A 68,737-nucleotide genomic window follows, 5' to 3' on the forward strand; every position below is an offset into this window, starting at 1 on the left:
GTTGCTGGTCTCATAGAAGCTAGCGAGAGAGAGAGGTGTTGTCCATTAATTGCCACTGTCAAGCAGTGGCAATTATTGCAATTGCTTGACAGTGTCAATTTGCCCATTTAAAAAAAAAAAACACGAAAAAAATATAACATGGGCTTTATTTATATAAATTGGACATATTTATCATTGCAACCAAGGAATGAAATTTCGAAATTTTCGGCGAAATTTCGTTTTTTTGGGTCACCGAAATTTTATCACATACCCAATTATTTTCGGTAATTGTTTCGGCGAAATTTCGACGAAATCAGCGAAATTGGCGAAATTTCGAGAAATTTCGGCTGGGTTTGGAGGAAAAGGAGCTGGGAGGGGCTGGGTTTGGGGGAAAAAGGGGCTGGGAGGGGCTGGGTTTGGGAGGGTGTCTCAGGGATGAGCTGGGTTGGGGGGAAAGAGGCAGGGGGCTGGTGCTTGGTGGGGAAGAAGAAGAAGGAGAGTCATGGGCAAGGAGGAAAAGAAAAGAAGAGAGAAAGAAGACTGAAGAAGAAGAGAAAGAAGACTGAAGAAGAAAGAAGACTGAAGAAGAAGAGAACGAAGACTGAAGAAGAAGAGAAAGAAAGAGTCACGGGTAAGCCAATAGAATTCAGAAAAATTAATTAGAATCCCAAATCCCAATTAATCGATCTTGCCATTCTTATCCAAAATAGGGGCCGGTGAGGGGTCCAAAGCATGCATGTAAGAAACGCATGGTTGAGAGTAGAGGCACGTGTCAAAGACCCACCCAACTTGTAATTGAAACTCTCTGCACTTGGCAGTGCCACCTTCTTTTCTGACTCATATTTGGCACTGCACAGTAGAGTATTAGGATGTGCTAAGTGGAAGCATGAGAGGAAGCAATCAATGTAGCCGTTTCAACCTCATAACTCACTCTCTCTCTCTCTACATAATGATAATGTTATTTGTCATATGAGAGGTAGAGGAAGGAAAAAAAAAAAAAAAAAAAAAGACATGCCAACATACTGTCATGCCTAGGTAGAGGAGATAGGATTTGATGTGGGTTACAATTTATTGACAAGAAATGACAAAAAGCAACAAGATTCTATCAATAATTTTAACTAAAATGGAATTCCCACCACTCATGGTCAAGCAAATGAATGACCATCATGGCATCAACGTATATTGCTTACAAAGTTACAAGTTAACTTAAAAGTAAAAAGAAGGAAAGAGACAAAAAAGAAAAGAAAATGAAGGAAAGAAAAATAAAAAAGAAAAGGAATGAAAGAAAAAAAGAAAAAAACAAAGAAAAAAAAAAGAGAAAAAAACAAAGAAAAAACTTTAGAGTTGATTGGAGTTTGAGGCCTTTGGGCAATTAGAAGAAAAAAATGGTTTGGGGTTTCGTGTAGTTGTTTTTAAATCCTAAACCCTAAAACACTTTTATATAAAAAATAATTAAAAATACCATAAAGGGCCTAAATCATAATATCTTATACCATATGGTCTATATTTTAAAGAACATACAATATATAGGGTTTAGTGCATAGATTATAGAGTATTAGGGTATATAGAGTATATAGGGTTTAGTATTAGGGTTAGTGTATAGATTATAGAGTATAAAGAATATACTGATTTCATTTATTCATTATACTAATTTTGTTTAACAGTATTTGCCTCCAACGCGTATTATATCACATGAAACCTATTATATAATTTGGTTTCTTCAATGTTTTTTTATTAGTATAGTAGATAATATGTTAAATAAACATATGGTCAAGTTTCATTCAAAATTTCCGTATTTTGATAACAATTTCCGTCGTTTTTGTCTAATTTTGTCGAAATCGAAATTTTAATCGAAATTTCCACGAAAATTTCCGTCGAAATTTCCATCGAAAATTTCCTCGAAACCGAAATTTTACTCCTTGATTGCAACCTTTTAGGTGAGTTTGTTTATCATTAAAGGATGTAAAATGAACTTTAGAGTAATTTGCTCTAAAAGTTAAGTTTGATATTTCTTAACTATAAACAGATAGTATTAAATTATAAATTGAAATTTAAAGCAAACGGGATATTAAACGGAAAGTAACCCGAAAGGCTGAAAAAAAAAAAAAAAAAAACTTGCATGTTCCCGTAATAGGGGATATGGCATCTCTCCCAAGAGATAGACATGGACAAAAATGAGAAAAAGAGAAGATAGAGAGTGGGGGAGGGGAAGAGAGACAAAGACAAAGATAGAGATTGGGAGGGAGGGCCACCTCTCCTATTACGCCCCGTGATAGGCAAGTCTTTCTCGAACAAATATGGATGTGAGAAATTTGAAGGTAAAAAATCACCCTTCGCGATCCCCAAACAGCGAGCCAAGTCATTTTGGGCCCAATAGGAAGATTGGGCTTCCAAGGTGAGCACATAAACTGTAGTCGGGCCACATAGCAGCTCAACTCTTATAACGAAAGACGACTCGAGGCGCGTGCTCTACAAGTACAATCAATACTCAGCAGCTCTGCGCCCACGAATCGCAGTCTCGAAGTGCTCTCTCTCTCTCTCTCTCTCTCTCTCTCTCTCTCTCTCTCTCTCTCTCTCGGTCCGTGAATTTCTGTACTTTCTTTCAGCTCTCGAAGTCACGGTAGCACCGGCCATTCGTATAGCCCTTTGGCTCAGGTTCATTCTTCTCTTTCACTGCACCTTCTCTCTCATTTACGATTTCTAGGGTTATTATGGCTAATCTTGTTCAATGTAATAAACTGGAGTGTAGTTTATTTTTTGGGTTTGATGCGTAATTTTTCTTTTTTCTGAATTTGGTTTCTTTGAGCTGTTGATTTCCTGTGTTTTGAATCTGGGAGTGCTTGATTTGATTTTTAAGGGTTTCATCGTTATAGTAGTACAATACCAAGAGTATACTTCAAAAATGCTCGCTTAAACCTTACATTTCTGAAGTTATAGCCATATTATAGCTTTCTTTTACGATGTATTGTGTGAATTCAAATATACGTATTTGCACTTGCCTGAGAGTGACAATTGAATATGCATACTCTTAGAAAGTGGGAATTATACTTCAAAAATGCTCGCGTAAACCTTACATTTCTGAAGCTATAGCCATATTATAGCTTTCTTTTATGATATATTGTGTGAATTCAAATATACGTGCACTTGCCTGAGAGTGACAATTGAATATGCATTCTCTTAGAAAGTGGGAATTGATGGACAAGCAGTAGATGGTTAGGCCAAGACTTGGGGCTAGGTTATAGAAAATCTTATGACCAATACCCATAAATAAATTATTGCAGAAAGTGTGGTGAACTTGTTTGTGTCATGAATCATTCAGAAGTTATACTAACAAAGTGCCACCTTAAATTGGTTAGAATGATTGGAAGAAGAATAGCTTTGTTTCAAGAATGGTCTGGTGGTTCTTGGTTCATTAATGAGAAAAAAAATGAGAACTCTTTGTTTTTGAAGGCAGAAGAAGAATAGTGTGTCTCTTTAAAGTGGAATTCATCTTTTGATTTGTCCTTTAACATCACGACCTCCCCTTTCTTTTGACCAGTGGATCCTCAATTGCAAGGGCATCCTTTTGCTGCTTCTCCCTACCCCCAACTTCTTCAGTGAAACTGCCCTTTCCAGAAAATCATGTTTACCGCTATTAGACGTTTGATACAATCAAAAGGAATTAGTTCCTTTTCATTTCAAATCATTTACTGATTGTTGGGAATTGAAAGTAAATCTGCACTCTCCTGTAGAAGCCTCTCCTAATTTGCATCATGCAAAGCTTCCAATTGCCTTTGCCACTTTCATTTGTTTTTATTTATTTCCATTGTATTTTATCTTTTTGGTTGATCGTGGGAAGATATGATGCGCTTTTCTCCAACCATTTAATAGTTTTCATCAGACACTTCTACCTCCTTACATCACCATGATTTTATATTGTTGCAAGATCATTCTGGAAGCATCAGAGTGTGTTTGAGGACAAAAGCAGAAGGAATATTTTTGTTTTTTTTTTTAATGAAGGCTTTTATGTTCAGTGGATGAAAGAGGTGGTTACAAATGGGTTAAAAGACGGGATTTTCTTCTTGAGTATGGATAGGCAAAGAAGGAAAGATTGATCATGCAATATCATACATTGATTATATATTTAGGGGCCTATGGATCTTGATTTATGCTGGCATTATTTCTATGTAGTGAATTAACACCCTTTCCCGTGACCTTATTCTTTGATGTATTCTAGGATTAGACAATTAGCAAACACACACAATAACAGCAACAAGAAAGCAATAAAGAACACCAAGATTTGTTCTCAAGGTTCGGCTAACTTTGCCTACGTCCCTGTGTGATCCTTAGAGAATCACAGCTGCACTATGTATAGAATAACATTACAAGAACTTATTGAAACCCTAGACTACCCAACTCTCAGCCGCTCTCTTCTCTCTTGCACAAATAGCTCTCTTGTGTTTTTCCCTCTTGAAAAACCTCTCTCTTGAAGTCACTCACCCTTAAGTCTCTAACCCGAGTCTCCCTTTGAGTTTTCCCTTGAAGTCTCTAGCTATTCTCTTTCTATGAGACTTGTAGTAGCCTATTTATAGAGCATAGGCTTACCACTTACAATATGGATTCCTAAACCTAATAGAATTAGGTAATTCACCTATTAGCTAATTCTATTCCCTTGTACATAAGGAAAACCCTTTAGAACTCTTTCCCACACTAAGAAAGTCTTGTGTAAGTCCTCTTTGTCTTCCAAAACCGTACCCTACTAGGAAACCCAAAATCTTCCCCAAAACTCGACTCTCTGACTTCGGGCGACCGGTCAGCCATTCCTAGAAACTCCGACGAGTCAAAATCACAACATTCTATACATACCTATACTTTAAAAAATGTTGTTGACCTTCCAGGGGCTCAAAAACTCTAAAGTTAATTGTGGTTTTGTTTGGAATCATGGGAAACTTTCATAAGCTCTTTGAAGTCTTCAAGTTTACTGTTGATGTCCATTTTAACGTCTAGATGACGAGATGCTGATTAGAACAGGGTGGACTTTGTAATGGCTGCAGATTTTCACAATGGCGAGATGCTGCCAGCTCACTGGCTGTCCTTGTGGTTCTCTTCAATAAGAGGCCCTTCTAAATTCCCCGGAGTTACAATTTGGTTTACTCCTATAGTTGTGGGAGAGTGTCTTTCCTATTCCAACCTGCAGCTTAAAACATTCCTATTTGTCCAATGAGGAACCAGTCACACTTGTTTCTTCTAACTTTCCTGTTTTACTACTTTAGGCTGCTTTCAAATGATTTCATCTGTTTAGATGGTTTCAAGAAGTTGGAGTTTATGTAGAGTCTGTCTGTTTATGTAGGCTTGAGTTAATGGAATGCCTGATTGTTTGCAATAGATGCTTGACTTTCTTTTGAAGGAAGAGGCTGAGAAACAGGGTATTTAGTAACTGGGCTCTGAGTGTGGTGGTATTTTATTCTTATGGGATGGATTGCTTGTTGAAATTTTTCTGTGCTTGGTGTTTTATGTTATGAAGGAAAATAGTTGGTATCTGGGCTCTGAGTGTGGTGGTATTTTATTCTTATGGGATGGATTTCTTGTTGAAAATTTTCTGTGCTTTGTTGGGATTTGGTGTTTTCTGTTATGAAGGGAAAGTAGTCGGTATGGTTTTGACACATGGATATGATCTTGGGTGTGGTTGTAATGTGGGTGTGGTTGTGATGTGGACAGGGAGGAGGCAGCGGCTGTGTGGTGTTGGTTGTGGTGGTGTTTTTTACTCAAATCAGTGGAGCTAGGTGTTAATAAGAATAAATTTAACATGAGTTCCGACAGCAGGAGCCGAAGCAGGAGCAGGAGCAGGAGCCCTACGGATCGTAAGATCCGTTCTGATCGCTTTTCCTATCGTGATGCACCTTACAGGAGAGATGGTCGTCGGGGTTTCAGGTTTTCTGGCTTTTGTCCATTATTTTATATCTTGTCTTGTCTTTATAAATGTGGGTATAAGGAGAAAGTAATCTCTCAACATGATTTCATTGGAGATGGTTTGGAATCTTATTATCAACTGTATGTGTTGAGTAAGACCTCTACCTGAATATTGCCTTTGAAGACCTTTTAAAGTTGATATTTCATAATGTTGCTTCTGGATAATAACGTTTGTACATTTGTTTGGAGCTTTGTAAGTTTTCAAATATAAAAGTCAATCCTAATTGATTGTTTAACTACATACTTTAGTGTAAATAATCTTGGTTGTAGAGGTAACTTTGTCTATGTTAGTGGTGCATAAAAGTTGTATGGATATTAACTTTTGCATTTTCAATTATTTTTAGCTCAGTACATGTGTTAACTCCTTAAATACTTGTGCAACTCATTGGGAATTTTTTCTAAACTTTCAGTGTGCATGGTATATTTACTTTCATGTTTTGAACTTTTGGCTGTGCATGTTTCTTTTGGGTGAGAAAGGGTGATTGTGCATGTTTCTTTATGTGACTATGGCTCTGGTTCTTCTTGATGAGATAATGTAAGACATTTAACCATTTTTCTTCCCCCAGTTTGTTTTGACTGGGATAATTGTTTTTTTGTTTTTTTATAAATAATTTGACACAGAAAAGGTCTTCTTTTATGGATATCTTATCTGTATTTGAAGTATTTAATAGCATGCCTCCCCCCCCCTTTTTTTGGTGGGAGAGAGGGGGTGCCTTGTTTTGCTTTCTCTTTCTCTGAGTTCCACCAGGTTTTCTAGTGTTTTGTTTATGTTTTGGCTTCCGTTGATGGATTACAATGTTATCCTCCAAATAATTTTCTACTTTTTTTATGACCTTTTCTTTTTAATTTGCATGATTAATAAGTGATAACCATGAGAAGTTTACAATTTAAGTTGTGAAATTGCAATGCCATTATTTTCTTCTTGGAACTTAATGTATTATTATTATTTTTTTTTGCCAGCCGAGACAATTTGTGCAAGAACTGCAAACGACCGGGCCATTATGCTAGAGAATGCCCTAATGTTGCAATTTGTCACAATTGTGGTCTTCCTGGGTATGGAAACTCATTCTGCCATTCATTATAATCTTTTTATTATTTTTTTATTAGCCATTCATTATATTCTGGTGTTTATTTCTTTTCTGGGGGTCCAGACTTCCTAGATAGTTGAAATCCATGAAAATCAAATTTTGACTAGTTAATAGCCCAAACATCCATTTCCTGAATATGTGAATTTGAGCCTATGGCATTTAACACTGCCTCTTCTGTCTCTACCAGGACAGATGCCTCTGCTTCTGCTACCAAGTGTTCTATTTCTATCATAATTTTACCAATAATTCCTAAACTTCTGTTTATACCCCCATTTTTCTGTCTAGAAATTATTGTCACTTCCAAAATCAAGATCCACTCAAGTTCTTTACCAACTCCTCCCTCCTTTTCTATCTTCAACAGTTAAAAAACTATTGCCACCATTCAGTAGTGTCAGTAAATTTTAACACCACAGGCTTGCCCCCATTAATGCCACTATTGTCATAACCTTTTTGACATTACCACAGCTACTACTTTATGCCTCACAACCACCCTAGTTACTGTCTTTCTTGGTTAAACTTATTCTTCTCTGTTTCCACCTCAGTGTCACCTCTGCCTCTACTACTGTTGTATCCATGTTTTCCCTTGTACCACATTAGACAATAACAAGTAGCAGCCAGCAATAACACTTTTAAATCCCTCCTCCTTTAACTGTAATTCAAGAGTATGACCAAAATAAATTCAAAAGAAAAAACCGAAAATTCAAGAAAAATATGCATGGTCCCCACCAATAACAAGGCATCAATACGTGACAATGTGTCAATTTTTTGGTATTTTGTGAGGCCAGTCTCCATACTGTTAGGAGTGAGGATTGCTTTAATATTTAAGCATTATCTCTCTCTCTTGAGATTGGTGATGGAAAGAAGTTAAAATTTAGAGACTTGCACGATTTAGACCTATTTAGACAATTTAGAATGTTATATTTTCCATTTTAAGCAAAGTAGCAGTACCTTGTGGTGAAAATGGTGGGTAAATTATTTGTGTCATTGCTTCAATAAGGTTGCATGGTTTCTTATCTCATGATGACCTGCCTCATCCAGATGTTTCTTTGTTTCATTCTTTCCTTTAAAAAAGAAAAAAGAAAGATGCTTATATGTATCATGACATAGTTGTAATTGTGCCATTCAAATATTTCACTAGGCACATTGCTTCGGAGTGTACCACAAAGTCACTATGTTGGAACTGCCGGGAACCTGGTCACATGGCCAGTAACTGCCCAAACGAAGGCATCTGCCACACTTGTGGTAAGGCTGGACATCGCGCTAGAGACTGTACAGCTCCCCCAATGCCACCTGGGGACTTGAGGTTGTGCAACAACTGCTACAAGCAGGGTCATATTGCAGCTGACTGCACAAATGAGAAGGCATGTAACAACTGTAGGAAGACGGGTCACCTAGCACGTGATTGCCCGAATGAACCCATCTGCAACTTGTGCAATGTATCTGGGCATGTGGCCAGACAGTGCCCCAGAGCCAACATGTTGGGAGAGCGGGGAGGTGGAGGTGGAGGTGGAGGTGGAGTTCGCAGCAGTGGTTACCGTGACATTGTATGTAGGAACTGCCAGCAACTTGGGCATATGAGCAGGGATTGCATGGGCCCCTTGATGATCTGTCACAACTGTGGGGGACGAGGACACCTGGCATACGAGTGCCCTTCTGGCAGATTCATGGACCGCTACCCCAGGAGGTACTGACAGGTGGAAGATCATATGACCGCATTTACCTTTTGCCTTGAACAATCGTTTTGATTTAGGTTTTAGATTGAAGATTGAAACTTAAGATCATGAGGAGTCGGATTGAGACTTTATCTCGTAGGATGTGGTTCTGTTAATGCGGAGTATTGTTTTGCATTAGATCTTGATTGACTTAGTATGATTATTTCTGAATTTTTGGCAACTACAAATAAGAACTGTATGCTAATTGTTTGTGTCGCCTGATGATATGATGCCTGCAAATTTATGTTTTTAGTTTCTTGTTTGTGTAGGAAGGAAGCTGTTTTGTGCACATAGGCACAACTATCATCTTTAGTTTCAGAGTCCAGGTTTAGAGACTGTTTTGTTTTGCTTGAATTATATCATCCTGCCAACTACTCACATCCAACTACACTCCACCTTTACAACTCTTCTCTCACATTTAAACACAGTGTGGGGTCCATTTTGTGTGTGTGCCTATATATATATATATATATATAGGTGATTCAAACTCAGAGCCTTGTATACAGGGGTAAATATTTATAATCATTAGAGCTACACACCCAATTTGTACTAGCCTACTTTAACAAGTGCAAATCTGCACATGAACAAAACTCAAACCTCTTGACTGAGATGACAAAAATTAAGCTCTTGGACATGTAGTGCTAGTGTTACTCAATGGAACTAACATGTATTTAGTTACCCAAACTTGAATTTCTCATTTTGCATTGAGTAAGAAGGAACGTGGTTGTAGAAAAGCAGTTTAATTAGCGTAACAGACTCTTTCAACATTTTTTTTTTCTCTGTTTTTTGGTTGCTACTTGCTAGAATCCTAGAAATAAAGGACTGTCTTTAACTTGTATAGTTGTATCTATGGCAAAGTCACCCACCCATCACAAGCCCTTTAACAAAGTGCCATAAAGATTCATCAACTTTTTCCTACCCCCAACTGATAACAGTTATATACTTCACTCATCCAAGCATCAGCCTAACTGTTACCTAATGCATTTGTAGAAAAGCAAGCACCACCCTCACCCATATATACATACATGCAATTAATTGGACCGGCATGCGGATTCCACTTGCAAAGCAAATTGATTGTAAAGAAAAAATGGAAAAGACCAACACTTTTTGTTTTATTTTAACCACCAACACTTTAATAAAATAACATTAATTTTACTGGCACGTATTTGAGTTATATGGCCAATAACATGTAGAAATAACACTCTATCAATATATCACGTAGTGTTATCATCACACATAATAATTATTCCAATAAGACATATTATGAATATAAAGTGTCGAAAATTTAGCGCATACATATAAGATAATATTTTATTGTTTTATTATGAATCTAGACCAAACATTGAGTAAATAGTTAACCCAATTCACATTTAAATCAGTCTAATAATATAATATTATTATGTTATCACATTGTCTAGAAAAAAAATATATCAATATGTATATTAATTGTTTAACTTATCACAGATGGATAACAATCTATGCAGACCACTTTACACTACACAAGAGTAAGGGTACAACAGAACTGAAAATTGTTTATAAAAAATCATTGCTAGTGATGTACAGATTGCCTCAGAATTGAATTCATCTGTAATGGCGGCAATGTTGCTCCCACCAACAATTAGCGTGCCATACGATCACATTCACCTAATCTATCTGTGCAAACATGGTATAATCATTATTTTTGTTGTTTTGCTTACAAGCACTGATAATAATATATATATATATATATAAAGAAATAATTAATAATAGCAAGGTGTTAAAATATGTTCACTAGTTTTGTAGTATGACCAATTGACCATATATGCTAACCAGATAAAATTGGTTGTATTCATTTGTGAAAACTGAATACAGAAAAATGAAAAGTGAAAATTACCCTTTTTTTCCTTTAATGGGTATAAAAACTAGTCTTAAGGGAGTGAGTCCCAAGAAATATTCGGGCAACCTGATCAATTTTTCCCATTTTTTTTCTTCTAATTTTTCCAATAAATTTTCTCTAGTAATAGTTGAATAAAGTTCACCCAATACATATGCTTGCATTAATGAGCTCTTATGTTCAAGTTTGGTCATATGCAAAGTGAGTCTTCACGTACACTAAAGTCACAAACGATACCTTTCTTAATTTGGTATGTCAAATTGTCAATATGAGCTTGATCCATGGACATATCAGTATATCACCATTATCTTCCTAGGATAAAAGGCTAATGTAAGATAAAAGGCTCTTTACATCCATCCATGTATATATACGCACACTGACAAACACATAAACACATATGCATGCATTTTGTGCTCGAGTGTCAAACTTGAGTCTTTTAATTGATCATATTAAATGACCTCACATCTACCCAACCTCTCCATTGATCATATAGTATTTGGCAACACTCACATATATCACGGACTATCACTTATACATTTCATTTTAAGGTACACATTGAGACATTTGCAAGGTGGATGGTGAGATATCGCAAAGTGGACTTGAGGAGGCATCACATTGTTGATGTAAAAACATCGCATGGTGGATGTTGAGGCATCGCACGATGGACCTTAGGCATCACAGGGTGGGCCTTGAGGCCTTTGAAGGGTCACGTAAGGCATCACAAAGTGCATTGATCTTGAGTCATTCCAAGATTTTGAGATAGGCATCTTGTGACATTCAGAGGTATAATGTGTACTTTGATACAAAAAATTTTACTTAAACTTGATAATAGTAAAATCAGAGTGGGCCTTGAGGCCTTTGAAGGGTCACATAAGGCATCCCGAGGTGCACCTTAAGTCATCCCAAGGTTCCGAGATGCACACCTTGTGACATTCTGAGGTGTACATGATTTTCAGAGGTGTAATGTGCACCTTGATACAGAAAAATCTACTTAAACTTGATAATAGTAAAATCACAAGGTGGGTCTTGACTTGAGACTTTGAAGGGTCACGTAAGGCATCACAAGGTGCACCTTGAGTCATCCCAAGGTTTCGAGATGAGCACCTTGTGACATTCTAAGGTGCACATGACATCCAGTGATGTAATGTACATATTGATATAGAAAAATTTACTTTAACTTGATAATAATAAAATCATACAAAAAATTATGTATTTATTCAATACTTCTTACAAGACATATTAAGAAATAAAAAAAGTCATTTTCGACATAATAATAGTAGTTAAACAGCTACGTCTTGTCAAAATTGAGTTATTCGTATTTGATACTAACTCAACTTATTTAATATTTATATTAGGGTGTGATATATGAGTTAATTAAGCAAAATAATAAATGATCAATTTAAATTCGTTAAACTTTGTGTCGGGTTCAACTTATGTTATCATGTCTTGTTAAAAATTTTCGATCTCCAGACAAACAGTACTCAGATCAAAGTCTCTCTCATGTTGCTTATGTTTAACAGTTTGAGGATGAACTAAATGAGACAGAACCTAATTCCCAAAGCACTTTCTTTTCTTTTCAACTGCCATTAATTCTTAGTTGCATTTGAAGCAAATCATATTCCACAAACTAACAAAGTACTAGTTTCACTAAAAGCGCATGATATTGAGTGTAAGCACCGCCCCTCTTGGCTGCCTTGGACAAGGAGATAAGAATCTTTTCTGCATCTCTTTGTACTCGTTGGCTTTATGTGTGTGTTACCAGAAAGAAATCAGAAATCAGAAATCAGAAATGTTATTTTGGGAATTAGAGATACTTTTTTTTCTTTTGGTTTGGGAATAAAAAATGTGGGTGAGAGCAAATAACATGTCAATTGTACATGTGAAAAAAGGTAACGACCCTATTAGCTGGCCTATCATATACTACTGTAAATGTGTCCATATACTGTAAATGTGACCCTATTAGATGATTTAAATGTTAAGAGTTTTGTTTTTATGATTTATATTGTTGCTGTTCCTACCTTTTAGATGCATATGGATGTGGATGCAACTTAATAATATATTCCTATTCAATTTTGCATAATCACTTATTCAATGTAAAGCAATTACACTTACACTTATCCAAACAATTCTTAACAAACACAATACTACAAAAATATAAACAAAAATCCCAACTACACCATCTAAGAAAAGTCAAGAAGATCCACTAAACTTGAATTCTAAGACAAAAACTTATATTTTGTGAACCACACACACCTTTAATTAGTTCTTTCACTCCACTTGTATGATAATTTTGTTGGAGGAATTAATCCTCATTCCCCAATTTAATCCCAAACTTAAAACAGAAAAATGGAATAACTAAAAAACACTACTGTCTCACTTTAATTTGGCACTTTGTCCCCACACAAAAAAAAAAAAAAAAAAAAAGAGCATAATTCAGGAGTATTGTGCACTGATCACACACATAATCAATCAAACCCCGTTTCATTTTTTGTGTAACGCATGTGACTCTCACTGACACTCTATGGTTTTCTCTCTCTCTCTCTCTCTCTCTCTCTCTCTCTCTCTCTCTCTCTCTCTCTCTCTCTCTCTCTCTCTCTCTCTCTCTCCCTTCCCCGTGACACTAACCCCCCATATCGCACCATATATAAATTAACAATGCATCACTCACCATACCAAACCAAATCAAACCTCACACAAAACACTATTACTAAAGCCCCCCAAAAAAAAAACGAACCCCACTTAAATAAAACAAGAAAATGAGGTTCTCATTCTCTCATTTTCTTGTTTTTGTTCTTCTCCTAATTATAGAACTCCCGAATTGTGCAACAAGTCATGACTACCAGGACGCATTGTCCAAGGCCATCCTCTTCTTCGAGGGCCAGCGCTCGGGCGTGCTTCCGCGCGACCAGCGCCAAGCGTGGCGCGGGGACTCGGGCCTGAGCGATGGCTGGACGTACAACACGGACCTGACGGGCGGGTACTACGACGCGGGGGACAACGTCAAGTTCCATTTCCCGATGGCGTTCACGACCACAATGCTGGCGTGGAGTGTGATTGAGTTTGGGGAGTTGATGCCGGGGGGTGAGCTCAGAAATGCTCTGGTGGCGATTCGTTGGGCCACCGATTACTTGCTCAAGACTGTGTCTCAGCCCAACAGGATTTTTGTGCAGGTAAGGTGGAAAAAGGGTGTTTTAAGTGGTTGTGAGTGGGTGGGAATAGTTAATGTCTTTTGTTGAATTGCTAACTATAATATTATTTCTATCATTTCAACTGAATATTTTACCTTTAATCTTTAATTTTTTGTTTTTTCACGATATATAGCATGTATATAAAAGAAATAAGCATGTAAAATATATACATATATTAGTTTTATAAAAAAAATTTAATCAAAAAGTGGATGAATATGAAAAATGATATATAAGATAAGTTGAGTTGAGATAATAAGAATAATTTTATTCCTGCACAGAAAAATGTGACTTGTGTGGACTAGGTGAGTGACTCATTAGGTTCAGATATTTGACCCTTTCGACTGCTGTGGCCCCAGTTTTATCTAGAAAATCTGAAGGGTTGGGAAAGATTTTATATTTATTTTGACGATCCCTCTGAAGTGTGTGCATTGCATCTCCCTAGCAAACAAGTTTTTAGTACAATCCAGTCCTTTGAGTTTATCGAAATCGGTGAACTCAGCATCAAGATATAGCTTCCTCTTATTCACAAGTATCAAGTATCTCTATTTTGTTATGCTTTACACGTTAGGTTTCCCCAATTTGAAGGTTTTCTTATTGACATGATATGATGGTATTTTAGATGCCTAAATGAAATACTATACCACATCAATTGAAATCTAAAACTATAGTATTTGTTTTTGTAATTGCAGTTAACTCTAGGTACTCATAACTCGCCCAAAGGTCAATAATCACAATATTAATGTCATTAATTTTGAATGGTAAACACTTCTAGCTAGTAGCTACTCATAACTCGCCCATTTATTTTTTGAAACTTACCCATTATTAGAACCAATTAACACATCTCTAGCCTCTAGGTAGATGAAGAGACCACACACCCTCAAAATAGTACATACTTGCAATTCTCTTTTTCAGTATTGTGGTTTTCTCTATATGAAACTTTGAATATTATTAGACCTCTAGCAATTAACTTTTCCAAAAAATATCATCCAAGGATTACCAATTGTCTTAATCATGTGATGAGTGGACGATAGACTATAATGTCGGTACAACTTTTTCACCTCAAAGTCCGTGACTTGCATGGAGAGTATGAGACAATAATCAACTGTCCTTCATCAAGCTTAATGCTCCACATAGATAGGACAAAATATAATTATCCTCAAAATCCCAAGTCCAACGCGCAGAGAATGCGCGTGTATACAGTTACCCCACTAATTAATGATTATTAATTAGCAATTTTTGTGAGGGTTTAATTAACTTAATATGTTCTTATGAAATAGGTTGGGGACCCTATCATAGACCACAACTGCTGGGAAAGACCAGAAGACATGGACACAGCCAGGACTGTTTATGCCGTGGACTCACCCAATCCGGCTTCGGACGTCGCCGGGGAGACAGCAGCTGCTCTAGCGGCGGCATCCATGGCATTCCGGTCCTCGGACCCCGGATACTCGGACACATTGTTGAGAAATGCCAGAAAGGCCTTTGAGTTGGCTGATACTTATAGAGGAGCTTACAGTGACAATTCTAATGTTAGAGATGGTGTCTGCCCATTTTATTGTGATTTTGATGGGTACCAAGTAAGTCCAACCTCACAATCCATGACTTTTACTCCAAATTATACATATGATCAATATTATTTTTTAAAAGGGATTAATATAATATTATCATGAAAACTCAATTTCTCAATCCCAACAAATTTTTATACTACATCAATTTAATACTAGTCTAATGTAGCATTCAAAATATCAACATATATGCATGATTAATTGAGACGGTATAAATATCAGCACTCTTACTTATTTGGATATTTGTATAAATTTTGTTGATGTTTGACAGGACGAGTTGCTATGGGGAGCAGCATGGCTGAGTAGGGTCACTCAGGATGGTGGTTACCAAGATTACATACAAAACAATGGCAAAACTCTTGGTGCCGAGGACAACATAAACGAATTCGGATGGGACAACAAGCATGCTGGCCTAAATGTTCTAATCTCCAAGGTCAGATTAAATTATTTCGACAAAATAATTGTTTTTATTGCTAAAACAACATCATCTTAAAATATAAGCAGTATCGAAAATATGAACGTACGATGTGAAATGTAGTACATAAAATCTAACTCTATGAAAACCATATATAAACTCCATTTTTAGGAAGTCCTAGAAGGCAAGATGTACAGTCTTGAGTCCTACAAGTCATCGGCTGAGAGCTTCATGTGCACCTTAATACCCGAGTCATCGTCCTCCCACATAGAATACACCCCCGGCGGCCTCATTTACAAGCCCGGAGGCAGCAATCTACAACATGTAACTTCCATCACATTCCTACTTCTGGTTTACTCCAATTACTTGTCGCGAACCTCGCAATCTCTCAACTGTGGGAACGTAAATGTCAGCCCGACGACCCTCCGAGCTATAGCTAAGAAGCAGGTTGATTACATTTTGGGTGACAATCCAATGCACATGTCATACATGGTTGGGTATAGTGACCATTTCCCACAACGCATTCATCATCGTGGATCGTCGTTACCATCCGTGAAGGACCATCCCCAACCCATTGCTTGCAAGGAAGGCTCAGTGTACTTCAACTCCTCAAACCCTAACCCTAATGTCTTGGTTGGAGCCCTAGTGGGAGGTCCTGGAGAAGATGATGTTTATGAGGATGATCGTGCTGATTTTAGAAAGTCAGAACCAACCACTTACATTAATGCACCATTTGTTGGTGTTTTGGCATACTTTGTGGCTAATCCCAATCCTTATTAGCCCAAATTTGATACAGCTCAAACACAGATCAATATTTTTGTACATAAACCACATCAGAATTTGAAACATAGGGAAGGAAACAAATTAATTGAAAGTGTCTCTAATCTTGGGAGACAAGAGAGAAGAGGCTTGGTAATTAGTGTTTGAAATTTTTATTATACTGTTATAGGTTTTTGAAGTCACAAAAATTTGTTGCGACTTTTTATCCTTTTTTTTTTTTTTAGAATTATTTCTTGTGGCTTTTTAAAGAGAATAAGAGGGGCTGGGTTTGTTCTATATGTAAAATTTAATGTATGTATGGCTTTGAGTCTGTAAAAAATAAATGAAATCAATCCTTTCACTCTTATAAGAAATTTTTTCAAAGTTTGTATCATTGTTTTCTGACACCCACAAATAGATACGTATATCTATTTTTGTACGGTGGGTTTAATATGCCAAGAGGCACACAAATTTCTCCCATTTCATGTTAATATTGTGCTTATGACTAAAATAACATCGGTATAGTGTTTAAGGCTAAATATACAAGATTTAGGACTCAATAGTTAAAGAATTTATATTAGAATATTATTAAATAGAAACTCGATCGAATATATGTCAGAACACAAATAAACACAATTTCAACAAAAATCCATAAATACTAGAGATCCAAACTCAGATTTACATCTTTCTATCATTCCATGTTCCAAATTAAGACAATTAATCCAAGTAATTAAGTTCCTAGACAAACTGCATGTGGAATCGAAAATCAAACAAAGAAGTGCACTGGCAAAGTTAATAAAAAGCAACAAAGAGAATAATCATGAACAAGCACAAATAATGCTTCCTAGAATTCAATTCAATTATTTATCTCATTTATTTAATTTGTTTTTTTGTTTCTTTGTGTTTTTGCTTAATTTTATAATTCAATGAAAGAGGTTTGTCTTGACTGCGGTGCTTGATCGAAGGACTCTCGATCTGCATGCACCTGAAAACTCCCATGGGTTTCGTGAAGTACAAAAACAACACGGGTCTTGTTCTTTTGTGAGAGAATGATTGAAGAGTTTGGGGCTCGATCATTAAGAACAACAAAAACATTAATCACGTACTCACACTTTGGTTTTGATCTTTTCTCTTTTTTTATTTTTTTTTGTTTTTTGTATATTGTTATTGCATATTATGGTAGAGGTTTCTCGTCCTTTATCCTCCATATACCCAAAGGCCTAAATACGCATCACTTCATCACCAATTACTCCAAAAAAGAATGGCACTGAGGTCTCTATTGTAGTACGTATTAATGGACCAACAGTTTCTTGAGCCGTTGGTACATAATACATTGATTGTATTTGTGACCTACCAATATTTAATTGCACCAAAAAACAGCTTGTGTTGCTAGTTGGTACCGATCATATTGATTAATTGGTCTCATAATTGGGTCCGTTTTCATGCCCTCCTCATAAAGAGTTCTCTTTTTGCGTGGTTTAACTTTAAACAAAATATGTTGTGAGAGATCTCAGCCCAAAAACAAAAAATTAAAGCTTGTTACGGGGACCATGGGATCAAATAAGCAGGAGTGTAACTAGGATGACTCCAACCTAGGCCTGTACAAATGGTCAAGGCTCGATGTGCCAACTCAAGTTCAATTTGGATTTTTTAAGTCATGGGCTGACCTAATTTTATTTTGAGCCCAACCCTAAACATGAACATTTACGTACTAAAAGAAATAGGTTTTCTACTATTTCAACATCTAAAAAATATAAAGTAAATTACCCTAAAATCTATTTTATAACCCTTAATAATAATTAAATTTATTTAAAAAATTAAAATGATAAATAGGTCTACTTTGTACAAATAAAATTCACATTATGTTTTTTTCATTGGATTTCTTTTATAAAAAAAACTGGGCAAACTGTCATTCTCATTGCCACTGTTTGATCATTGTCATTGTTTAATATTTTTTTGTGCAATTCAACTAGTTACTGTCGCACAGTGGCAATAATTTATATAAGTTGTTTTTTTTTTTTTATATTGTTACACAATGAAAATTGTTACTGTCCAACAATGTCATTGTTGGACAATGATGATTCTCCTGACACGAAAAAAAAAAAACAAGGGGCAATTCTCTTGATGCAAAAAAAAATTGTACTTTATTGAGATTTGATTTTTTATAATGGACCTTAAAAAAAAAAACCTAATTTCTAAAATGGACTTAAAAAAAAAAAACCCCTTATTCTTTTAGAATTTATAGAAGATAAAAAATGTTAAAAGTCCCATTTTAAATGTTTTTTTTTTTTTTTCAATATTTAGTCGACACCTGACCTGGCAAACAAAGATTTAGCAAATCCTCTTGATGCGTTGCTGGTTAATGCTTATTCGTTTCTTAAAGACCGCATCTTCGCCTTTCCAAACATTTCTTTCTCCTTCTCCCTCCAAATCCAATTCATTACCGCTTCTCAAAATTAGGGTTTTCAATGGCAGAAGGTAAGGGCTTCATGCCCCCCAAGTTTTCTTCTTCTTATTCGTTAATTAATTTCATATTCCTGTAATTTTCCCCAAAGGGTTTGGGGTTTTCGTCCAAGCTTGTTTTTTTTAAAGCACAAAACAGTTTGTATGAACTAAAAAATGAGTGAATTCTCTTTTCCGTTTGTGTTTAGTTGTGTATAAATGGGATGTTTATCACCCTGCTGAGTGAGGACTGCAAATTGCTTAATTTGAAAAGGTAGTTAATATAAAGCAGAGTATTGTTTAGTAGTTTTATCAAAATGTTTGAAAATCCTTAGTCTCCTTTGTTTCGTTAGAAAGTATTATTGGTGGCTTGGGTTGTAGTCGTAGTCTTTAAAAGGTTATGAGAAAGAGGAAGATTGTGTTAGGGACATTGCCTTGGGGTAAGTGGAGTTTTGATAAGTGAGTTATCACGTAATGATTTGTTCAATGATGAATCTGTTTTACTGATGTGGTTGTACAGCTGGGGAAATTTTCTGGTAGATTAATTATAGTTCTACTTCTACCTCGATCTCTTTTGCCCCAATACATAATTTGCACAGTTCTTTAAAGAATGAGTTAATTGTTGGTGTTAGAATTTCTACCAATGTTGAATCCTCTTTCATTGCTCCTCTTCTTGGTTTATTTAGTTCCTACCTTATTGGAGGGAGTATTTAACTGAAGCTCAACTGATCACAAAACAAACCCTTGTTCAAAACTTCAAACAACATATTTGGCTAAGGCACCCTGAGTGTACAATCACTCCCTTGTATACATTGTCATTTTGCTGTTCCTATCATCTGCTGGGCTTGTTTATTCCACTAGTATGAACTTCTATTTCCGATTATACTGCCTTCATTTACTTTTGGTTATTACATGTATGTGTAAATATGATGAATGAAGCCATGTTAGGTGTATTGGGTATAGTCCAAAAGGTTGCTTTGGGTGATGTCTAACCAACATACAGTGGTCCAAAATGAGCGGCAGCTACGTTCTTGTTTTTATTCAGTATTTTGCACTAATAGCTTTTATCTTTTGCCCTTTGGTATATTTTGGTTGCAAACTTTCATGTCAGAATGGAACAGGAAAACGAAAATTGGTATTTGAACATTCAGTATGAATTTGTATACTGACATAATATGTTCACATGTCAGCATAAATTGTTTTGCATTTGCGAAAATTTAGTGTGACTTATACTTATATCTACTGACATTGTTTCCCACAAATTTGTAGCTATGGATGTTGGAGATGAATTTATGGAAAGCACTATTTCTTCTCGTACTATAGATTCCATGCAGTCTATTCAGAAAGGCGAGGTACTTTCTCCAGAAGATATTTCTTGGGTTAATTCCTGCCTGACTAAAGAATCTGATATTTCGGATGATAACTGGGATTCTCTGAAAGGTGCCTTACTAGAAATCCTTGATTCTCAGCCTGAATCAGTCAGCTCTTCTTCACTTGTAAGTGATAGTTTTCATGGGGACACTGATTTTGAGATACTTCCTTCCAGTGAGGGGGCAGAAACGGAACGCTTCCCTAGAAGAGCTCTTAATGATCTTCTTTCTATTAGTGAAGAGTCAGAAAGAAGAGATGATGACACTCCATTCAATGATGATACTAATAATTTGCAGCCATTAACTTTTGCGGGAAATCCATTTTTGCCAGGTTACAATGATGACCTGAGAGTGACCGAAAACCTAGAATTTGGAGCCAAAATGGGTTCTTCGGCATCTGAGATGGAGCCTTCGAGTGAGGATATTTTCAGGGTTTGGGAATTGGATGTCCCGGTGGAGGAAGATGAACTTATTAAGCAGTTGAACAAGGCCCTCGAAGAAAGTTTGCCTCAACCGCTCCCATCAACTTTTGATTATTCTGATGTATGGAACGATTTGAAAGTAGATTCGGTTGATGATCTAATTGCTGGGATTGCAGACCTGTCATTGGATCAAAATTCCAGTTAAAAAATTCATTTTATATAAATTAGACTTTTATTTTGTTTGTTATGCTGTTGACGATTGGCTTCCTGTTATTTCACACTCTCACTGAAACATTGATGGGGCCTAATTGAGTTAAATAGGATCAGTCAAAACAGTTTTTTAAGATAGAAGTTTTCATGATTACAGTAAGTACCATATACCAATGTAGTTTTGGAAACTCTGTATTTGCTTCACATTATGTTTACTTGTGGAATGCTTTAGATTGATGACATTCTTCATTCATGGAAGACTTGATTCCAACTGAACTTTTCTTTCATCAGTCTACTTTGTATGTCAGAAGATTGATTTGTTATGACGAATCCTTCATATCATCATATGGTATGTTGAATCTTATTAATGCAACATAAAACGGCACGTTTAGCTCAACATCTTACCAAAAGGTGTCTGAAAGCGAGAACTAGAATGGTTTGTGTTAGTGCGAATCAGTACGAAGGGGCCTTAACCAGTCATTTACATTTACATCAACCATTCATCTCCTAGTTGGTGAGGGCCATTAGATTGGCCAGCTGACGTGGAAATGGTGAGCGATCACATGAAACAGCTGATGTGTAACATTCTCTGCCGTCCATGTGGCTATCACTGTCTCATCAAACCCTACAATTAAACCACAGCCATTAGTCAGTAAGAAGGGAAAAAACAAGCAAGAGAGGTCATAACAACCTCATATTTACTTTCCATTTCGGAGAGGAATCTCTTAGAACTGAGTCTCCTTTGGACTCTTCACATTGCAAGCGTCACACATTTGTCTGTATAGTAACAGAAAGAAAAGAAATATCGTTGGTTTTTTTTACAAGGTGAGCAAAAGTCCTCATGTCTGAACCACGTACGCAGGCTGCCAAGTCAGCAAGTGTTATCATCCAAATGGCGAACCCGCATTGGCCGGAGCACAACAGCCTCAAACTAGACATCTTTGATAATACACAGGACAATTATAAATACAGAGAGTAAGTGCATTTGTGGCAAAGAGCCCAAGTGAGCTTGGCAGAGGAGATAAGATTATATTACACTGCTCTCTAGCTAGCTCTCAGTAGACTGCTAACCAAGTTTCTACAATGGCATCTGCATCTCTCCTCAAGTCTTCTCCAGTTCTTGACAAGTCTGAGTGGGTGAAAGGCCAGACCCTCCTCCGCCAGCCTTCGGTCTCCTCCGTTGTCAGATGCCACCCCACTGCCCCCTCCGCTCTCACCATTCGTGCTGGCTCTTATGCTGAAGAGCTTGTCAAGACCGCTGTATGTTTTGCTTTACAACATTTCAATTACCATCTACAAAACATATGCATATATGCCTTTATGTCTTGCTCTCTGCTTGTCTAAATTTTTTTCTTAGCATATAAATGGTTCAAGTCATTAGTATCATCTACCCCACAAAATCTTAAAATCTTATGGAAATCTTACTTTTTCATACAGTTAGTTAGGTATGTTTTGTTACTATACAGTTAATATGAATCATTTTAAGTGATTTTTTGTTTAAATATGTGTAAATAACAGTCTCATAACATAATATAGCTATGCTAATAAATGAGACAGAGGCTCTTAAAATCTTATGAGAATTTTACTTCGTCAAATAGTTAGGCAGGTATGCTATTGTACTGTCAGTCTGAATCATATTACGCGGATTTTTGTTTGAACGAGTTGTATAAATCATACTCTGACAACATAACATAACTTTTGGAATGAATAGATGAGATTGAAGCTTTTAATGCTTGGAAATGATGATGTGTGGTTTTGGTTGGATATAGAAAACCGTTGCATCCCCAGGCCGTGGAATTTTGGCCATGGACGAGTCAAATGCAACCTGTGGTAAGCGTCTGGCCTCCATCGGCCTAGAGAACACCGAGGCTAACCGCCAAGCCTACCGTACCCTCCTTGTGACAGCCCCTGGCCTCGGCCAGTACGTCTCCGGCGCCATCCTCTTCGAGGAGACTCTCTACCAATCCACCGTTGATGGCAAGAAGATCGTAGATGTGCTCATTGAGCAAGGCATCGTTCCCGGCATCAAAGTCGACAAGGTAAGCAAGAAGCTGCAAGCATGTTTATAATGAAAGCATATATGATTAATATGTAATATGTTGAAAACTGCATGTGTTTGATAAATGGTGAATTATAACAACAGGGTCTGGTGCCCCTAACTGGTTCCAACGATGAGTCATGGTGCCAAGGTCTTGATGGGCTTGCTTCTCGCACAGCTGCTTACTACCAACAGGGAGCTCGTTTCGCCAAATGGTATGGATCGAATCTGAAATATTGTTCCTCATGTTTGTAGCTCTTCATGAAGTAAATTAATGAGAATGAAATGTCATGTAATGTAACCAAACTTTATATGTAGGCGTACTGTTGTGAGCATTCCCAATGGCCCATCTGCTCTTGCAGTAAAGGAAGCAGCATGGGGTCTTGCCCGCTATGCCTCCATTGCCCAAGTAAGAGAACTGAACTGTTATATGTTGTGTTCTTTAATTGGTTAGCAGTCAATAGTAATTTTGTATAGGGGTCAGAATTTTGGAAACGACGATTTCAGAACAATACCAAGTTAATGGGATTAGTGTTTGGTAAATTGTGTTCATGTCAACCCTTTTGACATGATCAATTATTGCCCGTATTCGTGTTGACCCAATTAGTCGAATTCTCATGTTTCAACTTGGCACAAATTGTCACACCTAATTTTGTTACTTGGCAAGTTTTGCTTTCATAATTGATTGATCAGTTACTATCAAATTTGCTTATAATTAGACAACAGGGTTAGTATTTTGGTGTCTAGTTTGGATGTGTTTCTGATTGAGAATGCTTCTTGATTGTTTAGGACAATGGGTTGGTCCCAATTGTAGAGCCAGAGATCTTGCTTGATGGTGAACATGGCATTGACAGGACCTTCGAAGTCGCCCAGAAGGTTTGGGCTGAGGTTTTCTTCTACCTTGCAGAAAACAATGTCTTGTTTGAGGGTATCCTCCTCAAGCCAAGCATGGTTACACCTGGAGCTGAGTGCAAGGAAAGAGCCACCCCTGAAAAGGTTGCTGACTACACCCTCAAGCTCCTCCACAGGAGAATCCCCCCATCCGTCCCCGGAATCATGGCAAGTCTAATAAAAAATTTTCCCTTGATATACATTGTTGGTTCATTTTATAACAACTTAAGATTTTGAGGTCTCGTAGTTGTCGAGCAAAGAAAATAATATCATGTACTAATCTTGGAATTGTGTCATTGAGCAGTTTTTGTCTGGTGGACAATCTGAGGTTGAGGCAACCTTGAACTTGAACGCAATGAACCAAGCACCAAACCCATGGCACGTGTCGTTCTCCTATGCCAGAGCACTCCAAAACACTTGCTTGAAGACATGGGGAGGCCGGCCAGAGAATGTGAAGGCCGCTCAGGAGACACTGCTCATCCGTGCCAAGGCCAACTCACTCGCACAGCTCGGCAAGTACACCGGAGAGGGAGAGTCAGAGGAGGCAAAGAAGGGTATGTTCGTCAAGGGCTATGTGTACTAAGTCATTTATGCCAAAGCTATAGATGATGAAGAACAGATGGAAGATAATGATGATGATATTGATGTTGATGGAGGAATGAAGACTAGGTTCTGTTAAATGTGTGTAATGCTTTATAGCCATGAACGACTATTTTTGTTGATGAACTTTTAGCAACTTAATAAGCTTCTTGATGATGAGTTAGTTAGCATGTACTTTATGAATCACATATTTTGATGCTTGAACTTTGCATCTTGAGTTCAAAAATTAACCTGAACCTCAAAAAATCAGCTCATATCACACTAATTTTCAGCAACATGTCCACTTGATCCCCTGTCCCATCTTCCAAATAAGGCCATATAGTATATAGCTGTTTTGTTCATGGCTATGTAACTCATTAGCTTTTTTCCTCCTAATACGAATCCGGTAAACTCTGAATCTTTTAAGTGATTACTCTCATTCTAATACACTATAATTACATGCTTGAAAATTATAATCCCTATATATATATATATTAAGAGAGAGAGAGAGAGAGAGAGAGAGAGAGAGTAATATTCTTTTTACCAAACATATTATTATTTTACCAAATTATCAATTAACATTGCACATTCACACATGATTTCACTTTATCAATGATACCTATTATAGTTTAGCAACATAATTACTCTCCCAAGAGAAAATTAGTCTCACAGGAAATAAATACTCTCTCTCTCTCTCTCTCTATATATATATATAGAGAGAGAGAGAGAGAGAGAGAGAGAGAGAGAGAGAGAGAGAGAGAGAGAGAGAGAGAGAGAGAGAGAGAGAAGTTCTTTAAATTTAGATTTAATGGTGAACTACTTATTTTAACTACATGCATGGATTGAGATTGAATTCAGACACAATCCAATAACTGAAGGCCGACTGACTGCAAGCCCATGAAAACCAAAATTGCATAAGTTTTTGGGGGAAGTATTAAACTACAGAATAGGCATTTTATTTTTTATTTTTTTTGCTCAGGGGAGGGGAGGGAAGGGCAAGACTCAAAACTCCTACCATGAATTTGAGCCAAGTGTTCTGCCACTGAAGTTAGAAGCCTGCGAAATAGGCATCCTTAAGTAACCTACAATTTTACAGTGACCATCATCCATGATTCTGGATCTACCCTTGTTCTTTCCATAAAAACATAATACATTATTGATTATTCTATGGTGCTTGGGTACATGCTTTTGCACAAATTCATTCGAAATTAGTTCTTCCAGTACATTTTATTTTCTATGATTTGATGAAAATCTCATAAGTGCCAGATCAATGTCAACAACTTTATTGAACTTTAATTACACACTTTGAGAAACCGTACTAACAACTTCCACTTTTCTCTCTTTTAAGCTAGAAACATTGCTTTTGATACAAAGGTAGAGATTTTCTTCATCTAATCTACTTTGCACAAGGAAAGTGACAGACTGACCCTGATCGAAAAAAATGGAAGAAAGGCACAAAGAAGGTTACAAGTACATGAGTGAACAAGCAAGATGCAATAGTTGAGTTGTCTAGAACATCTGCAGCCACAATAAAGAGGAAGAGAAGGGTTCGTAAATTTCCCAGACAATGTTGACAAAGGAAAAAGATAATCTCATTAGATAAAAAACCTCATCACAAATACAAATAATTGGGCAGCATAAAATTAGATTGACATCTTCATGCCTAAAACAAGTTGTTTATGACTACACCAACCAAATACAGACAGTGCAAACTTGGAAGAACAACTGAAAAATCCCAAAATGCCCAAAATCAAGTAAGATGATATAGTATTATACTATAATCACCTATTCCAGTGCTGATAAGTTCAATTTGGAAAACAACCTAGAACACCAAAAGTTGCGATGACATCAGCTATCTACCTATTCATGATTCCAAAAGTAAATTATGACTGCCATAGGAAAACCACATATGCATCAACAGTATTTAAATCCCTTTTCACTTCTCATGTAAAACATAACATCCAAGTTCTTGGAGAAAAGCAAACTTGTACATTACCCTAAAAGAAATTGTGCTTTTCTAAGCATTATTTCTATTGTTTTCTGCTAGCCATTAAAGTTGTTCAAAAGCAAATATGGAGACTGCTGCAAAAAAATGGATGGGTGCTTGCAGCATAAGACCACCTTAACCACTCCATTACATCACTTCATTTATTAATTTATCAAGTTCATTGTTATTTGTGCATTAAAACGTATGGTTAAGAAAAAAAATGACAATAAGGCTCCAATTCTGTTCATGCATTATCATATAATAAATAATTGAGAAGGTTATACAGTATTTTATGACTAATAATTGGAAAATTTATATGAATTGCTTTAGAAATCATGGAAATACATCTGTTATGTTATCAACATTGACAATTTCTTGATGTTAGGTCTGATATCAATAGGAAATATATGACATATAATGCCACTACGATAGTAATGTCTTTAAAATGGCCTTGTTTCTAAGTGGTGGCATCCAGTCACACAGTGTCCCAATTTGAAGAAAGGTTCCACACGTTTTTTTTAAGCATTTCGAAAGCAAAGACTATTGCAAATTCCTATGTATTTTATGCAAGCATGTTTCCAACCAATTGATTCAAACAATTTTTTTCCTTAGGTCTGAATTTTAACAAGTCAAACTCAACGCTAACATATTTTCCTGAACTATACGCAAAAATTTCAACTTCATACAAGAAGATTTGGAAGCCATAAGACAAATGGACAAGGATAATGAGATATGTGAAACGTACCTTGGTCAATTTTCAGGCTATCTTTTGAAGGATCCAACAGGAACGACACTTGCAGATTCATTATTTGTGCCACTTAGAACGTCTACACCCTGTTCCTAAAATATGAAGGCATGCAAAATCTTGTTTTGATAAGTCCAAATGCTTATAATGTTCACATACCTAAACAATATGAACTGTTCACAACATTCAAACAGAAATCCAATAATGAATGTTATAAGAAGACAAAGAATGCCCCATTAAAAAACCACATATAAAGGTCGACATGGGGAAATTGTATACCTGGTTAGTTGAAGTTTGCCCGTGTAATCTTTGGGGCCTGGTATTAAGATCAATCAATTTATTCTCCATCTTGCAATCGCCATCAATGTTATTGTCTAGCATTGCAACTGGAGAGACTGTGTGATTCTGCGGATTCTCTCTTGTTTTGAAATTAGGTGGCTGATTTTGGTTCCTTCCTACTTCATTTTGGTCAAGTGGTTGAATCCCTAGTTCCTCCAAACGGCCAGGCTTATCCCCTGGAAACTACAGAAGAACGACCAAGAGAAAGGAATTAATCTCAGGAGGTCTATAAACCAGATATAAAACCTTAACCAGAGCTCTCCAGTAGAGAGACACAAACCTCAACTCTCTGCCTGAATAGGAGATACCTCCCATGGGTTCTTTTACCACCAACATGTACAATCATATCGCATTGCAGGCAAAGGGAACTACCATCTACCTCACAGTAAAAGAAGGCTGCATACATGTTCCCAAAGGTACGATAAGTCTTCAAAATCCTTGTACATAAGTTCAACATGCATATACTCACAAAAACTGAAAATATAAAACACTAAAGTCTAGCATACCAGGAGCCTTTTCACAAATATCACAGCAAGGAACGGCACTGGGGTCAGCTAACCCAACCCGTACATGTCTACTGGCAAGTTTATTACACATATGGACCTGCGATTCAACCACAAGCGAACATAAAGCTTCTACTATAATCTGGAGAGCTATACTGAATAAAGAGAAAAATGATCAAGAACTTAAATAAGCATGACAGCTGTCCAACAGTCATGGATTCATGATTTCCATTCTGCGTAAATGGAATTAGACTTGACAACTTCTTAATATGCAAATGTTAGGCTTGTACATAAAACATGAAAAATAATACACCGAAAAAAAGAAAAAAAAAAAAGAGGCAGATAGTGCCAGAGACATATGCCTGCTAAGAGCATTTGTGTGATGGGCACATTTTGTCATGATCTTTTGGAAACGAAGCACACTACATTCAGATAGTACCCCACCAATAAAATCTTGTACCAACATCTTAAAATTCATCACTAATGTGAATTATTAAGTTTACCCATCTTACTTCTTAAACATTCAGAATGTATAGAATGACTTTTTAAACATTTGGGTCTAAAATACTCAATCCGAATTATGCTTAATAGTTAATACTAGTTGTCATTTATTAGGCAACAAATATGTCATAATTAAGCACAACCCAGAAAAGGGAAGTTTGAGCAGCTGACTACCATATCAAGTAAGAAAAAGAAGTGATCAAATCAAGAACAAACCTTATAATTGGATCTTATAATTGAAAGTCAGAGTTCCCATGAATCAAAATTGTTAAGGAAGAAAGAAAACAAGAAATTGAGAACCTTTTCATCGCAGGAACGGCAAAGAGCGGCCTCGTCTGCTGCGCAGAAAAGGGTGGCAGCAGCGCTCTCGCACGCGTCGCAAAGCGGTCGCATTCTCTCCCACTCCCACTCCTTCTCATTCCTCCTTCCTCCTCCGAAACGCCATCGTTTTAAGACATAGAAGACAGAGAGAAGATTTGAGTCTTGGGATGGTCTCTTTTTAAAAGCAGAGTGTTGAGGACAATTGGAAAAGGAGGACTGGAAGAGGACAGATCATATGATCATATTCATATGCTTGTTATAGTGGGTACTCGCTGCATGTGCATGACAGTTGGCCTTGCGTTTCAGGTTTTAATTCTTACCATTAATGGAAATGTTTCTATTATAATTTTCGTTTCCACTATTCATGGAAATACACATGTGGTCTTTTGGTGATGATGAGGTTATTTGAAATTTGTTTTCCTTGTTTTTTTTGTCCGATTATACCCACCTTATTCTCTACGCCTCCTCTTCTATTTTAAAACTTTAGTATTATTCCCTTTACATTTTAAGGATTCTATTGTTGTTTCCCTCAAAACAAAAACAAAAATAAAAAGGTGATTAAGACGATAAAATCACACATCAGAAAAAGTGAACACTAGGGTTTGGCACTCAAATAAGAAAGGAAAATTATTTGCCAAACCAAGCAAGGAGAAATGGAGAATCTTCATGAAATGAAGAAAATTAAACCAAGCATTGATGAGAAACAAGTCATGATGGCGCCTCACCCACTTTTCCACTATGCAATAGTTCAATGAAAGAGTAATTTATTAATATATTTTATTTAATTAATGTGATAATGTAGCCTATCACCACTCGTTCCCGCGCTGACATAGTCAAGCTCAAAGTCCATACTAATGGCACTGTCCGGTGTCCTATTCCAGTTACCCTTGAAGCTGCTCTCACTGCTCCAAGGTTCGAACCCACCTGTCTTACTCAACCTCCTCGCTCTTCGGAGTCGCGTTGGACCATGTCTGATGAATTCAATGCCTTACTCAAAAATCACACGTGGTCCCTTGTTCCTATTTCGCCCTAATCATCAAGGATAACCCATGAATTTAAAATGGAGTGAACTGAACTTTAAGGTTACCAAAATTTTGGCAACATATCTGATAAAACACTTGTTAAAATACTTCATTGATGAAAAATGCAATTTATTCAGAAAACTCCAAGTGAATTTTATTAATAAACAATAAAAAATACACATACTTAATTTATGACCTACGATTCTTCATAACATAAAAATCATCAATAACACAATCATAATTGATAGTATCCATGATTTTTTTCAATGTGGATAACCATACAATAAGCAAGAAACTCATCACATATCTTGTTTCGAAGTCGATTTTTAATAAATTTCATGAATGAGAATGTTTGCTCAGTTGTACAGTAAGAGTCAATACAAGACGAATCAATTTCTCAATCAACCAATATGATTTTCTTGTTCTAACAAGTTCATGACATAATTCAGAAATGGAGTATACATTCTGAAATTGTAAATAATGTGCGAAATATTAGAATCGTCTATTATGTGTGAGCAATTAAAAAACTAATGTCTATTTAATAAAATAAATTAACAAATTAACAACATATCAACAATTAAAAAGATTAATAGTTCTATAACATATTATAGTTGAGTGAGCTATTGGTGCATATCAACAATTGAGAATTGAGTTATTAGACTAATATTACTACAAGCTATTTTTTTTTTTTTTTGCCAAAAAATGGCCAGGTGGGCTGCCCTTGAAGAGGTCCGTTTCTACTAATCATAATGATGTGCATGGGTACAAGTGGGTGTTAAGAATGAGACTTTCAACCATGTTGTGAAGCCGGCCTACTACCATTACCATTCGCATTGTTTTCTGCCTTGTTGTTAATAAATAGTGATTTCTTCGTTAGCTTTGTGTTAAGAATACGTTTCTTTATGGTTTTTTTTTTGTAAAGATGTTCAAAATCAATTCTCCTCAATTCATTCATCCGACTCAGGCTCATTATGTTTGCAAGCTACATAAGGCTATCTATAGACTCAAACAGGCGCCTCGTGCATGGTTTCATGGGTTGAGTGTGTGTGTGGTCGTTAGGCTTAACATTTGGTAATAAGTGGAGAGACCCCAAGACTTTTATAAGTGTTGATATATGTATGCTCTAAAAGCCAATCAGTTTTAGATTTTAGGAATTAATTAAAAAATATTAAGAGCAATGTTTATTTTATGTATCATCACTTTAGTATATGTGTGATATACTCCTTGATACATAAAATGTCTAAAAATTAAGGTAGAAGAAAGCATTATAAAGAAGATTAGAATGAGGAGACCTTTACTGCTTAGTTGTTATTTCCTAAATATGTTCATGATTAATGGATTATATTTTGGGCACCAATAATTCTATATCAGAACTTGTTATATCAACACCTCAAGGGTGTATGATCGGTCTCAAATAATTCGTGTAGTCTAATATTATGATGAACAAGTGTACTTATATTGTGAATTAATTAAGTTCACTGAACGTGACCATTGAATGAGTTCTTGTATGGAGATTTACGTCATGTCAAACAAGAATTATTAATTATAATGTCGTAAATAATCATTTGATATGAGATACATTATGAGTCTCCTTAGAGTATTTCCAGTCATTTCCTTATAGTTTTCTCCAATTTGATCGAGTATAAGTTAGGGAAAAATGTTTAATTTGGCGAATTGTTCCCCAATGCTAAAGTTGAAATTTTCTCTAAATTTTTTTTTTGTTTGGGTTTTTAGTCTAAAATCTGACTATTGGAGGTTTGAGGAGTCCCATCCATTCCATTGATTTGGGAAATTTTTTTGGGAAATCTCAAATTTAGGTAGATTTTAAGAAATTGTTAGAGCTATATTTTATATCATTTTTCTCCAAATTTAAATTTAGAGAAATGTTTAGGGAAGGGCTGGAGATGCTCTTATGCATACATGCACTAGACATTTTTTTTTTTGAAGGGAGGGAGGGAGGGGGGGGGGGAGATCGTACTTGGGTGTAGAGTGGGCAATTTCATATAATTGCAACACGACTAAACTTTAACTATACAATGTACCCATACTCAATAAATGGACTTGGAGTATGTATGGCTCAGGTCTAGTCGTTCATGCATAAAGGGTTATAGTTGTACAACAAGGAATCTCTTGTTAGAATTTTAGGGATTTAAAATTAAAATATTTTTATTTATTTGAAGTTTTTATTATGGTTTATAATTATATTTTGGTGGTTTCATGTTTTAATATCATGTGACCATTATGACCCTTATGAGATTAATTTTTCATAAGTAAGGTGAGCCTATTTAAGAAGGATGTGAACCTAGAGTTTGGATGACAATGAAAATGGAGAAATGCAATCCATCAAATTGTGGAAGGGCATTCTCCAACGCAATAGATATATCCACGAATATATTGATTTCGATAGATATCGGTATAAAGAAAGTTAAGTTAGATTTTGTTCTTTTGTTGGTTGATTGTTGATTAAATAAGGTTAGTAGATGAGTTTATGTCTAATTAGGGCTGAATTTGGTTTGATTTCATTTTTTTCCTCTCTTTTTTTCCTAATTTTGAAAATTTTATTCTATTCTGCTATAATATACCGATAATCTACTGACATATATCGATATTTTATCGACATATACAGATATCGAAGAAATATCGATACAGCCCATTTAAATATCGGTGATTAAAATTACGGATATCTCGGCAGATATCAGCGATATCACAAATACTTTTATCCATGCCATTGATAATCTTTTCATTTCGCAATTGTGCTCTGCTCTATATCTTCCCTCTTTTTTAAAAATATTGCTATCTTTCTTCATCTCTCTCCCCTTCCAATATTCCCAATTTTAGAGCAACAACAGTGCACTGTTTTAATGAGAGATTTAATTAAGAAGCTCCATTACATAGTCAGTAAATACGTGTACGAACGTATTTTTGAAAAAAAACTTCTGTTTTTTTATATTTTCCAAAAGATACGAAAAAAAAACACATATTTTTCAATCCAAACATATAATACACATATTATTCCGTATTTTTCACATAGTATTCGCATTTTTGTAAAAAAATAATAAATATTTCAAATTTAAAAAATAAAAAATATATATTATATCTGAAATTTTCACTATACTTTTAGAGCAAATATTTCAAATAATACATGTACATATTTTATATCTATTTTTTCCACCTTGTATATTACTAACTATGCTCCATTAACTTGTGGTATTCTTTTTCTTCTTCATTTGTTTATCTTTTCTTTTTTTCTTAATTGGTGTTTTGTTTTACTGTGGTGGGGTTGGGGTTTCCAATCAACCCAATCGAAGTGGAGAAAATTAGGGTAAAAGTAGGAAATTTGTAGTGGGCCTCTATTCCTTAAAATATTACCGAGGTAGCAATCATGAATCATGTACAGCAGAAGTCTTTGAGAGAGAAGGTCAATAACATTTAATACAGGTAACCAGGAATGCAAATGTTTTTGTAGATAATCGATGGAAAAATAGAGGTGGAGAGAAAACATAGATCTGGAAAAATTGAAGAAAAGATGAAGATAGAGAACAACATAGAAAGTAAAGAAAGTGAAGGAATCTCAATGGAAAATCTAAACGAAGAGAGAGAGAACATGAAGGGTAAAAATTAAGAAATACAATTAAATAATAAAAATATATATAAAATGTTAATAAATGAGGAGTGTAAACGAAGAAAAAATGAGTAAAAATCATTTCTCATACCCTTTAAAATAAAAAAAGTCCTAAAGTGATTGTCACATTTTAATCAGTGGTTAATTTGAACGTGATTGTGTTGACCTTCAATAAATTTTTCATCTTTTTGGCCAGCGAGGGGGATTGAAATCTGGTGAGGACGGAGGAGGATGCTTGGCCAACTGGCCTACCCCAAGTCCTCAATGTGCGACTTCTTTCAATTGTCTTTGGTGTGGTCATAATGATTAGTAGATAGATAAAGGCTAGGCATTGTACACTTTACTTTTTTTTTTTGTTTTTTTTGTTTTTTTTTTGGCCAAGCATTGTACACTTTACTTAATTGTGTGCAAAGAGGATGATCCCAATCAATTTAGATAACTTACAATGTTTTGAGTAATTACATAAGCAAACTATATATTCTGATAAATTATGAATTAATTAGTTGATCATAATAATTGAATATCAATAATCGTCATCGAGTGATCTTTTAATATTGTAGTTAGAAATAAGGGTTTTTAGTCCAAAACATGACACCCAAGTACAAAACAGTTAAAAATGAAAGAATTATTTGAAGCCGGCCTATTTTTTAATGAGCGAACACTCTACGCATTTTTGCATTGAAAGAGATTCAATAACGGATCTAGAAAACTTTTCTCAGTGGTGACAAGATGAAAAATCTACGATTATTTGATATGCAAATCAAAAGTAGCTACTAATATATTGGATAACTAAGTTGAAATCACCATACATTAAGGCAAATATTTTACCATAAATAAAGAAAGAAAAAGATGAAACTTTCAAAGGAGAAGCCAACAGAGAATCAGAACATCTTAGATCAACAAAACCATATTAGATTGGAGTACTGGACTATGCCTATATTCTTAGGGAGAGACGCCTAGCTCCCACCTACAAGCCTTGCCCCCTGTTGCCACCTCTTTGAGGCTTTTGAACAAACACTTTGCCAACATATATCAATGATTAACAATCGTTCATCCGCAGCCAAAAGCATTGCTCTTTTGTTGTTGTGACTGTGCCATACTCTCACTGTCTAGAACCTTTTTGTCTTTAAAATGCCACATATTTATTAAACACTCAGTCACTGATGCTTGTGAAAATAATTTAGAGGCCTCAAATATTTGGAAGCTCGAAACAATTTACCTCACTTAATAATTTCGGGAATATTGTGGACTGTCCGAATAAGATTTAGTTACAGTCTTGGTCATTAGGCCTAATTAATAATTAATTGTGTCCTCTGTCCAAACCCAATTCTCTAGCTATAAAGCCTCCCCTTGTATGCAGAAGAAAACCCTAGAGCGATTAAATTCCCTGTTGTAGCCAAGAAGATGATGGCATGGTTTGTAGGAACTGCATTTGTGCTTTTGTCCCTAGCTAGAAGAATACAGTTATCGTGTAATCTTACTCAAAGCATTAATTCTCGTTCATGAGATTTGAATTCACGATTTATCTTGACAAAGAGAGACTGAATGTCATCCATTAGATTAACTAGATGGTCATTAGTTTCTTGATAGGGAGTTCGGTCACTTATGTTATAAAACTTCCCTTGAACTCGGTAACCTTATTTTTATTATATTTTGTGATAAATTGTAAGAGTGATTGCTACTTTATTCTTTAATTTAAAAGAAAAAAAAAATATATGCATGTCTCCTGTTGAATTATTGACCAGGATACATATGATCATTCTTGATTTTATGCATGTCGATTATATTGTCATGCTTTGCTGAAGAATTATGTTAATCTGTTTTGTATTCTTCCAATTTTATCAAACGTTTCTAAAGGAAACGGTTAAAATATTTCATTTACCATATTTCTATAACCTACCTGTCACATAATTCCTTGCGCAATTTTAAGAAATGTTCTTTTATCCAACGTGAGTGTTAGATATTGGATTGTTCTTTTTTAGATGATTTGTCTAGAAGAGACAATCTCACAATAGAACATTATTCCACAATTTTATAACTCTATCTACATTATTAATTTCATAATTATTGGTATTACTATCATTCGTTTACCTATTATCATATACAAGAATGCTTTAAAACTAACTAGTTAGTAAGTTAATACAAAGCTAACTACCATGTTGGGCCCACTGCACAATGTAATCTCAAAATCCGAACCGTCTATTTTTTATGCCATATTTCAAAGATCATCCCTGTAAAAAATCTCTAAAATCGGAAATCATTTAGTCATTTGATTATAACAACAACTATTTATATGCTTTTATCGAAAACACTGATCGTCTATTTATTTGATCTCAATTAGATGACTAAATGATTTCTGATTTAGTTGATTTTTTGTAATGATGATCTTTGAAGTATGACCTAAATAATTGACGGTTCGGATTATGAGATTAGTTATGTGGTGGTCCCAAAAGCATGGTTATCTTCGTATTAACTTGCTAACTAGTTAGTTTTAGAGCACTCCTCTATCATATATATATATATATATACAAGCTCCTTTTATTGAGATATATTTCAACTTATTTATATTGAGGTATACCCTATTGAGACTCACACGAGTCGTTTTGCACTGATCCGAACCGTTCATTTTTTACATCTCCATTGATAGATCATCCTTGAAAAAAATTAGCCAAATCGGAAATCATTTGCCTATCTAACTTTGATCAAATAAATGGACAAACCAAATATTTTCGATGAAACCGTCCATTTATTTTATTAAAATTAGATAGGCAAATGATTTTCGATTTAACTAATTTTTTACAAGGATGATCTATCAATAAAGATGATTCTTGCGAACGGTTCGGATCGACACAAAACGACTCGTGTGGGCCCCAATAAGGTCATATCTCAATATAACTAAGTTAAGTTATATCTCAATAGAAGGAGCCTGTATATTATATATATTTTATTTTTTCTTTTATTGGCATACCCAAAGACTTTGTGCACGTTTATAATTATTTGTTGTACAAGGAACACCTCCACTTAGGAGAATATGATGGACCCATATAATATTATAGGTACGCGTGCAAAATCCAAGATTAAATAGAGGGGTTGTCCTTATCCTTGACTTCATTATCACTTTTTTTTCACATCATTTTCCCCTTGGCGTTGGGGCACATGAATTGATGAGTAGGTTATTTTACTAACCATAAACAAAAGTTTTTACTTCAAGACAGAAGCAAAAGACAAAGACAAATACTAAATATTCAAGTGTAGAGTCATTATTTAGTGTGGACATGACAACGTAGATATATAAAAAATATACAGAGTGTTTGAACGTTAAAGTATAAGATGTGTAATAGTCTTTCTTATCAGAATAATCAATTAATCAATCGCGTAAAATTTACATAGTTGAAAGAATCATTGTTGTTTCAATAAACAAGATTCTTATTGATTGGCTCTTATTTAAAATTAAGCGATAAACGAGTTCTAACCGTTTGAAAATGAGAAATTTTTTCATATTGGATAGTCAATGCAAGACTCCAATGGATTGGCACCTAACATATCCTAAACAAACATCCGGACAGGAGAACAACCATTCAATTTAATTCTATTTGTTAAAAGCAAGCCTCCTTTAGTTTTCTTATCACACATATAGGCACACGTTTTGTAGTTGATCATCAACTTATTTTATGACCCAGCTTTGGCAAAGCAGACAATGTTGGTTGTATTATAGGTGGGAAACAAATTAATTATTTGATTGCTTTTTTGGTGAATAAATTAATTATTTGATGTTTAGAACTATAATGAGTTATGAAAATATAGCATAATAAGCTAAATAAATAAGGGAATTTTATTAAACTAATATGCTGATAATTTGAAACTATGTCAAATGTCAATGCGCTCCACTCCCGGTCTCCATCCCAATCTCTCAAATTATGGTTGGTAGTTAGTGTAACCGACAAACCGGCTCAAGCACTCAAAATCCATCATTTTTTCTTTGTAAGTAAAAAAAGAAGTCCGTCTTCAATGTTTGATCCGTTGACAGCTAAAAAGGGGGTCCGTGATCCACGCTGTTAGATCCCTTCATTACATTTTTTGGCCAATAATCCCTTCATTACATTTTAATATTGAATATATAACATAAGTCTTGGAGGACCGATCTTTACGGTTTAGGAGTCCTAGGCCAACATCAAAAGTTAAGGCCTTTTAATAACGAAAATTAATTAGAGTTTTATTTGTTATTGGCTATCTTTTTCAATTATCTTAGAGCATCTCAAAAATTTTTCAAATCCCATTTTGTTGACTTACGTGACAATTTAAAGAGTTAAAATTTACTTTTCAAATTTGATTTTAAGAGCCTAATTTACTCTTCAAATTTAACTGGTTGATCTTTGGTCCTTATTTTGAAGAATTTATTTGAAGAGTTTGTTAAAGTAAATTTTTCCTATGTGCATATTAAATAAAGCATTTAAAACAATTTGAAGAGCCTTTTAGAGATGCTTTTCGCTTCTCATTCAATTTTTATAAAAATTTTATGTGATCTATGAATTTTGTAAACTTTTAAAGAGAGAGAGGTTAAGAGAGATAGATAAAAGTTGAGAGAGACGAGAAAAAGAGAGAAAATACATGTATTAAGGCAATAATGTTTTTTTTTTTTGGGTTCTAGAGTTTTATCTAATCAGATTAGATTTATTATTACCAAATTAGTAATTTACCCTTTAAAATTTATCACTCATTCCTATATTTTAATTAAACTTTTTCATCATATTTTTCTGAAAAATCTTCAAATTATATTGCTAGATTTTTTGTAGCTATGTTTTCCATCTATGTAATACCAACATTAATTGGTGTATGCTTCTTTTTTATGTAAGCATGTCCTTTTTTTTTGGTAAGCTGATTTTTCTTGGTTGGCTTGTTGATGTATCATGTACGATTGAGGAGGACATAGTTATTCCTTATTTAATTTCCTTTTACCAGTTTCAAGCATGATTCCTTCCTTCTTTTTCAGTTTCACGCCAAAAAGACTCCAAAAGCTTCAATTCCACATGACTTTTTTTTGCTTTTTCCCTTTTTGTCCTCAGCATCAGCATGAATACTTTACTCAACCGCTGCCCACCGTCCAAATCCTGACCGTTGACTCGAACCCTCCAAAATACCAAATAATCCGACGGCCTACAAACCCCGATCAAGCAGTTAGAATCCCAATCGAAACTACCTGACGCAATCAAAACCCCCACGTGGCGTCCATCCGAAGCCCATCATCCGGTCTGTCCCAGCCTATTTCTCTTTTTCACGTGCCACCTCCTAGCTTGTGCAAACCAAAAAGCCAGGGGCAAAATAGTAATTTCCTCCGCTCACTCTCACAGTGAGAGAGAGAGCTCAGAAGCTTCAACGACCTTGAAGTTGAACGCCCAATCAGATTTCCAAAACAGCCCCTTGCTTTGCTCCTCTCCCACGTACACACAGAGAGAGAGAGAGAGACTGTGCTTCGAAGTTGGAGGTTAGAGCCAAAGCAACCGTCTCTTTCTCTCTTCTGCGAGCTTCAGAGTGCAGATCGTGGGCTGTAAAATATCGCCGATTTTTACTGTTACATCAATCAAGCTCAAAGCTCAAAGCTCGGTACGGTTCCGTACGGTTCCCTTCCGTTCTTCTGTTGCATTCTCTTTCTCTGTTTTTGCTTTACGCTTTATTCGACTCGTGAAGTTTCTTCGTCGCGAAATCTCGCTTCGCTTCGAGTCTGGGCTTTTAAGCTACGGCTCTGGAGTTGAGCTCCAGAGACACTCCAAATTGCAAGCATTGAGTTTTGGTGCTCGAAGAGGTAATTAAATGGGATTTCGAGGGGCATTTTGTGAAACCAGAACTAAAACACAGAGATTTATGTGACGCTTGTAATTAACCGTTGGATTTGGCTTTTAGTACCAACGTCTAAATGCATTAATTTCTTGGTTTGTAATTTTTAATTTGTTTTAAAAAGCGTAATAAATCCGGTTTTATTTATTTATTTTGTTACTTTTTTGGTGTTGCAGAGCATAAGTTTGAAGGAGACAAAGCAGAGGTAGCAGAGGCTTCTCAGAGTTCAGACTGACTAGGATAAGAGGCTGAAACGACGCCATCTTATCAGATAAGCTTTGTTGCCAAGTGTGGTCGTAGTACGCTTGCATTGTCTTAGCTACATTGGCCACCACAACCAATCAGAGAAGCTCTAACGGTTTTGGTGAAATGGACAAAGCATTTGAAGGTAAAATCCATCTGGGTTTTTTTTGTCTACTTGTTAAAACTATTAGCGACAGTCAAAGCTTGAAAATTACTTTGAGAAGTGAAAACGAAAACGATGGTATGGTGGGTTGGGGGACCATTTCTCTGCAACGTTTCACGTTTTGATTGTCCCTTGAGATTTTTTTATGTGAGATTCCGTTACTTGCTGTTGAAGCATAGTAGTGGGTCGCTGCTTTGGAATTGACATTCATGTTGGTCGTTGTTGGATGGAGGATATAAAAATGCAATCGCATTGTATTTTTCATTTTTTTATATAATGAAATGAAGCTTGGAACCAAAGAATAGAGCAGGACTGCAAAAAGAGGAAAAAAAGTTTAATCTTTTAATAAATCTTTAATTATAATTAACCTTCTTTGTTGCTTCTGTCTTCTGGGAGTAGTTGGATTGTAGATTGTAGCCACGATTAGCAGCTTGTGGTTGCAGACATAGGACGTGATTGGCATTTGGGGGCCTTTTTATTTATTTTTATTAAATCTTTTATTTTTTTATTTCAAATGAGTTGGTTGTGTTAAAATGCTTAAACCCATGTTTTAGCTTGTTGTTGCTGATGTGACCCGTAATTAGCATTCTTTTATGTGTCTTTTGTTTTTTCTGAGGTGGTTGGATAATACTCATGATGTAGCTTCTGTTGCAGGTAATGGGGTAATGAAGGGCCTAATTTATTTTTCTGGCAAGTGCAACAACCTTGCTTTTAACATTAAATCGTCTAGCATTTTGGGAAAGCAAGAGTGACTTGGAGTGCTTGAACACTGTGCTGGTTGGTCCCCTTTGAGATTTTTTATTTATTTATTTTTTATTAATTGGTGGTTGGGTTGAGAAGAGCATTGGGTGGAAAAGTGAGATAATGGGGGCAATTGGTGGGGAAGAGCTAATGAAGTGGGAGAAGATGCAAGGAGCAAGTGGTCGCGAAGAGAAGATTCTAGTTTTGGTGAGGTTGAGGCCTTTGAGTGAGAAGGAGGCTGCATCAAATGAAGTAGCAGATTGGGAATGCATCAATGACACTACCGTCTTATACCGGAACACGCTGCGGGAAGGGTCTACATTTCCAAATGCCTATACATTTGGTAAGGAAATGTTCATTTGTATATAATAGGACATCTGTATATAATGTTACTCACTGCAATCCTGTTACATGTTTGAATCTGAGATTATAATGATACATCTGCGTATGATTATGTCCAGCAGTGGCTTTTGTATAAATTTCTGCGAATGGATAGTTTGGTCACAGTTCATAAATTTATGGGATACGTCTTAACTATTTTATCTCTTTATCTTTGTTCGTATTTTTGTGATAGATAGAGTATTTCGGGGTGATTGCTCTACAAGGCAGGTTTATGAAGAAGGAGCCAAACAAATTGCTCTTTCAGTTGTTAGCGGTATCAACTGTAAGTATAAGATCTGTGTCTTGACTGTTTGAGTGTTTTCTGATACCTTATGCAACTAGCAGAAAGTTTACACCGAGAGTTTCTTTTCAGCAAGTATTTTTGCATATGGTCAAACTAGCAGTGGGAAAACGTACACCATGAATGGTATAACAGAGTTTACAGTGGCAGAAATATTTGACTATATACATGGGGTAAGATAACATACTAATAAGTTTATGTGGTTGTTTCATTTGCAGTTTTTAACTTCATCATGCTCTTTATTTTTCAAACCTTACTAATATAAAGATACTCTTTATTTGCAACCTCACTAATATGAAGATTGTTATTTCTTTCAGCATGAGGAACGAGCTTTTGTTGTAAAGTTTTCAGCAATTGAGATATACAATGAAGCTGTAAGAGACCTCCTAAGCACGGACAATACTCCACTTAGGCTGCTAGATGATCCTGAGGTGGATGCCTTTTTAAAAAATATAAGTGTATATATATATATATAAATAGTTTCCTTTGATGTGTATATGAATTTTGCTTTAACACTTTCCTGTTCTCATCAGCGGGGGACTATTATAGAGAAAATCACAGAGGAAACTCTGAGGGACTGGAGCCATTTAAAGGAGCTCCTTTCTATTTGTGAAGGTAAAGCATTTTAGAAAATACTGCTTTTACCATAAAGTGCTGTATCTTGATTGTTTCAGTGTATTATTGCAGCTCAAAGACAGATAGGGGAGACCTTATTGAATGAGAAAAGCTCTAGATCACATCAAATTATTAGATTGGTGTGCCCCTCACCCTGCCTTTTCTTTGATAAGGGTATTCATTTATTTGCAGTGCTTTAGACTTTTCTTCTTAACCCTGCTTTAATATAAAACTTCTAGGCAATTGAAAGTTCTGCTCGCGAGTTCTTAGGCAAAGGCAATTCAACCACCCTTGCAGCTAGCGTGGTATATATTAATTAATTCAACATTGGATATTTGTTCCAATAAATAAAAATTCTGTTTATTTATTTAAATGATTTCCATTTTCAAAATTATATATGTTGATAATAAATTCAGAAGTCATGGGTTTGTTGCAGAATTTTGTGGACTTGGCAGGAAGTGAGCGTGCATCTCAGGCACTATCAGCTGGGACAAGATTAAAAGAAGGTTGCCACATCAATCGGAGTTTACTAACTCTTGGGACTGTTATTCGCAAGCTAAGGTTGTCTAATTTGCCCTTTCTTTATGTCATTTACTTTACCATGTTGAATTGGCAGCGAAAGGTCTTGAAATTTTTTACTTGTGGATATGTGTTGTTTTAATATGTTTATCTACCTGCATGATAAACTGTTTTGGTTTAAAATCTGATAACTTTTTTTATTTTTTAATATGTCATTTATTAAAATCACTATATGTCCGTGGAAGTGAAACTTGATGTCTTGGATGGAAAGTACAACTAGGCAAAAGCTGCATAAGCATTTTGAATTTCAATTACATGCCTTACATTAACTGGGTGTTTTTTTGGTATCAAAATGGGGTTGAGGGGAGCCTGGCAATTCAATCACATTTTACAGTATTTGTATGTAATTAGTAATTACTTCTGAAAATTTAGAAGCTATTGTGGGTAGTTAAAATGAATGACCTGAAGGTGCCTTAAGCAATGCCTTGCCTTGGTTATCATATAAGTTATCGAGTATTCCTAGTGTAAATGATGGGTGGAAAGTAGAGCAATTAGTTAATGTAGTTTTGTTTACTTCCATGAATAATAAGATATATACTTGCCTCATAAAACCTTTGATCTGACTTTGCAACGTTGACTGATAGACCTACTTCTTTGATATAAAAAAGGAGTTGGTTCTGAAAAATTGATGTTTCCTTTTTTCGGTTGTTACTTCCTCCTGTCCTTTAATCTTTGTATAATTGAAATGCAATGATGCAGTGGCACTATTTCTAGTTTCATAAATCTATTGATATGATTCAATGCAGTAAGGGAAGACATGGACACATCAATTACAGAGATTCTAAGCTGACACGCATACTGCAGCCTTGCTTGGGTGGTAATGCTAGAACTGCCATCATTTGCACTTTGAGCCCTGCACGAAGCCATGTTGAGCAAACTAGAAACACCCTTTTGTTTGCTTGTTGCGCAAAAGAAGTAACTACAAAAGCACAGGTCAATGTAGTCATGTCAGACAAGGCCCTGGTTAAGCATTTGCAAAAAGAGCTGGCTAGATTAGAGAGTGAGTTGAGAACACCTGGCCCTCCTTCCTCAACTTTTGATTACACAGCATTACTGAGAAAAAAAGATCTTCATATTGAAAAGGTAATGATTCTCTATCTAAAGCTCTGTGTACAGTTAGGGCATAATACCTGTAAATGGAAATTGAATATATGATCACAGCTAAAAGACATTGCTTAGGACCTTCGACACATTGGAACTGGGAAGACATTAATTAAGATGCAATACATGAGATGAGTATTAAAAATTTAATACGGTAGATGCGAATTGAATGAAAATGCTGTTAAAAGATATGTCAGGAAGTCAGCATTTGAAATATGTGGGATTTTGCTTCTAAGTTTCACAAACATGAACATGTTTTTCCATGTGTCCTTTCAAGGGGAATACTGCACATCCTTATTCTGCTTTCTGACAAATTACTCCCATCATATTTGGTAAAATAAAGTCCACCATGGAGACATTCTTGTCTCCTTGATGTAGTGGAAGTCATCAATTCAAAATATACCAGATTGCCTGTTATGAAAATCTCCATGTACCTAGAATTCACACATGTCAACATTAATTCTGTCTCTTGTAACATCATGGACTGGGTTGTTTTGACTCATGTACTCAGCTTAGTTGCGAGTGTGCTATAGATTCGTCAATGCCCATATATGGAATTTGTGAACTTGGCTGATTTAAGAAAGTATCTAATTTAATGCATTTAAATTAAACCAAGACATGGCATGTCACATTTTTGCAGATGGAAAAGGAAATTAGAGAGCTGGCAAAGCAACGGGATCTTGCTCAATCACGGGTGGAGGACTTACTACGGATGGTTGGAAATGATAATGATTCAAGACAAGTACATATTATTGCCTATGTACTATAGAGTTTTACTACATGTTATGTATGCCCTTATTCTTCTAACTCTTTCTCATTTTTCCTCTTTCAGGCTACCGATAATCCGCATCCTAAATGGAAAGCAGGGGATGTGTCGGACGATGAATATTCAGTATCGGAGTCATCAGGTGTTTCTGATCCTCGTTATCTGAATGGTATCAGAAAGTTCAACAATCCTCATTTTGATGACAGAGACAGTGAGAGCAGTCCTACGGAGCCGTACGGCCAGCTTCAGGAGCAATCTGATTCATGCCAGAGTCTAGATGATACTGCAGGTGGAACTGCAGAAGATACTGATGACTACTGCAAAGAAGTTCGCTGCATTGAGATGGAAGAGTCAAGCAGGGATGAGAGCTCTGGGTCCTTTGTCTTACCGACAAATGGAAATGATGGAACAAGTGTAACAGGTCAAGAAATGATATCAACCCCAGTGAATGCAGATAGAGAGGGGAGTCAGATGCAAAATGGTTTTGCATATGGCACATTGGGGCAGAGACTACATGATGTACAATTGTCCATTGACTCTCTTGATAGTCCTTACCCTGAAGAACCATTTTCGCATGCCATTTCAGCAGATATGTCAAGTTCTAGAAGCCTTAAATTAACTAGGAGCTGGAGTTGTAGAGCAAATCTCATGACTGGCTCATCTTCTCCTGATAAAGCCCAAAGAACCCCACCTACTGGGTTTGAGAAAAGCTTCCCTGGGAGACCAGAAGGTTTCGAGAGGAAGACTCCTCTATTTAGCTATGATTCCAACTTAAGGTTGTCAAGAAATGATTCTCAGTCTTCCCTTGGGAGTGCTTTGGATGAGCTAGGAGCACAGAGTATGAGAACTGCAGATGAGGACATTACTAGCGTCCATACTTTTGTCACAGGACTAAAGAAAATGGCCAGAAAGCTTGAGTATGACAAGCAACTTGTCAATGGTCAGGTGAGAATTGCCTGAATTCCAAACTTTTGCCAAAATAACAAAAACCTATCATTTGTATGTGTCTGTCCTGCTTTCTGCATAATTCATTTCTTATTCAAGTGGCCATTATCTTTTTTAATGCAATTTTTATAATAATCAGATCATATCCTTTACAGTGATATGAATTAATGAGAATGTGAAACATTATCTCTGAATCTCTTGACATTGACATTTGAAGTTTATAATTTCCATATAACAAAGTTGTGGGAGAATTTATGACTGTAGCATATCAAAACATTTGTATTTCCATGTTGGGGAGCATTGAAATCTCTTAAGATGTTTATACCTGTCAACAGGTTCATGTGGCTTGTGTGAATATGGAATTATGTTCCCGATCATTATAAGTTGCATTTTCTCACAACTTATTTACGAATGTTCTTATATAGTAAATTGCATATATGAATTTTTGAAGCATTTAGGAAAGTCAGTTCTCTTTATTTTTTTTTTCTTCATTTGACATGAATCGGTATGTGCATGCTAGGACCAAGAGACTGGGCCAACAGCTGATAAGTTTGAAAAGAATGTTAAAGATGTAGGAATAGATCCAATGCTGGAAGTATCAGAAACTACTGATTGGCCTCTGGAATTTGAGAGACAGCAGAGGGCCATACTTGAACTTTGGCAAACTTGCTATATTTCAGTGGTCCACAGAACCTACTTTTTCTTGCTCTTCAAAGGTGATCCTGCGGATTCCATTTACATGGAGGTAGAGCTTAGGAGACTATCTTTCCTCAAGGAAGCTTATTCCCGTGGGGATCAGGCTGTGGAAGATGGTCAGACTCTCACACTGGCTTCAAGGTTTTCTCTCTCTCTGTAAATAGCTTTTCATATTTTTATCTTTCTGGGTGCTTTAAGATGCTAAAGGTTTTAATGAAAATGTATATGAATCTATGATTAGATACACGAAGTTTGTCTCTTGTGTTTGGCTTTTAAAAAACAATGTCTCACTTAATGTTAAAGACTTATTATACAAACCTTTAGACTAATGTCGGAGTCCATGTAAAATTCAGACTTTTATTTTGTTTCCATGCAACATATATTTCATTCACAAATTTACTAAAATACTTTTCTCGTTTTATGGCTGTAACTTTATATAATTTAACTGCATCGTCCTATCCTCACATGGTTATTTGGATACAGCATGAGAGCTATTAGTCGTGAGAGACAGATGCTAAGCAAGCTGATGCAGAAAAGGTTTTCAGATGAAGAGAGAAAGAGACTGTTCCAGAAGTGGGGTATTGCCCTGGACTCAAAGCGCAGGAGGCTGCAGCTGGCCAACTGCTTGTGGAGTAACACAAAGGATATGAACCACATAATGGAGAGTGCTACCATCGTTGCAAAGTTGGTGAGGTTCGTAGAGCAGGGGCAGGGCCTCAAGGGAATGTTTGGGCTTAGTTTCACACCCCCGAAAGCAAGGCGTAGATCCTTTGGATGGAAAAATAGCATGGCATCACTTATATAAACCTGGTTCTCAGACATATACCACTATAGAGGCGGTTTGTCAAGTTAGATAGGCCACATAGCACTATTTTCATCAACTTAAACTGATTGCCTACTTTATTATAGGATTGTATAAATCTTAGTGGTCATGTTCAGGTTAGAAGGCTATGTTGTGTTTTGGTAATAGGGTTTTCTGGATGGATTTGTTGCATCTCTGTTTACTGATATGTAATTTTGAATCTTTTGTGTGTGTATAAAATCTGTAATGCATGAAGCAACAAGGACTACATGAGAATGATATATTTAGATATCAAGTAAGCAGTCTCTGTCTAAATTTGTAGTCCAATCTGGATGCTGGGGCACACAGTGGTTTCCTGCTCGCAACTCTAGTACCAAATCGTGTAAGGCCATCAAAAAGCATCATATATACACTAAGCCATGAAAAAGTGAAAAACACATGCGTAGTTTGATGCATATTATTCGATTGAATAAGTTAAATGTCTAGATTCATGTATATTTAAGAAAGAACCTTCTAACTAGAAAGAACCTTCTAACTTGAAGAATAAAATAGATTTAATTATAAGGTAAAATTTATCCCTTTCAATTCCCACAAAAATAGTGAGATTAGTAGGAATAAACCTTTTCTTATGGCTAATGTATCTTTTTCCCATCTTTTTCCTTCTAGTTAGGACACTCTCTAGTCTCTATCTTCTTCCTTTATACAAGAATCTATCTATTTAACCTATCCATATGCATCAAACGAGGCCATAATTTTTTTACATAAAAGGGTTCCACTTTTGAGCTTTGCCATTATGAACATTGCTTAGCTGCTTGCACGTAGGGAACCATTCTTCCCTATTAATAAAATCATAGTTTTCTAGACACTAGAAAATCACTAAACATGCAAATAACATTTTTGAAAAAATTTTGGGTCTCACATTCCACTCTTTTAAAATAAATTCTATCCCTGAGATTTACCAAGGGTACTTAAATCAACTAAAAACACTTTTTTCTTTAGTCGAACTCCAGTTATCACCTAACTTTCTCAATTCCAAGTTATTGCCATGATATCACTTCAACTTGTCAATTCTCTCCAAGTAAACATACTAGTCTCATTTCACAAGATATATTATGCTCCAACGGCAGACAAATCCAAAAATACTCTTGTGGGAAATCAGGCACATTTTTCCCCATTACACTTGTGTATGTATAATATAATTATCTCTACCGTCTATTCATGTAAAATGAGTGACCAAAATCAATATCATTGGTAGGCTATGGTGTCCATTTCCACCAATTATTGCACTAACCACCAGTACACGACTACAACCTAGTCATGTTTACAACAAGTGAGTATTTGCAACCTTACACGTGACTTTTCTTCTTGGACCTCCAACTAATGACAGCCGAATCGATTCCTCAGTCTTTAGTGAAAGGTGTGTTATCATTAATCACCACTTAATCCAACTATGATTTCAAAAACCTTCATATTCTTATTTCAAGGTTGATTCATTCTTGCTTACATTTATGAAAGCTTCATCTTCTAAAGTTGTTGTGTTTAATAGCCACACTTCACCTAGATATATAGCTTATAACTTCCCTTTATCAAAGTTCCATTACTTCCAAATGACTTTCATGATCTTTAATAAAATTGTTTTTTTATGTGTATCTCTTGATTGTATCTTAATCTTTCAAACTTTATCGATGTTACTCTACAAGTTAAGTGGGAATTTTGTAAGAATCTGATTGGACATATCATATAATTAGGGGTGAAATTGGTTCGGTTATCAAACCGAAAACACACAAACGACCTCTGACTGGTAGCGATCAGAATGTCAGTTTCTCCTTGAACTTAAGTTCGATTCCCCAGTTGGGCTGTAGTGTGACCTGGGCTTGGGCTGGTTTTTCCAGGCCCAGGTTAGTTGTTGCTTTTTGGGGCTTCGGCCCCCCCTGTACTAAAAAAAACAAAATCTAGAAACAGCCTGTGAAGAGTGAAGAGAGAGAGAAAGACAGAGAGAGAGAGAGAGAAGGAGATGAGCGGAGTGTCAACAGCAGCGTACGTAGCTCGTCGGGCAGCTCAGAAGGAGAGGGTTCGGATCCTCTACCGCCGAGCCCTCAAAGACACTCTCAACTGGGCCGTTCACCGCCACCTCTTCTACCAAGATGTAAGCACTGCGCTTCTCTATCCAAAACCCCCATTTTCATCATCCAATCTCTTCCTTTCGATTCAATCAATTTCTGATTATATTTTTTTCTCAGGCTGATGCGCTTCGCGAGCGGTTCGAAACCAACAAGCACGTGGTTCGTCCTCTCTATTATTCCCTTTAATTTAATTTCCTTTATTTTTGATTCGCTTTGTTTTGAAGTTTTCAATTTGAGCATTTGGGTTGTTCTAGTTTGGCTGCATTGTTTGTTATTTGAGCTAGAAGGTTTAGTAATGGGAGTGAATGGAGGTTACCCTTTTGATTGTTTGTTTGTTTGGTGGGTTTTTCAGGAAGATCTTGACACCATCGATAAACTCATAGCAAATGCTGAAGCCAGCTACAACAAGTGGCGCCACCCTGATCCTTATATTGGTAACATCTATCATACACCACCGAATTTGCATGTATTATAATATTGCATTTGCTCTCAGTTAGTCATTTGGTGGGTGCTAGTTGCTGTAAAATAATCACTTGTATTTTATTTTTTTTATTTTTGATCTGAACTTGTTTTTATGTTAAGATTATAAGCAAGGTGCCATACCCTGAAATGTATTTTAATGTTAGCAAATTTGTTTACATTCTGTAAGCTCTAAAGGCTTTTAGCCTCCATAGGGGTATTATTGGGGGAGAGAGGCTTTTGGATTTGGCATGAAATGACATCAGTTTGGATTCGGTGGTGTTTTGTCCTGAGACCTCAAATTTTGTCAGTGTTTTAAGCTGCATTATCTTTCATAAATGATTTTGGATAATGAATGACTATATCATTGTTTACCCAACTATAATTTATATCTGTATCACTGTGGTGTTCATTCTTGTCTCTGATTAACTTCGTGTCCGGATTTTTCTTTGTTCTTGGAATTGATATGTAGGGGACCAACTATTAAGTTCTCTTTAAAGCTGTATTTTGCTCTCATCAGTACATATATAATTCAAATCTGTTTAAATAAAAGCTTGCTTTTGTAAATTCGGTTGTATTCTTTTGGATGGGATAATTTAAAATGAGGTATTTGGGTTTTTAATGTAAATTGCTTAATTGGAACTTTTGAAATACTAATTTCTCATGTTACTTTGAACCATATATAAATTTGATTATTTAAGAAAAGAAACTTTTTGAAGTAACACTTTTCTCTTGAGTATTTGAAATCCCTTCTTTTCTTAATAATCAAATTTATACATGGATTTTAACATCAGAAATTAAGATTTCTAAAGTCCATTTATGTAATTTACGCTAAAATCTCAAATCCAAATACAAACTTTTTAAACCTCTCCTTAAAAATGGACCTTAGGTAGCGCTTGTTTTGTGGGATGGTTATAAGATTCATTTCCCATGTTTGTTAAATGTAAACAATGGTGGATTTCCCATTCCCATAGGTATCCAAAACCCACAAAAATGAGGGTTTTGCATTCCCAAAAGAGGGGGTGGGGTTTCCTTCGCATGCCTTAATTTTAACATTATAATAAAGTATAATGACAATTATACCCTTATACTTTCAAAAAATAAAATTCCATTGCTAACCTATTAACACTATTTTCTTTACCAACATTTTCAAACACTGGAATGAGAATGTTGCACTCTAGGGCTTATAATAACCCTTGGAATGATAATGGGTATGGAATTCCTGGAATCACATCCTGTGAAACAAATGCTACTGTAGGCTTTGCTCTTTCTTTATGGCCTTAACTAATCTCTATGCATTTTGGAATTTTTGGAATATTTTTTCTTTAGGTTTTAATTGTTTTTTCCCCTCTTCTCTTCTCTATTTTTTTTTTTTTTTTGTGTGTGTGCAGTTCCTTGGGCTCCTGGTGGTTCAAAGTTTCACCGAAATCCGACTCCACCTGCTGGGGTAATATGTTATAATAAATCTTTATTTGGTGTAACTTTGTGTTCGCTTCTATTTTAAGGACTTCATGTAATCTTCTGCATTCAGTTTCTTTTTATTCACTTGTTCCTTTCTGTGTTGTATTTTTGTTTTCATATGATGCAAGTGTCTAGTTAACTAGTTATGCATGTTACATTTTTAACCAAAAGACATAAGTTGAAATGGACAAGTATTCTCAAAGTAGGTAGCTATTCTTCTGTTTGGAACAAAAGTAATATATTAGAGTTGTATAATCACTGACATTAATTACCATTCTTGCAAGTCACCAAGCATTGGTGGATCCACTAAACCATGCTTGCAAGTTAAGCATTACCATTTGTTTCATTGTTTATGACTTCATTGATATTTTGTTGTTGATGCAGATTGAGATAGTATATGACTATGGCCGAGAAGATAATAACTAAAAACCTGCATATTTTTCTTCACAATAAATAAAGGTTAGCAATTTCATTATCTGCTTAACATATGTGTTAGCCTTTGTATTTTACATAGTATTTTTAGGTGTGAATACTCAGTTGATTGGCTGTTGGACTTACTTCCCATTTTTTTTAAGAGTCACACCCCTCCCTTATTTCTAGTTTTGACAGATGAATTCCACTTTTCAGTCAAACCACAGTTTCTTAACAGATTAATGACATCATCACTAGATTGACATTTTTTCTTCCTACATCACATGACCGATGAACTAGGAAGCACTGATACAGGTACGGCACCGATACGTGACACGACACCGATACGCAATACGGCAAATTTCTAAAAAATAAGAACACCGATACGGCTCGGATACGGATATTAAAATTATATATATATATTTAAACTTAAAAAAAAAATCACATATCATCTAAATATACCAAATCCAACAGACCCAATCCTGGACAAATGAGCTACTAATATAACTAATAAATTGTAAGAATAGCATTAATTTTTTTCTAACAGACCCAATCCAATATTATTTACTATTCATATTTCAGAAAAAACAGTGACAAACCCAACCCAATACTATTCATCAGATTTCATAATTATAAAAAAAAAACAGTAACAAACTACCCAATACTATTCATGATTAATTGATTACTGCTCAAAACAAATAAACCCAAACCCAAACCCAATACTATTCATGATTTCACTTTTCTGAATTATAAAATAAAACAAGTTACAAAAGTTATACATATACTGCCGAACTCCCCACTTTTTTCCCAAAATTATACTGCCGAATTGAGACCATCAGACCAGAGTACCAGACCAGAAATTCAGAGAAAACAAACACAGCGTCAGAGCCAAAGCTAACCTCGACGACGATGGCTGCTCAGCCTGCTCTGCTCGACGGCGATCTCTGCTCGACGGCGATCTCTGCTCGACAGCGAGGGCTGCTCTGCTCGACGAAGATGGCTGCTCTGCTCGACTGCGATCTCTGCTCGACGGCGATGGCTGCTCTGCTCGACGAAGATGGCTGGCTGGCTGCTCTGCTCGACCGCGATGGTTGCTCGACGGCGATGGCTGCTCGAAAACAGGTTTCTCGATTCTGTTTCGCGCATGAATAGTGATGGCTGCGTTGAATAGTTAGGGCTCTAATTTGCCAACTTTTTAAAATTGCTATTAGACCCCTCATTTTTACAAAAAACTTGAAAAAATACCCCATATGTATCTAGACCGTATCTTGACCGTATTGCTAAAGTATCGCTGAAGTATCGCAGCCGTATCGGGTAGTCAAAGTCAACAGATACGTCTAGGATGCTTTGGATATGCGTATCTCCGTATCTAGTGCGTATCGGTGCTATCCTCGACACCGATACGACATACCTCAACAAATTTGCGTATCGGTGCTTCCTAGCCGATGAATAAATTTGTAATATGAGTTGTGGAGCAGCACAGCTTATAGCCTCACTGTAATTTCAACAGGAATCACAAATCCAGCCCTACCAAAACTGATCTTGCTCTTTTCCATCTACAAATCTCTTTTTCTTTTTTTTCTCTTCTTGTCACGCCTTTTAATTCAGTAAGAATCATTGATAATTTCTCTTCCCACAAAATAAAAAACTGAATCACTGATAATTCCAATGGTATTATAGTGATAAGTAAAAAAAAATTTTTTTTTTAATTATTTATCTTTTACCATTTCATTGTTTGGTCTTGAGAAATTGAAGGGAACAAAAAAGTACCCAAAAAGTGAAGAAAGAATGAAAGAAAAAGAAAAGGTTATGAACAGAGAAAAGAGTTAAAGAAGAAAGAACTTGAGGGGAAATAGTGGAAGGTGGAAGACCCATACAATGTTTTTTGCATTTAATAGGTTAGAAATCCAAGTATTTTATAAGAGAAAATCATGATATTCAATAGGCTTATTCACGCCAATGCTCCCTGAAAGTAACTTCGATTTTCAATTTGCCCCTTAAAACTTCATTCCTCTCACTTTACCCCCCGAACTTTATAAAATATCATATTCCGTCAAGTCCGTTACAAGCTCTGTCAAATAAGCTGACGTGACATTTTATTGCCCCTTCCATATAAGCGTCACGTAGGTTTTTTTGACGGACTCATAGATAGACTTAACGGAATATGATATTTTGTAAAGTTTGAGGGGCAAAGTGAGAGGAATGAAGTTTCAGGAGACAAATTGAAAATCGAAGTTACTTTCAGGGGACATTGACGCAAATAAACCTATTCAATAATATCCCCAAATTTTCATGTGAGAGAGAGAGCTCTAATCTGACAATCCAACAATCAAACACAATGTTACTGGGGCTTGTGTGTGCACACGTGCAAGAGAGAGCTAGAGGTTATTGTAATTTTTTATTTTTTTAAAAATATATATAGTGCTTTGTGTTTTCATTTATTTTTAAGCTGGTGATTTTAAGTCTTCAAATCACTACACAGAATGGTAAAGTAAAAAATCTAAACAAAATATCAAATGGGTTCTAGTCAATATGAATTTAGATTGATTTAAGATGTGTAAGAAATCTAATTATTCTTCCAAAAAGAAAAGAAAGAAAAAGAAAAAGAAAAATAAATACAACAAAATATCTATTTGAATTACTCATTTTGCTTATGTTCTCAAGACTCAAGTATTTTTTGTGTTTTCCCCATTTTAGGCTCACCAAGCATTTCCCTCAACATGAATTTTCTTTTAATGTTGATTCTGTTATGTTTACTGATGCAGATGAAGATGTTGATTGATGAATGACTGATGTTGATGATAATTATTGAGGCCAGGATCTTTGATGTGCTGCTTAAGCAAATGATGGTTTTAAGCTTTAAACAGTTTTAAAGGTTATTTTGCTTTATTTGGTGTTTCATGCAATGGATTTTTGATGCAGAAGAACAACAGTGATAAGTGTGGCATGTTGCAGGGTGATAACTTGATATGTACAACTTTCTTCTGTCTATATAATATGCATTTCCTTGGCTGCATTTGTGTTAATACTACCAGCAATTGGAGTCTGGAGTGCACACACCCCGCTAAATTTGTTACCCGTACCGGATTTGGTCTACATGAGCTTCTAGATTAGGAGTTGGCCTTTTGGTGAAATGCAAGGAGTGCAAAGTTGACGATTTTTGATTTTCTCACTCTAACATAACTCATGTAGTGGAGAGCCTGAGTGAAGTTTCTCAAGGCATAGGTTGTGCTAAATGTCCCTAAAAATCTGGCCACTAATATATGATGTTCCCCTGTTTGGAGACCTAATATATGATCAAAACACATGAGTAAGCTATTTAGCATTTAGATTTACTTATTGCCATAAATGAAACCACATTGCATGAGAAAATCAAATGGCTGTTAACACACAAATGGCACAATACAGTCACTCTCTTATATGAAAGATGTACAAGAAATGCCTGGCAAATTTAATGCATCCCCACTAAAAGGAGGTAAAAATTATGTAATGTTGGTTGCTTCATCATTTCATTTATCCAGAAACAATTGAGAGAGAGAGAGAGAGAGAGAGAGAGAGAGAGAGAGAGAGAGAGAGAGAGAGAGAGAGAGAGAGAGAGAGAGAGAGCATTGAATTGAATTTGAAGGAAACAGACGTCCATTAACATTGGGGACATCAAAAATCTCAAATTACCTTTCCACGCATGATAGCCACGTGACTCACTGAACCTTTTCAAACAATGAGGACTGATGGAATTTGCAATTTGGAACCAAAAATGAGGGATTGAGGGTTCATTTTATGTCCATTTCAAAGTGCCTCTCAAGTCAGTGTTTCAAAAGCTTAAACATATGGGCATCATGTGTGGAAACGTAATTTGGGTTTTTAGGGGTCTTAATCCAACACTTTCTTTAATTGTGGAATTGTTATAGATGGTGATATATATATACAGGCTCCTTCTATTAACGTCTATCTCAACTTATTTATGTTGAGGTATACCCTGTTAGGGCCTACATTAGCCGGTTTGCGTCAATCCGAACCGTTCATTTTTTACATCTTCATTGATAGATCATCCTTGCAATAAATTAGCCAAATCGGAAATCATTTGCCTATATAACTTTGATCAAATAAATGAACGAACCAAATATTTTCGATGAAACCGTCCATTTGTTTTATCAAAGTTAGATAGACAAATGATTTCCAATTTGACTAATTTTTTGCAAGGATGATCTATCAATGGAGATGTAAAAAATGAATGGTTCGGATTGACACAAAACGACTCGTGTGGGCCCCAATAGGGTATACCTCAACATAAATAAGTTGAGGTATACCTCAATAGAAGGAGCCTGTATGTATATATATATATATATATTGTCATGGTAATGATATGGTAATTTATCCTGCTCATCTTTGAACAACTAATCAGCTTCATACCAGCTACCCTCCATGGTAATGGAGGCCATGACGAATTGACAATCTCTTGCATTCCCGTGGATTCTCTTTTAAGTTTAACCTTAACTTGTCGAGATGGAATTCTAATTTGATGTTTGATGGGCGAGAAATTTTAGGAAAAAAAGAAAGTTAAAACTGGAAGAGTGCTATTGTTTTTAGGCTAAAATTGGAAGAACAAGTATTTTTTTTGTTACAGGTAAATTCTCTCATAATTATTACTAGGTTTATTGAATATCTAATTGAATTTAACAAAATTAATTATGGTTAACAAATATAACACATGGCAGATTTATGAGAGGGTGGTGAGGCTACACCTAAGGACTCGCTCCAAACTGTCTGAGGTCTCCTACCAGCTTGAGGGGGCTATTAAGGGTTAAGAGTTGAGGGGGTTTAGCTGTATTGGTTATTACTGTTGTAATGAGGCAAAATCTATTCTCTCCCGGAGAGGTACCTGTATATTTGAGGAAGTAATCTTTTGATGAATGAGAAAAGCTTACGATCAATTTATGGTATCAGAGCAGACAATACATGCACGGCCAAACGTACTATTGTAATTGGATTTCGGGTTGGTTACTCCAATTCTTCAACTCTCTCTCTCTCTCTCTCTCTCTCTCTCTCTCTCTCTCTCTCTCAAGTGTGACTTTGAATTAGGTGATGACCCAACTAACTATAAGGTGAGACAATTCACACCCTCTCTCTCTCTCTCCCCTAGCATGATCCATAAAAACCCAAAACCCTTTTTAATGCCCAGCTTTTTTTCTTGTTCTTTTCTCTTAAAAGTCTGGCCGAAGATGGAGGACGAAGCCATAAGGGCCTTGGGGTGGAAGATCCGCAGAAATGGCAGAAACATATGTGCAACATCATTTAATGTATTTTCTTCTCTCATCATGGTAATCTTGTTCCTTTGGATCATGTGGTCTGGATCTGTAGTTGCAGACAAACCAAGTATAAACAGAGAGTACAACAATTTGGCATTCTATGTTGGAGTCCTAATCATTGTCCTTGGCTTCTTGTTTTTGCTTGTTGGGTTTCCTATACTCGCAGACTTGTTCATAGAATTGTCAGAACAATTGCAGAAGCAGGAGGAGAGCAGCATACATCAAGGTATTAACCAACACCAAAAATGAGAATTTCATTTTATATTCTAGAAGCCAGGTAAAGTTTGAGTAACTAACTTTGAGTAGGCAAAAGGGACACTAATGGAAAGCCAAAAAGTTTCATAGTAAATCCAAATTGCCTTCTGAACTCTTTTACAGATTCATCAAAATCTTTCATTTTAGTGTGTGCGTGTGTAAACTGATTTGACAAATATCATCTTAGATCTTACTTGATTCATAATGATGCAGCAGGGAAGTCGAAGATAATATGTATTATTGGCCGGATATTTGTGACTGTTATCACAATGGTCATGCTAGCATGGGCCATTTACACTGGATTTAAGATTGCAACTGAACCTAGAAGGGAAGGCAAATATTATCCTCTAGCATCCCCAGTTGGTGTTGTTTCTATTATGTTTGGCTTCATTTATTTTATCATTGGACTCGGCATAATTGCAGAGCTAGCAGTAGAATTGACAAAGCAGTTGCAAAGGAAAGAGAAAAAGGAAATAGTTCTTCATCAAGTTCGCAGCATAGATGTCAAATGTTTTGTGTGACATTGCTATAATACACCATACAATGTGTAAATAATGCTCTTGCTGATTAGTTAGTAAATTTTGTCCATTTCAAACCATTCATATTTTCTGATCAAGCAGCAATTATTGTTCCAGGGCATCAACTACAAAGACGTAAAAGTTTCTGGTTTCAGATGCCCGTTGGATTGTTTCATATCATTTACTTTCTACAAATTTATGACCCATTTGGAAATTTATAAAGGATATCCGAAACATCTAGGCTAACTCTAAGGTTTGCCCTACATGTCTAGCAAGACTCATAATGATGTCCCTTCCATTTGATTTTCAGATTTACTGTATACTAATTATTCTTATTTAAAAATGACTATCTGAAACAAATAAAATAAATTTTGATCATGTAGATAAGCAAAAAAGGTCACTAGCTTCAACATTACCAATATTTATCTAGCAAATTGACTCAACAATTAAGGATAGGCTAGCGCTAGTGGCATCCCCACTCTATTCACCACACCCACCTGACTTTCCCATCCTACAAAAAAGAAAACTCCTTTACCCAGCACACACACCAATATCACTAAATTAACCTTAACTATAACCCTAACTGTAATATCTCTTATGTTCAATAACTAAAGATGGCGGTGTCCATGGCCGTAGCCACCACCAGCAATATGGGACACAACAATTGGGGCAATGCTGCTGCCCCCTTCGACTGGAGTTTTTTTTTCCCATTTTAAAACTTGTCCTTTTAGACAATTTTATAGGAGGATAAAATTGATCTTAATTTTTTAAATGTGGATGGGTGATAATAACTACTCTCCTGGGAAAATACTGAACCACCTAAGCCTTCTACAACTACTATCATCAGATGCGCAATCACACAATGTTTAGCATTCCATAAGCCTAGCAGTTAGTGCCACATGATGAACCACAAGGTGTTTTTCATCAGCTCACAAACTGCACATCATAAGGACTATCCCTGTCCATAAAGCACTATGAATCTAATAGTTGGTGCCCATCATATCATGGACAAGCCATCCTAGAATGCTACACTCCCTTTGCACCAATAAGTCCAAACTCTAATGCACCTATTACTAGTTCATTTTATTTATCTAGTGTCCCTCATCTTTCTCCTTGTTAATTCTATTCCTAAGCTTTCACTAAATTGCTCCAATATATAATGTGCATATTATAAGCCTTTTATCACATCTATATTTGGCCACACAAGTGGCATCAGAAAATGATAAGAAATTTGAAAAGTAATATAGGGCATCTGTCAGTTCATATAAACTTTTTTTATCAAACGATTTAGGGAAGAGGGATTTGAACTCAGAACTTCGAGTGTAGGGTAAATGCTCATAACCACTAGAATTACAAACCCCCACATCACTCCATAAAAAGTTACACAGATATTGTCCCACTTCACTAAAAAAATTGTTAACACAGATATTGTTACACATAGGGTAAATGCAGATATTGTTACACAGATATTGGCCCTATAACTATCCCCTGCTAAGTGTTTCCTGAGCAAACGAAGAAGCTCACTGTTTGCTCATAGAACCCAATCCCCACTACAATAGCAGTCACTGTTTACTTTCTTAGACCTCACAAAAACTAGTAAGGCAAGGTCAAATACTGCACTCTAACACATTCCATTCCAAGTAGCTCTCAATCAAAATTGAATCTCATGTTATGCATTTTGCGGTTTTATACAATAAAAGTAAGAGTAAGACCCATCAAATAACCAAACAAACAAATTGACAACAAATATATAAAACCCAAGAAGAGCATAAAGCATTCATATAAAAATGTACACATCCCATTCTGATAACAAGGCATAAATGAAAAATTGCACATATTGAATGAGCTAAAAGGGTAAAAGCTAACTAAGAATGAAAATTGAAATTCAGATGAGCTTGAAAGGGAGAGGCCAAGGAGTGGACCTGGGGACCTCAACCTTGTCCTTGATGCGCTCTATCTTCTTCTCCTTCTTCGGCCGAGCGTTTCCGTACGACCCTTTGAATCGCTTCCCTTTCTTCGTCTTCTTGTCCCCTCTCCCGCACACGATCGGAACTCCAATCCCACTACTCTTCGCTGCTGCTGAAGATGATGATGATGATGATGAAAAGGTTGAGAAAAGCGCAGGCCGCTCCGTCGTCAGCACTCGCCTCGCTACTGCGCCGCACCACTGGATCATCGCCATTTCTGCTCCCACTTCGCACTATCGCACACTACACAGTACACAGAGAAGCTGCGAAAGGGTAGACATAAGTCACGTAAACAGATGGTAGCTCCATTTCGGTGGACATAATGGGCCGGGTATGTTGGCCCACACTTAATGAGCCCAAGCCCATAATGGCCCAATAATATTAGTGTGGGAAAATGGGTGGTTTGGGGTGGTGAGGTGTGGTTCCAAATGAAACACATTGGCATCAGTCAGTGACTCAGTGGTGTCGCTCTATTCAATATTTCAATCATCTTTCCTTGGCTTTCACCACCAACACAGAAAAATAAGTCAAGAAAACACCTTGTTTATCACAAAGAGCTTTGCAACAATGGAGCTGTGTAGAGCCACTGCTTTCTCATGGACCCACACAATCTCCACCTCTCTTCATGCCCCTCTATCCCTGTCTGTGAGTAACTCAGTACCCACCTCTCCCATTTTTCATTACTACTTTCTCACTTATTTGTTCACACAATGCCCCTTGGTTTTCTCTTTTTTTTTTTTTTTTTTTTTTTTAATTCAATCTTTTTTCTTTGGGTTTTAGAAGTGTAAGACTAAGAGACTCAGTGTTTGGTGTGCCTCTGATCAAACCCAGAAGGTATGCTCTTCAAACCATGAATCTTTTCACACAGACACACACACACACATTTCTATTAATATTTAAACTATGATTCTGTGAGAGTATTTTCCAATGCATGGTTTATTCATTTGGGCAGTTCAAGATTACTAGAAATATGTGTGCTGATGCTCTCCATTTTGTTAAAAACTTCCCATTACACCTCTCTGCAATATAATTTGGCCCAATGTTGAAGAGATTGGGCTACACAAAGTTACTTATCCTCGGCCCTTTTGCATAACATATTGGTGCACTGGTGCCCTGCCATCCATGATTAGAATGTGTGGAATAGTATGTAGGCATATCTAGGTTGCTTTTTGTTTGTTGGAGCTATCATTGACTCTTTGCAGGTTGTCATAGGCAAATACAATGACCATATCAATAACTGGAGCTACAGGTTTTGTCGGTAGAAGATTGGTGCGAAGGCTGCATGCAGGTTATGCGCATTCATTTGTCCATCATTATAGAAACCATACAAACTCATATTATATGCAGTGTCTTTGTTGTGTTACCCTTATGTATTATTTTGGAGAAACTACCTTGGATTAATGTGTTTTTTATTTATCGTATTTGATTATCTCCAAATGACTATTGATTTGATCTTTATTTTCTACTTGAGCTAGCGAGTAGGGACATGCATATCTTTCAGTATTTATGCATAACAAAGGTGCATTTAGAATGAAATCAAATCAATTCAAGGTTCTGTGGTGTTGCTTGATTGCATTAACTAAGACAGGTTGCTTTATACTTATTGCCTTTAAAGCTTAGACATGTACTACATGTCAATGCCTCCATGGTTGCACTAACTTAAACTTTCTTTTAATCCATTTGGAATGCAGATAATCATAGTGTGCACATCCTCACACGGTCTAGATCAAAGGCTGAGCTAATTTTTCCGGGTAAGAAGGTAATGTATACTTATAGTTATTTTCGTAAATTATCAAAATTTGCAAAAGCCAGGAATAAATACTCATTAGAAATGGATACATAGTTTGTACTTTAAATTTGTTACAAACAGTTAGTGTGATGTTGCTTTGTGGTTGATATTTATTTTGGGTCCCTCTCCTAGTAGCTTAAGTTTAGATCCAGGTTGTCCCTTAAGTCATTGGTTCGAGTGTTGATACCCCTGTTTTCTGGTAATTTCTGTTGCATGCATGTAAGCCTGTAAGGCCTGGTTTGGTACAGCTGTGTGGGCTTACATGGGAGGAGTGCTGGTGTTTCATGTTTAATTGTGCTTGATGTATGTTGTTGGATTCATTGTAACTTAACACAAACAATATTCAATTTGTTTCCTAAAAAATTAAAAAAATTGCTAAATCTATAAATTACAATACTATTATATTCATATATTGAAATTAACCCCTGAATTGACTGCAAGATCTCCTTGAATTCATTGTTAACCTTCATTACCTTCATTTCCCTTGTAGTAGTGAAATAACTAGTCTTCTGTATGCCTTCTTTCTAGATATTTTGCTATAATGCTTGAAATTTTTCCTGTCATTTGTAGTCAAGGACTTTCCAGGGATTGTGATTGCAGAGGAGCCAGAGTGGAAAGATAGCATTCGAGGTTCAAGTGGTGTTGTAAATTTGGCTGGAATGCCCATAAGTACAAGATGGACTTCTGAGGTTGGTATTACATGCTCATTGAACTCGTTTCCTTGTTCTACTACCTTTACCATTTTACTTACTAGTAAGCAGTGACTACAAGAAAAGAAGTTCTGTATAACTTTGGCTGCACGAATTTACATACTCTCATTCTGGATCACACTGCTATAATCTGCTACAAATATTTGTTTTGACGAACTCCTATTGCTTGTGACCTCGATCATCTGAAAAATGATTAAAAGGCATTAAATTAATTACAAAAAATATTATCTTTAACAATTAATTAACTGTAATGGATATCTAAACTTAATATAGTAGTAAAAGTTTGTCATGAATTGACTGAATATTGCTGGCTAAGGCCATATGGTATGTGATTCATATGATGTGTCAATAGCAGAAGTGAGCATAATGGATATGCTTCCTAGAAGCCAGTCATAGCTACTAACTTCTTATTGGACTGTAGATAAAGAAAGAGATCAAACATAGCAGGATTAGAGTCACCTCTAAGGTAAGCAGTTGTTTCTTAACTCATGCTGCTGTCAATTAAAATTCACTTTTGGTCTTTTCCCCTTTTTCCTTTTCTAAAAGAATATTCCTGATGCAAAAATTGATTTGGCCTTTCATTGTGAAGGTCATAGATTTAATAAATGATTTACCAGATGCAGTTCGACCAACAGTCTTGGTTAGCGCGACAGCCGTTGGTTACTATGGTCTGTTCAGTCTTATTTTTTAGCTATTAATGCCACTGTATAATGCTTTTTTCTTGTTTTGCATGAAGTTTCTGTATTTTTGTTGCCGTGCTAGTTTTTGTCTGTAAAACATTTTAGATATTTATCAGGAATTTATTCTTCTTGGGACCATTAGATTATAATAGAGCATTTGGATACTCCATGGACTTGGAGAGTCCTTAAATATTAATCACTCATATGTTGACTAAATCTATTCTCAGAGTTTTGTATAAGTACGGTCATATTGCACTAATCACGAAGTTTCAAGGAAAGTTTTTAGCTGCTTTCAATAATTGTTAAAATACTTAGTGATACCTCCAGATCTCACACTTAGACGACCAATGAGCATCTATTATATAGTCATTGCATTGAGGGGATACTCATTCTCCCTGTCTTACTGGCATATGACTTTCCATTGCTTTAAATGATCTTGAATTATAATCCAAATTTGAGGAGCCTCTTTATAGATTGCATTGCTAATCCAAATTTCCTTTTTCCTTGTTTTTTATTTTTTATTTTTTATTTTTTTATGATCAGGTACTAGTGAGACACAAGTATTTGATGAACAAAGTCCATCAGGAAATGATTACTTGGCTGAGGTACGCTATCGAATGATTCATATTATGTATATTTTGTGCATAATCAGATGTTGAAAAGAATGTATGAAGTCTATTATATGAGGTTGTAAGCTTAAAAGTTTTAATATTTCCATTATGCAGTATGTTTCAGTTTCTGACTATTAGCTATCTGATTATACATACTACATTTGTGTAGTATGTATAATCAGATTGGTCAATGGCATAGCCAATGTAGTCAGATCAAGCTTATTACCAGTCCTGGTCCCCTTTGGGAATGTTAACCTCCTCCTAAAAGTGATTGATTTTAATACAGAATACATTAGTCATCTCTAGGCTTTGTCCTTACATTATGACTAATAATGCTCTGACTAGAGACAGATTTCCAAATATTTATTTACTAGTTTCTTGACATGTGCTCTGTGCGTGACAGAGGCACTTTTGTCCTTACTAAGAAACAAAATAAGACATGATGGAAATAAATAAATGAAAAAAAAAAGTTAAATAAGGAGAAGCCACCTGTTCTGGGATGGAAAAGGGATTTCACTTAGTTAATCCAGGAGCAGTTTTTCTCATAGAGCTTGCATGGAAATTGTTTAAAATCTGGAGAATTTTGAGGAGTAATGGTAACTTTTGAAGCAAATGGAGAGAACTATGGAATGTTTTACGAATTCAAAAATAAAATTGGAAAATACTATTTCACCCTCAATTCTAACTCTCTTTTTTTCAGAAAGAAAAAATAAACACTGAATTATTTTTGCCCTTTTAGTGTAGAGACCAAAGTGGGTGAATCCCCTTATTAATAGTATATATAAAATGACTTAGAGAGCCTCTGGAGTGTCTTTTAGACACATATTGAATATATCATTCTTTTGGCTGCTTTATTATGGAATAAGTTATAGTCTGCATCAATGAAGACCTTAAGCTTGTGACTGCAAATTATATATGTCCAACTTTCAATTGTTTGACAAGTGCTACCTGACTAAGTAGAACAATTCCTGATTATGTTGAACCATATATAATCCCTGGTTATTGAATTCTAGGATCACTTGCCCAAGGGCTATTGCAGCCTTTTTTAACTCAGTCATGGAGCCTAATGTTATTATGAATAGTAGAATCAACTTTCAAGCTGTGAACATGTTCTCAGTTTGGCTGCATTTTTATTTCTGCAGTATATCATCCCTCTCTATTACTAACATATGAATTCCAATCCATGAAGAAATATCGCAATGACAACTTCCACTTGTTTGTGCGCAAAAATTTCATCCTCGTCTTTAACTACCACACAAATCTTTTCAGGTTTGTAGAGAATGGGAAGCAACTGCCCTCAAGGTAAATAAGGATGTTCGGTTAGCGCTGATTCGCATTGGTGTTGTTCTTGGTAAAGATGGCGGTGCTTTAGGTATGACTAGTACTGTGAAACCTGACTTGCAATGTATGCTCATGAACTAAACTTGTCTACTTTGACTTTGGGTTTGGCAATTTTTCTATTTTACTCTTTATCTATACTTTGACCAATCTGGTTGGGCTGAGGCTTATGTGACCTCGTGATTGTATCAGTGTATTTTAGGCATGACTTAACTCTAACATTCAATTTCTGTTGTCATCTAAGAAAAATTATATGATTTCGAATCTTCTTAGTGAACAATTGTACATATCTAGAATTTTGTGTTGGTTTCAAGGTAACAAATCATCTGCTGCCTCATGCATACTTACACCTATTGAGCTTCTGCAGCTAAAATGATCCCTCTCTTCATGGTGTTTGCTGGAGGACCCTTGGGCTCTGGAAAACAATGGTATTGTACTCAATTTCTTTCCTTTGTAAGAGGGTAATCTGTCACACTTCTGTGTTACTAACACTTTTCGATTGGCCTTTTGAAAGCGAAGATTGCTCTGATTTAGCTCCGAAAAGAGAAATATAAGCATTTCAATGATGTTAATCAGACAATATTATCAAGTGTTTACTTTAGATGTTTATTATCTACTGAGGATGCTTGTTTGTTTAAAGAAAAGAAACTATAAATTGACCAATGGTGTGAGCACATGTATTTAGATTTCTTCAAAAGAAAGCACATGTATATAGGTTGATTTGATGAGATTTCTTAATTTATTTTCCTCTTCCCATCCATACTTTGCATAATTAATCCATTCTCATAATTGTGTAGGTTTTCCTGGATTCATCTGGATGACATAGTGAACCTGATATATGAAGCTCTATCCAATCCATCTTATAAAGGTAAAGATCTCATTCTTTATTATGTGACCCTTTAACAAAGTACACACAGATTGATGCTGGATTGAAACCAACATACTGGTGTCGAAGCTGATGCTTTCCATTCTGTTTTCTTATATAATTTTTAGCACGTAGAGATAACTACCTTTCTAATAAGTCTTGGTCTAATAATCTAACTTTACTTTTCATAATATCATGTGCCTTTCACTTCTCAAAGCTACTCTCATTGACATGTTCTCATAGTAGATGTTAAATGTTTTCTTCACCCCTTCACCTAGGATATTATAGGGCTTCTTATATACATACCTACATACATATATATTGGTGATTCTTGTTCAACTTTTCAACAATGTCATAGGACACTGGTTCTCAAAACTCTTCAACAATTGAACTCATTTTTAAAAACCTAAATGTCAGGAGTTATCAATGGAACTGCACCCAACCCTGTTCGATTCTCAGAAATGTGTGAACATTTGGGAAATGTCTTGGGTAGGCCTTCATGGCTGCCTGTACCTGACTTTGCCCTGAAAGCGGTCCTTGGAGAAGGTGCTTCTGTGGTAAGAATTTCTTCATTTTCTTTCCAATTTTTTTGTGATTTCATATTGCTGAGAAACTGAATAAGGTTTTGTTGCAGGTTCTGGATGGGCAAAGAGTGCTTCCAGTTAAAGCAAAGGAATTAGGTTTCCCGTTCAAATACACTTATGTGAAAGATGCATTACGATCCATTATTTCACAAAAAGTGACATAATGTGACAGAGGAAACATCTGTAGTTCCCCATTCGTTTAGTTAGAGGGTCTCCCAACTTTCAAATACCACCTATGTTATGCATTGCGATCCATTATTTCATCAACGAATTTTGTTATAATGCCACCGAAGAAACATCAATCTTCTTCATTCTTTTAGGTGGAGGGTATCCCAACTTTTAAAAAATTCAGATTCGAGGAATCAAGTGAGATTTGGGTCCTTGTGGACGCTGTGGAGGATTGGTTGTCGTGGCTCCCAAAATACATTTTGAAAATGTTCTACATAAATTACTACACTTCCAGTATATGGACATGCAAATTGGATGTGGCTATGTGCAATTGTGCATCATCAGTAATTTTTATGGGCAAGTCTAATGCATCAGTCTTGTGAAGTGAGAGTTAAGTTACTTCAAGACCATTCATTGTAGCAGCAAAAAAGAGGAACAGAAAATAAAAATGCAGTAACAAGTAATGTTGGAACTTTAGGTATTGAAGTATGCCATGAAATCTTTGTCAATATTTTTATTAGATCAAGAATACAGCCTCCTTTGTCAGTTTTAGAAATTTCAACCTGTATCTCATGTTCCAACTGTGTAAGTTCTTTCTGAAATTTTTTATTTGGTCTCTGGCCTTTCACTATGCAGCCGGAAAATGGGAGCTAAAACTCATTTTGGGTACCACATGGGTTACATATGCACACTATGGGCCGGAATGTGTAACCCAAAATTACCTGAAACTCAAAGTGTGACCAATATCTAGGTTACACTGAGACCCAAAAATCTTTGGCCCACCCACGTGACACCCACAACAGGAGAGAGACAACAGGAGAGAGAAGGAGGTGCAGTTGCTAACACAATACCTCATTAAGTATATGGCATTTGCAAATTGGTACACAAGATTTAAGGTTAAGTTTACTTATAAGAAATGAGAGTGGAATGAATAGGTTTCACTTTCATTCCACTGCAATTCTGTGTTTACTTATACTGGAAAATCAAAAAGTAAGTGGGGCTCACTCCAATATCAAGAATCAAACCCTCTTTTTTACCAAAATGACCCTCAAACTATTTTTAAAACCCCATTTACCCATTAAAAAATAAAACTTCTTTAACAACCCTATAACTTTTTAATAATTAAACTAGTTTTTATTCCGATTTATGATCATTAGTAAACATGAGTAATAATCAACTTTATTTTCATTCTCATTTCGGATGGTTAATTAGTAAACAACCTAATAAGAATGACTCCTCCCCATTCCAATTCATTATTTCCCTCATTCTCTCTCACTCTAATTTCTTTTCTCTCTCATTTCATGTTAGTAAACGTGACCTAAAATCCTGCAATTAGGTACAAAATGTTTCTTCGTTTGACAATTTCATACTTTCGTCAACTTGTTGTTAGTTTTATCGTTATGTGTTTACGTGGAACTAGTGGGCCCAGAAAAATATTTCACATGTACAAAAAGTGCCACGTGGACTCAAAATAATTAAAAAAATTCGTCCATATTTTAAGAATATTATAAAAATACAAACTAAATTAACAAACAATAAAATAAAAAAGAAATGAAAAAAGAAAAAGAGTTACAGACTTACAGCTGATCGTGTTTCTGCTGTTGGCTTCTCAAAGAGATTAGTCAAACACAATAAATCAGCTCCAGTTTAATGGTGCTGATGTGAAACGGTGGGAGGTGACTGGCATTCAAGAAGAGGTGTAAGAGTCTCAATGGCGGCATGCGCGTCAGGAGCTTCCCCATGTTGGATTGCTACAGTGACAACAAGGGTCTGCAAATCGGACCCTCCTAGTTGGTCTACAAGATTTAAAACCTAATTGTATGGTTTTAAATCTTGTATACCAACTTATAAGTGCCACATTAACTGAGTTTTTGTAATTGACAGGGGATATCCAATGTCATTATTTAAATGGTCATGTCACCACTTTAGGCTTACAGCAAGAATGTCGTGAAAGATGTCCATGCAATTCCATCTAGTGCCAAAAAGGACTTCTCTCTTCTTAAGTTCTATTGCAAAATATCTAAAAGGAAAAATCAAAAATTTCAGTAGAGACGTATATCTAATTCAAATAGAAAATAAAAAGCATGCATAAGTAAAATATTATCCTATTAGTGTTAATTATTTTAAAATCAATATTAACAAATATAAAGTCATTGTTAGTATAATAATTATGCTATACATAACATATATAAGCGTGTTTTTGGTGTGTCATATATATGTATGAAATTATCATAAATCCAAACACGATCAATTAACCTATTGTGTCCAAGTATATATAAGCTCAAACTCATTCTCTAATCTATATTTTTTTAATTAATCAATTGGTCATGTATTTAGAATTCGATAAAGGGAGATTAGATGTCATCCACTAGACCAAATAGTCATTGTCTCTAATCTATACTATAATAAAGTTAGAATGAGAATTTGATGTTACAAGCTTTACAAAAAATGAGATTGCCTTGACTACCCTTTATTATAAAAAATAGTCACATAAAAATGGTCTAATAAATGAGGGTATTTTTAAAACAAAATTATTCAAACAAAATTTAAAAATTAAGAAAAAGACATCTCACCACCTTAAAATGTGAAAGAGTGAAAAGTTAATATCTAGTAAAAAGGCTAACTGAGAGCGCTTATCAAGAGGCTAGTTTAACATAATGTATCGTATATTTAATCATTTTACTTTTTTATTTTTGTCACCCAAATAGCAAAATAATAGAATAGTAGAAGCTACAAAAAATATTAAACAAAATACAAATAATTACATCACCCTTTTTTTAGGGAGAAATAACTTTTATTTATGGATG

At 35.7% G+C, this 68,737-nt stretch overlaps 10 protein-coding genes across 17 annotated transcripts; 8 read left to right on the top strand and 2 right to left on the bottom strand.

The window, feature by feature from the left end:
* Positions 1-2,474: 2,474 nt before the first annotated feature.
* On the top strand, positions 2,475-8,983 carry LOC147277095 (zinc knuckle (CCHC-type) family protein). The gene is made up of 4 exons (XM_086255036.1): positions 2,475-2,634; positions 5,677-5,889; positions 6,889-6,981; positions 8,155-8,983. Exons 2-4 carry the CDS (start codon positions 5,765-5,767, stop codon positions 8,705-8,707), a joined length of 771 nt encoding a protein of 256 aa, XP_086111162.1. The 5' UTR covers positions 2,475-2,634; positions 5,677-5,764; the 3' UTR covers positions 8,708-8,983.
* Positions 8,984-13,263: 4,280 nt separating this feature from the next.
* LOC147277096 (endoglucanase 24-like) lies at positions 13,264-16,858 on the top strand. Its single transcript, XM_086255778.1, has 4 exons — positions 13,264-13,771; positions 15,067-15,366; positions 15,626-15,787; positions 15,941-16,858. The coding sequence occupies exons 1-4, from the start codon at positions 13,358-13,360 to the stop codon at positions 16,547-16,549; spliced, it is 1,485 nt and encodes a 494-aa protein (XP_086111904.1). The 5' UTR covers positions 13,264-13,357; the 3' UTR covers positions 16,550-16,858.
* Positions 16,859-18,851: 1,993 nt separating this feature from the next.
* LOC147277097 (uncharacterized) lies at positions 18,852-21,007 on the top strand. Its single transcript, XM_086255099.1, has 2 exons — positions 18,852-19,006; positions 20,240-21,007. The coding sequence occupies exons 1-2, from the start codon at positions 18,997-18,999 to the stop codon at positions 20,965-20,967; spliced, it is 738 nt and encodes a 245-aa protein (XP_086111225.1). The 5' UTR covers positions 18,852-18,996; the 3' UTR covers positions 20,968-21,007.
* Positions 21,008-21,957: 950 nt separating this feature from the next.
* LOC147277098 (fructose-bisphosphate aldolase 1, chloroplastic) lies at positions 21,958-24,705 on the top strand. Its single transcript, XM_086255414.1, has 6 exons — positions 21,958-22,232; positions 22,742-23,011; positions 23,116-23,225; positions 23,329-23,419; positions 23,800-24,069; positions 24,206-24,705. Exons 1-6 carry the CDS (start codon positions 22,056-22,058, stop codon positions 24,482-24,484), a joined length of 1,197 nt encoding a protein of 398 aa, XP_086111540.1. The 5' UTR covers positions 21,958-22,055; the 3' UTR covers positions 24,485-24,705.
* A 976-nt stretch (positions 24,706-25,681) lies between these two features.
* Positions 25,682-29,000, bottom strand: LOC147277099 (B-box zinc finger protein 19-like). 2 transcript variants are annotated; one of them, XM_086254493.1, is made up of 6 exons: positions 28,856-29,000; positions 28,058-28,154; positions 27,832-27,947; positions 27,492-27,734; positions 27,213-27,301; positions 25,682-25,998 (listed from the first exon to the last, which is right to left on the bottom strand). In XM_086254493.1, exons 1-5 carry the CDS (start codon positions 28,946-28,948, stop codon positions 27,230-27,232), a joined length of 621 nt encoding a protein of 206 aa, XP_086110619.1. In that variant the 5' UTR covers positions 28,949-29,000; the 3' UTR covers positions 25,682-25,998; positions 27,213-27,229. The 2 variants fall into 2 exon arrangements, with proteins under 2 accessions (XP_086110619.1, XP_086110618.1); XM_086254492.1 differs by having other exon boundaries at positions 27,213-27,307.
* A 9,884-nt stretch (positions 29,001-38,884) lies between these two features.
* Positions 38,885-47,031, top strand: LOC147277100 (kinesin-like protein KIN-7E). Of its 4 annotated transcripts, none has more exons than XM_086253386.1 (15): positions 38,885-39,320; positions 39,529-39,740; positions 40,413-40,842; positions 41,074-41,163; positions 41,254-41,354; positions 41,499-41,612; positions 41,715-41,796; positions 41,869-41,936; positions 42,036-42,101; positions 42,233-42,357; positions 43,122-43,458; positions 44,117-44,191; positions 44,309-45,187; positions 45,708-46,024; positions 46,367-47,031. In XM_086253386.1, the coding sequence occupies exons 3-15, from the start codon at positions 40,623-40,625 to the stop codon at positions 46,686-46,688; spliced, it is 2,796 nt and encodes a 931-aa protein (XP_086109512.1). In that variant the 5' UTR covers positions 38,885-39,320; positions 39,529-39,740; positions 40,413-40,622; the 3' UTR covers positions 46,689-47,031. The 4 variants fall into 4 exon arrangements, with proteins under 4 accessions (XP_086109512.1, XP_086109511.1, XP_086109509.1 ...); XM_086253385.1 differs by having other exon boundaries at positions 38,887-39,320; positions 40,401-40,842; positions 44,117-44,218; XM_086253383.1 differs by having other exon boundaries at positions 38,887-39,320; positions 44,117-44,218.
* A 1,618-nt stretch (positions 47,032-48,649) lies between these two features.
* Positions 48,650-54,155, top strand: CIB22 (LYR family of Fe/S cluster biogenesis protein). Its single transcript, XM_086254284.1, has 6 exons — positions 48,650-48,831; positions 48,926-48,967; positions 49,161-49,242; positions 50,659-50,714; positions 51,113-51,187; positions 53,905-54,155. The coding sequence occupies exons 1-5, from the start codon at positions 48,700-48,702 to the stop codon at positions 51,152-51,154; spliced, it is 354 nt and encodes a 117-aa protein (XP_086110410.1). The 5' UTR covers positions 48,650-48,699; the 3' UTR covers positions 51,155-51,187; positions 53,905-54,155.
* Positions 54,156-55,815: 1,660 nt separating this feature from the next.
* LOC147277102 (uncharacterized) lies at positions 55,816-57,345 on the top strand. 2 transcript variants are annotated; one of them, XM_086255239.1, is made up of 3 exons: positions 55,816-56,241; positions 56,348-56,671; positions 56,914-57,345. In XM_086255239.1, the coding sequence occupies exons 2-3, from the start codon at positions 56,359-56,361 to the stop codon at positions 57,219-57,221; spliced, it is 621 nt and encodes a 206-aa protein (XP_086111365.1). In that variant the 5' UTR covers positions 55,816-56,241; positions 56,348-56,358; the 3' UTR covers positions 57,222-57,345. The 2 variants fall into 2 exon arrangements, with proteins under 2 accessions (XP_086111365.1, XP_086111363.1); XM_086255237.1 differs by having other exon boundaries at positions 55,816-56,671.
* Positions 57,346-58,967: 1,622 nt separating this feature from the next.
* Positions 58,968-59,444, bottom strand: LOC147277103 (30S ribosomal protein S31). The gene has a single exon (XM_086255110.1). It carries the CDS (start codon positions 59,398-59,400, stop codon positions 59,104-59,106), a length of 297 nt encoding a protein of 98 aa, XP_086111236.1. The 5' UTR covers positions 59,401-59,444; the 3' UTR covers positions 58,968-59,103.
* A 215-nt stretch (positions 59,445-59,659) lies between these two features.
* On the top strand, positions 59,660-66,532 carry SULA (NAD(P)-binding Rossmann-fold superfamily protein). 3 transcript variants are annotated; one of them, XM_086254333.1, is made up of 13 exons: positions 59,660-59,830; positions 59,969-60,019; positions 60,398-60,473; positions 60,877-60,936; positions 61,545-61,663; positions 62,106-62,150; positions 62,274-62,352; positions 62,908-62,969; positions 64,245-64,347; positions 64,681-64,741; positions 65,111-65,181; positions 65,596-65,735; positions 65,813-66,532. In XM_086254333.1, exons 1-13 carry the CDS (start codon positions 59,753-59,755, stop codon positions 65,924-65,926), a joined length of 1,059 nt encoding a protein of 352 aa, XP_086110459.1. In that variant the 5' UTR covers positions 59,660-59,752; the 3' UTR covers positions 65,927-66,532. The 3 variants fall into 3 exon arrangements, with proteins under 3 accessions (XP_086110459.1, XP_086110458.1, XP_086110460.1); XM_086254332.1 differs by having other exon boundaries at positions 59,661-59,830; positions 59,966-60,019; XM_086254334.1 differs by having other exon boundaries at positions 59,764-59,830; positions 59,966-60,019; positions 60,388-60,473.
* Positions 66,533-68,737: the final 2,205 nt, after the last annotated feature.

This window comes from Dryas octopetala, chromosome 8 (genome assembly GCF_963921425.1).
Source record: "Dryas octopetala chromosome 8, drDryOcto1.1, whole genome shotgun sequence".
NCBI classification, from domain to species: Eukaryota; Viridiplantae; Streptophyta; class Magnoliopsida; order Rosales; family Rosaceae; genus Dryas; species Dryas octopetala.

Bases quoted from the DNA above. Each gene is read 5' to 3' on its own strand.
- LOC147277095 (XM_086255036.1), top strand. From the start codon at position 5,765: ATGAGTTCCGACAGCAGGAGCCGAAGCAGGAGCAGGAGCAGGAGCCCT. The intron at 5,890-6,888 runs GTTTTCTGGCTT...TTTTTTTGCCAG, and splicing joins GATGGTCGTCGGGGTTTCAG to CCGAGACAATTTGTGCAAGA. The intron at 6,982-8,154 runs GTATGGAAACTC...ATATTTCACTAG, and splicing joins CACAATTGTGGTCTTCCTGG to GCACATTGCTTCGGAGTGTA.
- LOC147277096 (XM_086255778.1), top strand. From the start codon at position 13,358: ATGAGGTTCTCATTCTCTCATTTTCTTGTTTTTGTTCTTCTCCTAATT. The intron at 15,367-15,625 runs GTAAGTCCAACC...GATGTTTGACAG, and splicing joins GTGATTTTGATGGGTACCAA to GACGAGTTGCTATGGGGAGC. The intron at 15,788-15,940 runs GTCAGATTAAAT...CTCCATTTTTAG, and splicing joins TAAATGTTCTAATCTCCAAG to GAAGTCCTAGAAGGCAAGAT.
- LOC147277098 (XM_086255414.1), top strand. From the start codon at position 22,056: ATGGCATCTGCATCTCTCCTCAAGTCTTCTCCAGTTCTTGACAAGTCT. The intron at 22,233-22,741 runs GTATGTTTTGCT...GGTTGGATATAG, and splicing joins AAGAGCTTGTCAAGACCGCT to AAAACCGTTGCATCCCCAGG. The intron at 24,070-24,205 runs GCAAGTCTAATA...GTCATTGAGCAG, and splicing joins CATCCGTCCCCGGAATCATG to TTTTTGTCTGGTGGACAATC.
- LOC147277099 (XM_086254492.1), bottom strand. From the start codon at position 28,948: ATGCGACCGCTTTGCGACGCGTGCGAGAGCGCTGCTGCCACCCTTTTC. The intron at 28,155-28,855 runs GTTCTCAATTTC...GTTGAATCGCAG, and splicing joins GCCGTTCCTGCGATGAAAAG to GTCCATATGTGTAATAAACT. The intron at 27,735-27,831 runs GTTTGTGTCTCT...GTTCTTCTGTAG, and splicing joins TATTCAGGCAGAGAGTTGAG to TTTCCAGGGGATAAGCCTGG.
- LOC147277100 (XM_086253385.1), top strand. From the start codon at position 40,623: ATGGGGGCAATTGGTGGGGAAGAGCTAATGAAGTGGGAGAAGATGCAA. The intron at 41,797-41,868 runs GTAAAGCATTTT...GTATTATTGCAG, and splicing joins GCTCCTTTCTATTTGTGAAG to CTCAAAGACAGATAGGGGAG. The intron at 41,937-42,035 runs GTGTGCCCCTCA...TAAAACTTCTAG, and splicing joins CACATCAAATTATTAGATTG to GCAATTGAAAGTTCTGCTCG.
- CIB22 (XM_086254284.1), top strand. From the start codon at position 48,700: ATGAGCGGAGTGTCAACAGCAGCGTACGTAGCTCGTCGGGCAGCTCAG. The intron at 48,968-49,160 runs GTTCGTCCTCTC...TGGGTTTTTCAG, and splicing joins TCGAAACCAACAAGCACGTG to GAAGATCTTGACACCATCGA. The intron at 50,715-51,112 runs GTAATATGTTAT...TTGTTGATGCAG, and splicing joins ATCCGACTCCACCTGCTGGG to ATTGAGATAGTATATGACTA.
- LOC147277102 (XM_086255237.1), top strand. From the start codon at position 56,281: ATGATCCATAAAAACCCAAAACCCTTTTTAATGCCCAGCTTTTTTTCT. The intron at 56,672-56,913 runs GTATTAACCAAC...ATAATGATGCAG, and splicing joins GGAGAGCAGCATACATCAAG to CAGGGAAGTCGAAGATAATA.
- LOC147277103 (XM_086255110.1), bottom strand. From the start codon at position 59,400: ATGGCGATGATCCAGTGGTGCGGCGCAGTAGCGAGGCGAGTGCTGACG.
- SULA (XM_086254332.1), top strand. From the start codon at position 59,753: ATGGAGCTGTGTAGAGCCACTGCTTTCTCATGGACCCACACAATCTCC. The intron at 59,831-59,965 runs GTGAGTAACTCA...TTTGGGTTTTAG, and splicing joins ATGCCCCTCTATCCCTGTCT to AAGTGTAAGACTAAGAGACT. The intron at 62,353-62,907 runs GTCTGTTCAGTC...TTTTATGATCAG, and splicing joins GACAGCCGTTGGTTACTATG to GTACTAGTGAGACACAAGTA.